The following is a 72,089-nucleotide window of genomic DNA, read 5'->3' on the forward strand; positions in this document are numbered from 1 at the left end:
TATTTCCTTATCTACTTGGGGAACTAATATTCAGTTTCTCTAGTTGGCTACCTAACATGTTGAATATTTATAAAGCCTTTTGTTTTCTCCCCCATTCAGCACCAATTCAGAGTTTGCCCAAAACCTTACTGATTTCACCATAAGGAAAGCAGTATCTAGAATTCCAGCCAAAGGAATCAGACAGAGCACAGAGCCCAGTCTTGATTCTGTGCCCACTGGGGACTACTTGAGGAGGCTAGCTTAATTTTGCTTGTGACAGTCCATGCTTAAAGTAAAGCATGAACTGGGAGAAGCCTGGGTGTAGGTGCTTTAATATATGTCAGATGCAGAATCTTTCTATTGCACGGCCATGGACAAATACTTCAATGATTAAGTGTATAAGAAAATGAAATGTAAATGTAGAAAGCAGAAAATGAGCCCACGTTAATTTGTAACATGTGAACAGTAATCATTTTAAAAATGAAAAAATAAAGCTTGAATATATTTTTTTAATCCATGGAAAAAGACCTAGAATCAGGCCTACTGTTTTCTTTATGCTTTTTTCTTAACCTTAGAAATATATATATACATATATAGTTTTTGTTTTTTGCAGCAACTTATTTCCTATGACTTTTACAAAGGAAGTACGTTACAATTCTTCAGATTGGTTGTCAGATTTCTAAGAATTTATGTCCAGTTGAAGTAGCAATTTAAGAGTACTTATTTTCAATTTTCTGAACTTTGATGGTAGCTATTTCCTTCCTTAGAAATAAACTTTTTAAATGCTTTATTTATTTTCATTTGAAGAACAAAGGAAAGGAGTCTTGTGATTTTTAGGGTTGATAAGATACAGCCACCAACACAGAGAGCTTTAAGAAGAGAGGACAAAATTCTGCTAGAATTTTGTCAGAATTAGAAGTCCTACAGATTCATATGAGGGACAAAGGTTATTGAGGCTCTCGGAACTCTGTCACAGCAAATATTCATTGATCTGGAACATCTGACAGCAGAAATTTAAAAGTCAAATATTCTTCTTCCCAACATTATCATGCTGCCTCTCTTGGTAACTGTAAATAACTATGATAGATGTGTTATTAGAAATCATATCCATTTCATTATGTAAGTGCGAGATATATATGACAAAGATAACGATTTTTTTTTCCATGGGACTTTATTTTGCTTGATGTAAGTAATAAAATCTTGTTTTAGGATAATTTGGATCACTCCAGGTATATTAACAAACTTAATGTGTGACACTAAAGTGGGAGAGCTAGGTTCTTGTCTCACGGATTCAAAGAATGAATTTTGCAGACAAAGGAGAGTGAATAAAGCAACAGAGTTTTATTAAGCAAGGATACAGCAAAAAAAAAAAAACTCTCAGGAGTGAGGGGGTCTGACAGGGTTGCCACTGAGGGCCTTTAGGGTTGGTCTTTTATAGAAAGTTAACCAGGGAACTTCAATCTTTTTGACTTCTCTACCGGCAGCACCATTGATTAAGGACTAGTGTTAACATCTTTAATGGCTTACTTCTTTTTAGGGTCTGCTTATTTTCTGTTGACCACAGGAGCCTGTTATAAATAAGATTTCCCCCTCAGACACCTATGGCAGGGTGGTCTGGTGTGTTCTCTTACCCCTTACACCTCCACATTTTTGGGATTTCTGTGAACCTGATCCCGGAGCCCCCTATCTATTTTTCCCTACCTAGCCCCACCTGTCCCTTACTCAATACTATCTATAACACCATTGCCATTGTTTTAAACAAGATAGATTTATTTCAAGAAATAATTGAATAGCTAACAAGATGATGTGCTAGACAGAAATGCAGATTCAAAGGCTATTTAGATGAATCTACATATGAGAAGTTCATGGTGAGCACATTATCCAACAATGAAAGTAAAATATTTTCCTGGTACAAAGTAAGACACTTAATGATAAATTATTTAATACATATAGATATGTATGTTCTGATAAAATATATTGAAAAAGCTATAGGGTTTAAGAATTGAAATTCAACAACTTTTATGGAAAAGGAGTAGCTAAGATGAACTTTGAAGAAAGAATTAAGCAAAAAATGAGATTCTAAACCATGATGCGGATCGTGGCCATGGGAAAAAAAACAAAAAGTGGAGTGAAGTGACAAGAGAAGTGATTAGACTTGAAGTGATCAAAGGAGCCGGAAACCAGGATTAGAGAAAAAATTTTTTTAAAATAATGTATTTATATGAGATAGAGAGTGTGCACATGAGCAGTGGGAGGGGCAGAGAGACGGGGAGAGGGAGAAGCACACTCCCTGCTCAGCGCAGAGCCCGATGACATGGGGCTAGATCTCAGGACCCTGAGATCATGACCCCAGCAGAAGGCAGACACTTAACTGACTGAGCCACCCAGGCGCTCAGAGAAAACAACTTAATGTGAATAAGAATCTTCCAAAAACAATGGCAAGGCATAGGGTGAAGGCTAAAATACTGAAAACAGAAACCGTGCCTCATTTAAAGCTTTCTTATTAGTATCTGGCATTGTGCCTAACACTCAGTGATAATTCAAAAACTCTGGAAGGACAAACAGAAGGGATGAAGGTAGAGAGGGTGGACTGAAGAGACTAAGAAGTTCTATGTGATGTTAACAGTTGGTATGCCATGAAAGATTCTCAAAGGAGACACTGCTAGCTTGGGAATAGTAAAACAACTTTTGAGATTGAGGAGAGAATGGCCTGAAAAACACTAGTATTTCCTTTTGGCAGGAATATTTGAGAAGAATGACAGAAATGGCCAACATTGGAAGATGTACAAAGAGACATATACTAATCAAGTTTCAGTTATTGAAATGGTGTGAAATAATGTACAATGATGAAGTTCTAAACATAGAGTGGTTATCTCTCTTTTCCAATTGATCACTCATTCAACAAAACTATTAGCTATAACCATCACAGCCTAGTAGTCTGATCTGAATCCATGCTCAACAAATTGTTAGGTGAGTCTTACATTTGACTGGCAAAATAGTTATACATCGCAATACTCTAATTAACCCTAAACTGACATTACTAGCTCAACTAAAAAATCAGCTGTTTGAAACATAGTATTTGGGGAGCTCCCACATAAGCTGGGGTGATGATTTAACCCCTTTATCATGTGGTTGTGAATTCTCAAATCCCAGGATGACTTTATCATCAATTCACAGGTGCTACACCATTTGTTATAAGAAGAGTATTTGTAAGGTAAAGAAAATGCTTTGACATTTGGGTACTTTGACATTTACCATTGATATTAATGATGCTATAAAATCATCATGCAGATTGCCATTTATCCATGTAGTGATGCTTATTAATTACAAATATTATATAATCTGTTTTAGATGTAAAAGGTTATGTGTTCTTTTTATTTCACATTCTGATTAAATCTAAATCAGCACAGAAGCAGAACCATTATAAACTCAATGTGAACTTTAAATAAGATTTTAACCTCAGGGATTTGCAATGTCAGAAAGAATTTAAAACCATTGAGAGAATCAGTAAGGAGATATATTTTCTGTAAGCAATAGCATTGCTTTTACAAATCTCCTACCTCCCCATATACACTAAAGAAAAAAAAAATAAAAGTAAAACTATTCAGACCACTGGCATAGGGAGTTTTACTTAAGTATGTGATTTAATTACATGCAGATAGGGGGAAAAAAACCCCTCTCCATTGGTGCAAGAATATGAATATTTAATGAGCCCCTCTTAAAGGTGAATCATTTGACATGATGTATTTCAATAGAGACTGACAAAAGGACTTGAGTTGCAAAAATGATTCTAGCTAGAAATGGACAGAGATCAGGAATACTTGGAAAATACCACTCTATAGCACTTTGCAAGTATGCAAATATTTTGCATCTCAGGTATATTTATATTCAGTGATTTCTTCACATCTATTAATATCAGTATTTATTTTGGGTTAGTAGACCTCACTATGTTGAAATGATAAGAGTTTCATCCATAGTGTTGAAAAACGCAGCAGCCTCACACATAAACTCCAAACTTAGAGCTTGATTTTTAGAAGCACATGGTGATTGTATTTACAATCTATGCTTATTTCCACACTTAGGGGTCAATTTTTTGGGTCTCCCTCCTGTGTTTTTTGTAAAATGGAGAGTAAAAATGCAATGTGAAAATTATTTTGTTATTCAATTGTTCTGCTCTGGTACCATCAGAAACATAAAATTGTGCTATTTTTATTTCTAGTAAATATAAGTCTTAACTGAAATATTCCACATACACAGTAATAGAACAGTGGACTACAAAGGAGATTCAGAAATCATCCAGAAATTACCTTAAAAAGGAAAAGGAAGCCCAGAAGCATTAGTTGTAATTTAAAAGACATAATTTTTTAACATTCAAAATAATCAGCAGTTTGAAGAATGACATGATATGACTTATATTTGGTATTGTTTTATACTGATGAATTGAGTATATGCTTTAGAGGTAACTACTAATTTTATTTGCTTTGTTACCTCTCATTTATATCATTTTTTTATGGTTTTATTAAAAGCAAAAGAAATGCAACTGCATAAATTGCCTCATTTCATCAATCAGAGGGAGAATCAGAATCAAAAGAATTTGTCCGAAAGTTGGGCCCATTCACTTCAGCAACTGGTAAAGAGTTTGACTTTTATTGGGGGTGGGGGGGGGAGAAAAAGAGAGAAGCCGTTGAAATATTTTATGTAGAAAAGTGATATGAGTTACATTTTAAAAGGATGGCTTGGGCGATTGTGCAGAGGACAGACCTTAGAAGCGCAAGGGTTGTAGCAAGGGATGTGATTAGGAGGCTACTCTAAGACAGTGCTGATGGTGATTTGAACAGAAGTGTTAATGGGGAAGGAGTGAAAGTGAAGATTCTGTGTATATTTTGAAGGCACCATCATAGGGTTTGCTGATGAGTTTGGAGTTGGCAAAAAAGAGAGGAGGTAAATAAAGTCAGCATAGATTAATGTGATAAAGGGACTCATTATCAACAGAGATATGTGTGATGTGTCCAATTACCAAGAAGTGAACTTTACTTAGCAATATGGGGGAAAAAGGCATTTTCTATACAGAAAGACACAAAGTTTAAAGGAATATGAGGTAAGCAAAATTATATGTCAAAATATTTGCACAAGAGAAATTGTTAATATAGAAGTTCTCTATAGTTTGTATACATCAAAGACTACCAGCTTTCTTAAAAAAATATATATATGTATATATGTATGTATATCAGCTGGTTAAGTATATGTGTGAAAGCTAAAAAGAGAATACTAGGACAGGAGCTATTCATGTGTCAAGTAAATATAATTTCTAATGATGAGGTTATATTTACTGTCAAATGTGATAAATTTGGTTTTCAAAATGAACTGATACTAGCTCCATGTAAGTCACCCATGTGCTGTGTTTCGGATTTTTGTGAACTAATTCTAGTTTTTCCAAGATTCCAAGCTAAAGAAGCCCATTAAGAAAAAATTCAACTGGAATGGCTTCAAAAGATCAAACAATATAACTGCAGATAGCACTTGTATGAATGATGTCCAAATAAGAACTATCTCTTAGGTTTTTCTCTTTGTTGTTTTTTGTTTAATTTTACCAGAGACCTAGTAACGTAAATATACACGGAAATTAGCTCACAGTAGACAGAATAAATAAAAAAGAGTTTTATTTTTACAACAATTCTTATTGCATAATTTTGTCATGGAATATGTGTGTATACAGAAATGGAAGAAGATGAATTTAACAATGAGTAACTAGTATGTAACAAAGGTTTTTAAGACATGATATCTTATTCTCAGAAAAACCCTGTTTTTGATGATATCTCCACATTAAGATAAGAAAACTATAGATGGAGTTCAGAAGAGAGTTAAGTAACTTGCTTTCAGTTTTCTCTGATAATAAATGGTAGACTCAATAGTCAAAACCAGTTCAGCTCCACTGTGAAGCCTCCTTTGGAGTCATCTTGGCTAATGAAAAAAATTAATATTCCAGCCATGGAAGTATTCTGCCAATATAGATAACCAGAAAAAAAAACAATATAATGTTCTTAATTTGTTTATTATTTCTTAAGAAAGAAGAACAGGTAACTAAATTGCTTAATTAAAAATGAAAAATATCAGTAAAAAATACCAGAAAAAAAAACGATATAATGTTCTTAATTTGTTTATTATTCTTAAGAAAGAAGAACAGGTAACTAAATTGCTTAATTAAAAATGAAAAATATCAGTAATTATTAAATAATAAAATTCCCTTATTTTTCTCCTTATCCTCTGTGTATGCAGCTGGAAAAAATTAATTTATCCTTCCCAATTTTATCATCTTCTGGGTGATGTGTCAGGCTGGATGATTTCACCAAGCTGTTGATAGCATGCGCTACCTTACACTTGGGAATGTGCTATTGTCTACAATTTAATTACTGAGTTATCACACATTTTCCATGCATATGTTCATAAATTGAATCCATTGTCAATCATTTATTTTTTCTTCTGTGACAGAAAAACATCTATTTCAACCCTTATGTGGCTGAAAATAGGCTTTTTTTCTTTTCTTCTTCTTTGTTGGTTTTAGGATAACAAAGTTGTCTTTATTGTTTGCCATTGTTTGCAAACACATTTGGAAACACTGCTATTTGTCATTTGCACAAGACATTGGAAGAGCCTTTCTGGTGTGATAGCTCTCATTCTAGGATAATTAAAATGATGGAGGAAAGCTAAAATTAACTTTAGTTTCCTTGTTCCTAAATGATTTTCATTCACAACTTTATGAAAGGCTTACATAACATTCAATTTAAAATACCTTCAATGCACCATGACAAGTTCTAGCCAAATGTTCTAAAAAAATATAACTTTTATCAGAAACAGCTTTCACTCTGTATTATAATAGTTGTGGGATATTTTGATATAATTCAAACTAAAACACCTCAAGTTTCAGCAATCTGACTCTAGGAGGTAATTCATAAAACCAGACTTTTTATCAATCTGACTTTGAGACCATGTACATAAATTAAACTAGACTTTTTAACATTTCTCATCAATAAATAACTACTTAATGACAATATCACATTGCTTCCGGGTGACAACATTGTAAAGAACTGTTCTTTCTTTCTCTGCCTGTTTCCTTCTAGATACATGACATCATTAGCCTCTGAGCTCTCCATACAGAGAATAATGAAGCTGCTGAGTCATTCAATTTATAGCTTTTCCAGTTAACGCATGATATCATCTAATCTTAACTATTAAATTCTCTACTCTAGTTAGGTTTTCTCAAGTTAGTCATTTAATAACACTGTATCTGGCTTTAAATGGAGCCTATGAATTTAGTTCCTGCTATATATTGTGGGGCTCTCCTAACAAAATTTGAGAATTCAGAAAAAAAATGAGACTATATCACTTTAGGTTAAATATTGTAATTATATGGGGTGCCTGGGTGGCGCAGTCGTTAAGTGTCTGCCTTCGGCTCAGGGCGTGATCCCAGCGTTCTGGGATCGAGCCCCACATCAGGCTCCTCCACTAGGAGCCTGCTTCTTCCTATCCCACTCCCCCTGCTTGTGTTCCCTCTCTCGCAGGCTGTCTCCGTCAAATAAATAAATGAAATCTTAAAAAAAAAAGTTTAAAAAAAATAAAAAAATAAATATTGTAATTATGACCTTGCAGTACAATAAAACTTTCTTATCTAAAAACCACAGGGTCATCTCAACATTAGGATAATGTTAAATGAAAGCACTAGTATATCAAACATACTTTTAGAATTGTAGTTTACCAGAAATAAGTTAAACATAGCAGGCTATATCCAAGGGTGAAAACCACCAGTGAAGGGTCCTTTCAATATCTTGAAACTGAAAAAGGAGCTGTGTGTTGAGTGAGTCCAAGATAATCTTTTATTTATCATATGACCCTCCTCAGGGTAATTCTGATCTATTTATTGCTAGCTCTTCATGTCACTTGTTATAATATATATAGGAAACAAAATCATTACCTTGAAAGCAAAAATACCTATTTAAATCTGATACTTGAGACTTCTCTTAGGAAAAAAAGAGACCAATTGCTTGGGATAATACAGCTAGAAGGATCACCATAAGTTTGTTTGCGTTAACTTGCCATTTTATGTTTGTTCAAATATGATAAATGAACTAGAATACCAATGATGGCTCTGCACCGGACCGTTCATTGAGGCTATACCATTTTGTTCCACAGAAACTTAATTTTTACTTTTATCCATAGCCTATATTGAGGGTTGCTGAGTACACATCACCATGAAATTATTATTTTCACTGTAGAACTGTTACCAAGGATGTTACTCATTAATTGACATATTGTCTTCCCTGTGGTGACCCATGAGAGCCATTTCTCTCATAGTCCAGTTCTGTACTTCTTGTGAATTCTGTTTTAATCTTCGGATCAGTACTAGTATGCATTTTGTATATTAACTTGATGTTTGTCTTATAAATACCCTATAATTACCCTGTTTTCCAAACTTTTAGTTTCTTTGCCCAGCTATATACACAAATCTTTTGTATACTTTCAAAAATTTATATCAATATAGTTATGAAGTAGATAGCAGTATAAGAAATACATAACAATTAAAACTATGAAAAGTTCTCAAAAGTTAGTAGTTTTGCCACTTATGATAAAAATTAGGACCTGTTCTTAAAAATATATATTTTTAAATTGAAATACAGTTGACACATAACGTGATATTAGTTTCAAGTGTACAATATAGGGATTCGACAACTCAATACATTATGCTGTGCTCAGCACAAGTGTAGCTACCACCTGTCTCTATATAATCACTGACTATATTTCCAATGCTGTAACACCTTTTATCCCCATGACTTATTCATACCATAACTAGAAGCTTGTACCTCCCACTCCCCTTCACCCATTTTGCCCATCCTCCCACCCTTTTCTCCTCTGGCAACCACCAGTTTGTTCTCTGCTCTTCATGGGTCTGTTTGGTTTTTGTTGGTTCATTTGCTTTGGTTTTTAGAGTCCACCTATAAATGAAGTCATACCATATTTGTTTTTTTCTGTCAGTCATACTTCACTTAACATCATTCTCTCTAGGTCCATCCATATTGTCACAAATGGCAAGATCTCATTTTTTTTTATGGCTGAATAATATTTCATTGTGTATATACACCACCTCGTTTTTTATCCATTCTATCAGTGAACACTTAAGTTGCTTCCATAGCTTGGCTAGTATAAATAATGCTGCCATAAACACAGGAGTACATTTCTTTTTTTTTTAAATTAGTGTTCATGTTTGCTTTGGGTAAATACCCAGTCATGAAATTACATTGTATGATATTTCTATTTTTAATTTTTTGAGGAATCTCCATACTGTTTAATATAATAATTTTTATGGATAACTTGACCATTGAGCACCATGGATTTCTTGATTGGCCCAATTTAATGTATCTTCACAAGAATAAAAATAAACAAATATTAAGTGAATAGGAATGGGAATTTTTTTTTAAAGATTTTATTTATTCATTTGAAAGAGATAGAGACAGCCAGTGAGAGAGGGAACACAGGCAGGGGGAGTGGGAGAGGAAGAAGCAGGCTCATAGCAGAGGAACCTGATGTGGGGCTCGATCCCACAACGTTGGATCACGCCCTGAGCCGAAGGCAGACGCCTAACCGCTGTGCCACCCAGGCGCCCCAGGAATGGGAATTTAAACATATTTTACTTTCTGAATTTATATTACTTTAGGATTAGAATACTTTTTAATATTCTGCTTTCTGCAACATATGAATAATAATAACCTGCCAGCTATGATTACTATAAGGATGAGATAAGATAATGATGCAAAAGAAATTTACTAACAGTAAAGTCAATCAGTCAAAACCAACATTTTTGAGTGACTATGGGCTACTCATTGTGCTAAATATGCTAGGTATGCATTGGTGGACAAACAGACACAGTTCTTGCCAACTGGGACTAATACTATAGTGGAGACATAAATGTATCACCAAATATGTAATTACAATTTGTGATAAATCATATCGAAGAAGAGATTCAACTACAGATTCAATGTTTACAGTGTATCGCTCTGAGAAGAATTACACAAAGACTGATACCTGGTAAAGAGAAAGAGACAAAGATACGAATATTCTAGGCGAAATGAACCATGTGCACACAATTTTCAGATGGAAAACGAGTTTGGTATATGTGAGAATTGATAAAATGACCAAAGTAAGAGAGACCAAAGTTGGAATAAGGTGAAATTAGAGACACAGGTGGAATTCTGTGCATCATAAGGCCTTGCATTTCATGTTGATTATTTAAGATTTGTCTCTAAGAGAATGTAAAGCCACTGAGATTATTTATTGTTGACCAGTTTTTAAGAGCAGCTTTAGATTTTTTAAGAGCAAGACTGAGAGAAAGGTATAGAGATTTCCCATAAATACCCTTTCCTCACACATGTAGCTTCCCTAGTAATTAGCAATCCTCACCTCAGTGCTGTATTTGTTACAACTGATGAACCTACACTGATACATCGTAATCACCCAGAGTCTGCAGCTCACATTACTGATCAGTCTTGGTGTTGTACATTCTATGGGTTTGGACAAATGTGTATTAATATGTATCGATCATTATGGGCATTATACAGAGTATTTTCACTGCCTTAAAATCCTCTGTGCTCTATTTTGTTCTCCAACCCCCATCTCTAACCATTAGAAACAACTGACCTTTTGCTATCTTCACAGTTTTGCCTTTTTCAGAATGTCATATAATTGAAATAATACAGTAGGTCGCCTTTTTAGTGTGACTTCTTTCACTTAGTAATACCCATTTAAGTTCCCTCCATATCTTTTCATGGCTTGATGGATCATTTCTTTTTAGTCTGGAATCATATTCCATTGTTGGGTATACCACAGTTTATTTATCCATTTACCTACCAAAGGACATGTTAATTGCTTCCAATTTTGGGTAGTTATGAATTAAGCTGTTATAAACATCTGTGTGCAGACTTTTTGTGTGGACATCAGTTTTCACTTTCTTTGGGTAAATACCATGGAGTGTGATTGCTGGATTATATGGTTTAGTCCTATAAGAAACCATCAAACTGTCTCCCAGAGTGGCTATACCATCTGCATTTCCACCAGCAATGAATGAGAGTTTCTGTTGTTCTATTTCCTCACCTGTAGTATTTGGTGTTGTCGGTTTCCCAGATTTTGATTATTCTAATAAGTGTGTGTGGTATATCATGGTTATTTTGATTTGCATTTTCCTGATGTGGCATAAGGTGGAACATCTTTTCATATGCTTATTTGGCATCTATGTATCTTCTTTTTTGAAGTATCTGCTAAGGACTTTGGCCTCCTTTTGTTGTTGTCGTTGTTTAGTTTTTATTTCATAATCATAAACTGAACTCTGCAATCTAGCTAGACTTGGAGGGGAGTAAGGAAAATATGGAACCCACGGAACTGCAACAAAAACACAAATATTATAGATATTTCAAGCAGATGGGGTAAGCGGGGTGCTCTCCTGCACTACAGGAGTGGTCTGGTAGCTAAGATAAAACATAAGTCAAATTTACTAGATTTGTCCACAGTCAGCAACGGTGGACTTCTTGCTTGTTCTTGCCATTCCTGGATCCAAAGCGCTCCATGGCTTCCACAATATCCTGCCTTCTCTCACCTTGCCAAAGACCACATTGCTTGCCATCCAACCACTCAGTCTTGGCAGTACAGATGAAAAACTGGGAACCATTTCTGTTGGGTCCAACATTTGCCACGGACAAGATGCCAGGACCTGTGTGCTTCAGGATGAAATTCTCATCATCAAATTTCTCCCCATAGATGGACTTGCCGTCAGTGCCATTATAGTGTCAGCACTCTGGCACGTGAATCCTGGAATAATCCTCTGAAAACAGGAACTTTTATAACCAAATCCTTCCTCCCCAGTTCTCAGAGCACAGAAGTTCTCTGCTGTCTTTGGAACTCATTGTGCAAAGAGTTGGAAGGAGACGTGGCCCAAGGGCTGGCAGTCCGCTGCGATACTGAAGAACACGGTGGGGCAGTGCTGGGAGGCTGCGTCTGCAAGGACAGATTTTGACCTATTTCAAATCAGGTAGTTTGTTTTCTTACTGTGCAATTTTAAGAATTCTTTGTATATTTTGAGTCAGAGTCCTTTGTCGGATATATATTTTGCTAATATTTTTTCCTAGTCTGTGCCTTTTCCTCTCATTCTCTCGACATTGTCTCTTACAGAAGTTTTAAATTTTAAAGAAGCCCAGCTTGTTAGTTATGTCTGTCATAAATCACGCCTTTTTTGTTGTGTCTAAAAAGTCATAGTCATACCCAAGGTCTTCTAGGTTTTCTCCTATATGACCTTCTATGAGTTTTACCATCGAGATGTTCTAATTTGGAGTAATATTTTCAGATTTATACTTACAAAGATTATACTGGCTATTGTCCAAGAATGTTTTAGAAGTACAAATGTGAATTCAGGGATATAAACTAAGGATCTACGGCAACTACTCAGGCCAGAAATGATGGTGACTCATACCAAGGTAATGATATTGGAGGCAAAGGCATGTGTATTTATTCCAAATTTAATAAGAGGAGAAAAGTAGAATTTTATAATGATAGAATGAGTCTTGATGACTAAGAAGAATGGATCATCACAACTGACTTCCATTGTACTGTCCTGGTTAATTCCATAGATTATGAAAGACTGTGGAGAAATAAGCATAACTAAAATTGAAATATAAAGTCATGATATACTGGATCACATTTTACCAAATCTTTTAGGCTTAAATGTGACTTAACATATCCAAAGCAAGTTTTACTTTTAGTGTCTGGTTTGGAAATACTATTTCCTATATATTGAGCACTGCTGAATTACATTATGGATTTTCTTGGTACCTAAATTTATCAAAGTGAAGTCTTGTTACACTTTCAATGTCACCTGGAAAAGAGAACTTCCAAAAAGTGAAGTAAGCAGTTGTTGCTTTGTAGAGGGCAAGTCAATGACTTGATTCATGACACCTTCAAATTTCTACATATGTAAAAGCAACAGCTTACACACTGGTGCTCAGAAAAAAATCCCCACATAATACAGAAAAATGTAACACATATATCTCCAGCATAAAATATATATTTTATGAGTAGAAAACAAAGCACTCAGAAATAATAAATAACCAACCATATGCAAATCACCAGCTAATCTAATTAAAAAAATAGAAAACCACAAAATATGAAATGGAAGAATAAAATAACCATCATAAGAGAAACATTTAAAACTCTTAGGATATTAGTTTTATACCTTTACTGAAATATTTTTGAAAATCTGAATGAAATTGATAACTCTCAAGGAAACTATAATTTACCAAATATCACCGCAGCAAGGAAACTCTAAGAGGTATTTCCATAGAAAACAAATACGTAATATTATCAAAGAGCATCTCCCCAAATAATTTTATAGCTAAATATTGTCAAGTTTAAAATCCAAATAATCAAAAGGATATGAAAAGGCATAGAGAAAGCAAGCACAACACTGCTGACACCTTATTAAAAACTGCACAAAGAAACATTCCTGGCAATCCTACCACCTTATGCAAAAATTCTTAAAAAATACTAGCAAGCAGAAGATAATACTGTATCAACAAAAATATATCATGATTAAGACTGATCCCAGTAATAAAAGGATGTTTCAACATTACTTAGAGTGACTATCATACATCTTCATTCAAAACCAAGACATTTTTAAAATGAAAAGAGTTACTCTTTCATACACACACACACACACACACACACACACACACACACACGAGGAATAGTCCAGGTCTATTTTGAGCAAACTGTTAGTCACTTTCGATTCATGGTATTTACAATATATTACATTTGTAATCTTATTTGTATTGGTGCAGCTTTTCTTTCACAACCACCTTCCAGGCTAGATATTAAACTTCAGATAGCAAGGACTCCAATATCTAATTTACTGTTATGAATGAATGAATGAATCTAGTAACTGGTATATTATAGAGCTAATTTAAAATTTGTTGAATGAATGAAGTAATTCAATATTAATTTATTGTTATCTCCTGCTATCAGTCTGATGATAACATATGAGATGTGCATGCATGGATATATATACACAGACTGAAAACACGCACAAACGTACTGTTTTATTCTTAAATATCTTATTTTTTTCCCCAAAGATTTTATTTATTTATTTGTCAGAGAGAGAGAGTGTGTGCGTGCACACACACAAGCAGGGGGAGGGGCAGGCAGAGGGAGAAGCAGGCTCCCCACTGAGCAGAGCCCCCACACAGTACTTGATCCCAGGATTCTGGGATCATGACCTGAGCTGAAGGCAGATGCTTAACTGACTGAGCCCCCCAGGTGTCTCTTAAATATCTTAAATTTAATAACATAGTTCATGATTGACTAAAAATACTGTATATGAGAATACAGAAAAATAGCATGCAGGAATATCTTACTAATGATTAATATGGAATATGAAAGTACTGGTGTTAGAACAAAGCAAGGGCTATATCAAGCAATTCTCCCCTGCAGAAAATAATAGTTTTTTTCTGATATTTCAAGATAAAGGAAAAAGAGAGGTTACATTTTCCAGGATTTTTAAATGCCTGAAAAATAATAAAACATGGTGAATAACTTATATAGTGTGCATTTTACCACTTTCATCTGGTATTCTTTCTTACAAACTATCAAAAAGTCCTCATTTAAGAAATCTACTTAAATAACTTCTAAATGATACTGTCCAAGTGGAGTAATCTTAAAACATGAGTGAAGAGTGTTATTATAATTTGAAAAATCATATATTTGGGTTTTCTATGAGTTTTAAAAATTATTTACTGAATTCATTTAAAAATTATGTGAGGAAATACTATATACACAGAGATAAATATATTATATTAAGATGATTTCATCCACTCTATTTTCATTGAAAGAATTACTCCTATAATAACTGATATTTACCTTACACTTATTTCCAGGAAAAAGACTGATAGAATGGTGTGGTGGAAATGGCATTGACTTTACAGGTAGGGGAAGTTGGCTCTGTCACAAACCAGTTCTATGAGGCAAGACACCCCTGTGATTTCACTATCTGGAATGCTATTATGAAGCTCCAAAGGTTTATTTGAAGTCAGTATATATTATTACCATGGGAGATAGGGTTACTGAGAGGATGATGTAACAGGAGTGAAAGTGCCTACCAAAACAGATAAAATATTCACTACACATTAATTTCCCACTCTCTCATCTTTCTTTCTGTCCTTCTTTTGAGTGACAAAATCATATTTACTGCTTATTAATAATAAAGTATCCCTTGTGGCACTTTAGTAAGGATGTATCTTCAAACTAATGTTGATCTTTTTTTTTTTTAAGATTTTATTTATTTATTTATTCGACAGAGATAGAGACAGCCAGCAAGAGAGGGAACACAAGCAGGGGGAGTGGGAGAGGAAGAAGCAGGCTCATAGTGGAGGAGCCTGATGTGGGGCTCGACCCGTAACTCCGAGATCATGCCCTGAGCCTAAGGCAGACGCTTAGGACTGAGCCACCCAGGCGCCCCAAACTAATGTTGATCTTGACCAATTAAACATGATGGCGGCATTAATGTTTTTTGGAAGAGGATGAAATAGGAATACCACAGAAATACAATGTTCAGCTGTACCAGCCAGTGACCAAAACCATAAAAACACATTTATATAAATTCTGCAGGATTAAAGACATCTGTCTCCTCCCAGAGTCTCCAGTTTTGTCTGAGTTTTCCATGGTTGGGTTCATCAACCACCCATGTGAAATTTTCAGTTTTCTGCTCCAAGTCCATCCTAAAACTACAATGTTACTGTCTTTCAGTTTTTTTTTTTGTTGTTGTTATTAATCCTAGTGATGTAACTTGTTCATTGAGGAATAATCCCAATGGTAACATCATTGGATAATAATGTGACTAATAATAATAATAGCGACCTACAATTTGTAGCAGAGTTCTATTGCACCTTACCTTGTGATTATTTCATTCGTTTTCCTGGCACAAGGAAAGGTTTTGTGAAATTCTCAAAACCTGTAACTCCCTGACTTTGTAGAATGATAAGTGACAGGGCCAAAATTAAACAGATTTTTTTTTCTTTCCTGATACTAAAGAGCTTGGTAAAACCAACAAACAAAAAGCCAAAGCAAAACAAAAACAAAACCATATGACAACCACAACTTCAGGGTAATATTGGAGTATAGGAAAGGCTGTTCTATGTTCCGGGGCTTGGAGCATTAATACCTTGTTTTCTGTATGTTCCAGACAGAAAAGCATCCTCAGAGAATCACTAACAATTTATTCTAGAAGGGGAAAAGAAGTTACAAAGTCAGTTACAGAAAAAGACATAAATACCCCCTGATGGAGAGGGTTGGTAACTAATTGAAATGCCCAATAAATATGTGGACTCAAGGTAAGAGAAAAATGAACTTAAATGGCAAGATGTGGGAATAAATTCATGAGGCAAACTCAAAAAGGTCAAAATCTGTGAAATATCAAGGTCTTTTGCATATTTCATGCATATTTATGCTAACCTTGAAAAAATAAACAGTGTTTGGATTTAAAATAGGTTTGGACTGAGAATGGGTCAGAATAACTTTGTTTATCATATTTTTCTTGGTTTAGATATATTCTTATATTTTAAATTAAAAAAAACTTTATTTTCAAATTCCTCTGGCAATGTTTTGTTTTTGAGCAAGGAATTTTTGGAAAACAATTAGAAAATGCTTTGCCATAGAATATTTCTCCCACCTTTGTTGACTTTGGAAAGATAAAAATATAAGTATCCAGAATTATAGTTGTCCCAGAATTTATTACCAGGAGCTGTCACTATACATTGAAGTCTTTTAGCACAAAAGATGTCCTAAAATAATGCTCAGATTTCATACATAGTCATATACAATATTACTTACAGTTTTAGGAATCTTAAGTGTTTATCTTTAAAAGCCTGCATCTAGTTTCTTTTTAAATTATTCCTTCAAATTTCAGCTTCATTGTGTATACTATCATCTTTGCAATAGTTATTTAACATTATTCTTCATTTCACTATTCTTGAGGAATATTAAAGAGAGAAAGAGCTGAAAGTGAATCCTAGAAAAACAGTAAAACTTTTCTACGTTTATTCATTCATTTCTGTTAGTAAGATTATTTGAGGGATCACAGGACTTTAGAATTGGAAGAGGTTTTTTATGAAGAAAAGGAACACCGGAATTAAAAGTACAATTTGTAAGATACAAGAGCACGTTTTCGGCAAGTCAAACACAAACTCTTTTGACATTTTATGGCCCGTTCAAACCTCACCCCTACATTCTTCTCCCTTGATTTGAACTTTTTTCAAATTTCCTTTTTTAAATGAGGTTCTATTTCAATTAGTGATATGGGAATAAGCAAGTAAGCATTCAGTATCAACTCTTTACGACTTGTTCACTTTCATTTCAGGAAATACTCCCAAAGTCACTTAACAGGAAACAAAAATTAGAATATACCTCTAACCCACTTGAGCTTGGTTCCTAGTGAAGTCATCAGGATATATTTTTAAACAGAGAAAAAAAAAATAAAATTCTGTTAAATTATACTGTCACACATTAAATGTACACAACTAAGATAATTAAATTAATAAACTCAAAATGAAGCAAGATATAGTAAAACAGATTATTCTCTCCTGGTTACTACTTTTCCTATAATTATTCTTCTTATGCTTACAACCATTCTTCCTATTACATGCATGTGTTTTGATAAGAATACTTTGTGTTAAATCTAGTAATATTTATAGAAAAATAATTAATCCCAAAGGAACAGATGGTTATTAATGTTAGCTTCTTGAAAGATCTCAATCTCCTTGTCTTGAAAGATCTCAATCTCCTTGTCAACAGTTACTCTTTCTATACTTTTCCATCAATACAATGGCCAGAGGGGGGGAAAATCATCATGACTATGATTTATGATGGCATGTTTAGGATACTTGGCATTCTCAACATAGGTTTAAATATTCAAAATTAATTAATGCACCCACCTATTTTAAGGATTTAAATAATTCAAGTAAAAATAAATTTAACTATAATCTATAAATAATTTTGTGTTAAAAACATTATTTCAAATAGTTAAAATAATTTAACCTGATTTGATATTGCTTATTTGCAAGTCTTTCCTTGAATTGGGGACCTTGGGCTCTGTTGTTACTGTTGGAAAGTTCCCAGTAAAGCGTAGATGCAAAATAATTGTCCCAGATAAATTTTTTATAATTCATTTTACTACACAGCATAAACAGTATACAGATCTTCCTTGACTTAAGGTGGGATTACATCGTAAGTAGAAAATATCTTAAGTCAAACATACATTTAATAACCCTAACTTACCATACATCATAACTTACTTTAGCCTACCTTAAACATGCTCAGAATGCTCACATTAGCCTACAGTTGGGCAAAATCATCTAACAGAAAGCCTATTTACGATAAAGTGTTGATTATCTTACATAATTTATTGAATACTGTACTGACAGTGAAACACAGAATGGTTGTAAACGTATCAGTTGTTCGCCCTGGTGATCACATGGCTGACTGGGAGCTGTGGCTGCTGCCCAGCCGAGCATCAGGAGAGAGGAAGTTACCACCGATCAATATCCTGGGAAAAGATTAATATTCAAAATTCAAAGTTTGATTTCTACTGAATGTGTATCAGATTTGCACCATCATAAAGTCAAAAAAATCATAAGCTGAATGATCATCAGTTGGGGACAGTCTGTACTATTTAACATAACACTAGCTGTTGTAATAGATAAACTCCAAAATCTTAGAGGTTTAAATTTATAGTGTCCAAGGAGTGTTGGCAGAGGCAGGAAGTGGGCTGCACTCAATGCCATCTTTTAGAGAACCAGGTTAACCGAAGCTCTGTTACCAACACATCCCCACACCAGTGCTATCAGCATCCAGCCAGTAAACACAGGAAGAGAATGCTTCACAGATGGGGCTTCCAAGATTGGGCTAGACTTGGATGTGGGATATATCAGTTTGCCCCACACTCCACTGGCTACCAGTCTGTCATATGAAAGCAGGATCCAGGGGTACGGGAAACAGCTGCCCCTTCTGTGTTACAAGTGTTGCTGGGCGGAATGAGGAGACCTCCGGCCCTGAGGCCTCTGCCTAGCCGTCCTCCGCTCAGTGCCAGAGGCTCCTAGTCTCAAAGCAAGAAAAGAATTCAAGGAAAGACAAGACGGTGGTTGAACAGTGCAAGTGAAGGGTTTATTAAGAAGAGAGTACACTCTGGAGCTGTGAGAGTGGGAGTGCTCAAGGGAGAGTTGCACCTGGAGTTTGAACCTCTATCTTATATCGACGGTTGATAATGAAGGGCTGGGATTTTTATTATTTGAGGAGGAGATTTCTTTGGGTGCTGGATTTCACATCTTTTTTGTTCCTTACTCGGTCAGGGCCTCTGACCTTATTTGTCTTGGATCTGTCTAGTTTGATCTGGCTTCTTGTGCCCTTGTTTGTTCCATGCAGCCAGGGCAGTTGCTGACTTTCCTGATAACAGGCCTTGATTCCCTCTTTGCACGTCTCCAGGCATCCTGTGAAAGCCTAACTAAGTGCCTACTCTAACACCAGGAGCTGTTTGATCAGTTCACCTAGAGGCAGAAATGACTGCTCACAAGGGAATGTATTCAGCTGAGACAGATGTCACAACACAAAGTCCAACGACTATGCATAAAGTATGTTTAGCACTCAACAACCAGCAAGAAGTCCCAGCAAAGGGAGAGCTCAAGAGGAGATGTGGAAGAAGGGAGCAAAGTTTGGGGTAGTTTGGTGCTTTTATTGTGAAGAGGGGTGAAGCGGGGGAGGGGGGCTTGTACCTGGGGCTTGAGACTATTCTTGATATTCCCACCCTTTAGCAGGAGCTAAAGGTGTGAGGGACTTCTTGATTGCTCAGATGTAGGGCAGTGTAGGAAGAGGGAGGGATGGGAATTGAAAAGCTGTCAACATTTAAACATCAAAAATGGAATCAGGCTAATTATCATAGTAGTCTAGGATTGTATGAGCAATCAGATCATTCTGATGGGCAATTAAAAAAATAAAGTTCCCTATTTGGGTTCTGTATCCAGTTGTAATGTGTGTGTGTGTGTGTGTGTGTGTGTGTGTGTGTGTGTGTGTGTGTGGAGGGGTGTTCCTTCATACCACCAACCAATTCTCCAGTCACCAGCTGAATGCCCTTAAAGTCAAATTAATTCTGACATTATCTACCTAGTGATAATGTCAGATACCACAGATTAAAGGCTCAATCCCACAAGAAAGCCCCTCACTCCACTTCAGATGCCAGCTGCAAGTCCAGATCATTACCTGTACTTCTCACTGACTAGCTAGGTTCCAACAACTTCCACCTCAGGTTTGATTAACTTGCTAGAATGGCTCACAGAACTTAGAGAAACTTTCACTTATTAAATCATCAGTTTATAATAAAAAGGTTTAATTCAGAAACAGCCACGTAGAAGAGAGGGATGATATAACAAGGTATGGGGAGAGGGCCTGGAGCCTTGGTGCCCTCTCCAAGCATGCAATTCTCCCAGCTCTCCCACACGTATTCACCAACCCAGAAACTCTCAGAACCCCATTCCTTGGGGTTTTTATAGAGGCTGCATTATATGGCATGACTGATTAAATCACTGCCCACTGGTGATTGATTCAACTGTAGCCCCTCCACCCTTCCTCCAGAAGCAGGAAGGTGGTGCCAGTGAAAATTTCAACCTTCCATTCACATGGTTGGTTCACCCCCAGCAACCAACCCCCATCCTTAGGTGTGTTCCAAATGTCACCTCATTCACATAATTTAAAAGACATTTTCAAGCTCTCATCATTTAGGAAATTGTAAGGGTTTTAGGAGCTTTTTTTGCCAGGAAAGGGGCAAAGACCAAATATTACCTATTATAAATTACAATATCACATTCCTATCAGGGAAAAAGAAGTGTTCCCTTCAACTGACCACTCTAGCAACCACGGTAATCGATTTAAAGATCCTAGACCATACCATAATGTTTTTGTTCCTATGTATTTGCACATGGTTCTATTTGTTTCTTTAGTTAAGAATGTTCTATTTACAAACCTACCCTCCATCCTGACCTGATGTAAAGATACCCAGTAACAAAATTTATAAGTAAGGTATTCTTTTAAGAAAGATTTTATTATAAGATCTCTATTTCACAAAGACAAGACTCTGTTGAATGATACTAAATGGATACTCATGGAGGAATTTGAAAAATTCCACAAATGTATTGGAGAAGATTCATTATTTTAAATATGATATTCTTCCATAAATTCAAATTCAGTGTTAAACCAAAAACCTTAAAAGGAAATATTTTTGTGTGTCGTTATATATACATGCATGTATATATAGTTTTTTGTGTGCATGTGTGTATATACACATGTGTGTGTGCGTGTGTATGTGTGCATAGCACCTGAAAAATACAATATCAGAATCAATTTTAAAAATGGCACTGCAGCAAAGATTAGACAGGAAAAGCAAGCACTTAATTTACCCTCAATCAGTACTAGCTCTTACTATTATTATTACTTGACTGTATGAACACTTAACTTTTTTTTTACACTTGGCATAGATCATTTTCTAATAATCAAAAGCTATTTTATAAATATAAAATTCAGTTGATTTAAAAAATCTGAAAAAAATCAAAGAGATTCAGCTTAAATAATATAGTTTATTTTATGGAGCCATTTCTGATCTCTGTGGTCATTCATAAATCCCTGAACAATGAATGCATCTCTTTCATCTGTCATGATATGACAGGTGGAACCTAGTTATTGTGAGGCATCTCTTATAAACCAGGTACTCTGCTAAGCATTAAGTGCATTATCTTAATCTTCAAAGTAACTCTATAAGGTGGGATATTTTATTGTCATCTTATAGATGAGGAATCACTTACATGCATTTACATAGCTTCTAAGATTTTGACCCAGATTATTCTGACTTCTAGGACCAAGTTTCCAAGTTTTAGCACCTGAAAACATATTGAGGTAGGTTATAAATATATATTTCATGAATAACTAAACTGATTAAATATATATATTCCACCATAATGTTGAAGGGAGCACAGCCATCTAGCTATTTCCATTTTATTCCCCTAAATTTCGCAATGCCTGTCTTTTGACTTCTTTTGGATGACATTGAGTTACCATTATATGCTTAAAAATGTCTGGAATGACATTTATATGGCATTGTCTCAGTGGATTCAAAGGAAGAAGAATCCACAAACAACAATCAGAATGAAAGGGGTGAACTTTCCAAGTTCCACTTTCCACATGGCAAAACACATCGAATAATACATTTACTGGTTAGAGTTCAGGCCACCTGGAGAATACACTTGAGGAGTTAAAGACAAGGATTTATGGGTTAGATTCACAGTTAGTTTGGAGCTTAGAAGAAAGTATGGCTGATGTTCTGCAGGTTTAACAAATTCCTCAGCCACATAAGGTCCATGTTCTATTTAACATTCTTTCAACTCTTCTCCTCAATGTTTCTACCTGCCCATATACTTCTATTTTTTTCCTCCCTTCGTTTTTCACATCTTCTATCCCCAAACACAACTCTCTTAGATCTATGGACATAAGTCGTTCCCTAAGACTAAAGAACAAAAGTGAAATTCTTATTTTAATTTAATAAACTTCATTATTTTATGAACCATTCCAAATTTTCTCAATCAGGCTCCAATTCTGGGTTATGGAATACCCCAGCAGATAAGGTAGGCTAATAATTGGATGAAACCAACCAGAGTTCATTTTTCTCAAAGTTTCCTATTTTTCTCATCCCCTGTTGCATTAGCACATAGGCTGTATATTATTTATCTTAGGAAGAAGTGTGTTCATTCAAAAAATTAAAAGAGGAAACGGGAGAGAGAGAGGAAGATGAAGAGCAGGGAAGAAAGAAGATGAGGGGCAGAAATAAAGGGAGGAAGGAAGAAATGAGAAATGAGCCTAGAAGACCTTTAAGGACATAATGATAGATACTTAGAGTCAGGAGAGACAGAAAGGAGATGAGAACAGCAAGATCAGTGGGATCCATTAGATGTTCTTGTTCTGTTTTTTGGGTAAAATTATATTAAAAGCAGCATACCAACCTCTACTTCCTCCCCCACACCAAAAAAAAAAAAAAAGGAAATTTATATTTTTTATCCAGACATAGGATACAATAGATTTCAACATTTTACGATGACATCAAAGCAGCAGAGAGATCACTATATCCCAAAGATATGTTAGAGAAGCAACAAGGAGAGACACGGGCTACAAAAAGCCCGGAGATGCAAATGAAGGATCTGGAGTTACTTCTATGAACTAAGGGCTTGGACTAGATGTAAGACCCCTCTCCCCACTCCTCTAGCACCTACCTTAACAAAAAGGAGCTCAAAGTAGATATAGATTTGACTTTTCTAAAAATGAAAGGATATTGGGGCGCCTGGGTAGTGCAGTCGTTAAGCGTCTGCCTTTGGCTCAGGGCGTGATCCTGGAGTTTCGGGATCGAGTCCCACATCAGGCTCCTCCGCTGGGAGCCTGCTTCTTCCTCTCCCACTCCCCGGCTGTGTTCCCTCTCTCGCTGGCTGTCTCTCTGTCACATAAATAAATAAATAAATAAAATGAAAGGATATTATACACATCACATAGTTGAGAATCATGCCCACTTAAGTTGAAAAAATAAAAATATATCGTAGGCTTGATGGAGCTGGAAACAAAGGCTTTGCTATGCAGAGAAGTACAAGCTAGTGACATGATTTACAGGGCTCTAAGTGTTAGCTGCCTTGGCTGCCTTATAATGAACTACTCTTTGATTTACAGGGTTATCACATCTGGAGACGGAATAGTTTTAATAATGAAAGAGTTGCAAAGTGGCCCAAGAAAATATAACATATTTTTATCCTGAAATTATAGTAGCATTTTAGGACTATATATCAGTTTTTATTGTGAATGCATTGACCTCTGAAGCCTTGAATGCCATCTACAGATACTTCAAATAACTATAGCTAGCTTACTTTAGGGATTTCATTATACTTTGAGGATTCTGATTTTTGACTAATTCTTAGAAATGTCCTTCTGGAGAAGTTATCCAAATGTACATCTTAGGTTTCAACAATTCTGTTTATAGGGAAGTAGATCCTTAGAACTTATTTTTTCGATTAAGGGGACAGCTTGTCTTTGTGAAATGGAATCTGTATGTCCTTTTAAAGAAATAAATAATTCTTAACTTTCAAATTTTCAACTTTCAGTTGCAATAACTGAACTAAATGACAATCTAGAACAAGAATACTGTCATGGGTAACTCATATAAGAAAGAATAAAGTTTGGGGCGCCTGGGTGGCACAGCGGTTAAGCGTCTGCCTTCGGCTCAGTACATGATCCCGACGTTGTGGGATCAAGCCCCACATCAGGCTCCTCCACTATGAGCCTGCTTCTTCCTCTCCCACTCCCCCTGCTTGTGTTCCCTATCTCGCTGGCTGTCTCTATCTCCGTTGAATAAATAAATAAATCTTTAAAAAAAAAGAATAAAGTTTTGTTGTAAAGGTGAGATTTGTGTATACGCTTCATAACGTTCAGTTATTTAAGAATTAAAAAAAAAAAAAACCTTTCTAAAAGATACGTAATCCAATGTAAAACATAAAATCCAGAGGATTTTTTAGCTTCAGTGAGGTATAACTGCCAAATGAAATTATAAGATATTTAAAATGTACAACATGATGATATATGTTATACACTGTGAAAGTAAAATCTTGCAGATTGATGTCAATAAATATTATGCTATATTCCTCTGATTTTATGCCACATATTTTTTCATATATTAAGATCACAAGCTGAGATACATCTCATAGTCAACGGCATCTTGGAGTGGGGACTTTTGTCTAAGGCAGCAGTCATGAAGTAGCTATCATTGATCACACAAGTTCTTAAAATTACCAGCATCAAGACTTGCAGAATGAGTATGAGTACCTGTGAGCAAAATCTTAAGGACAATAGCACAGCACCAATCCGAGGGAGACAAATAATATGAAAAGGAGGGAATAGAAGTCGTGATCTAGAAATATGTTTAGAAATATTCCCAAAGCAGGACTCAAAAGTTCTCTTGGTGTATGTAAGTGCAAATGTGCTTAAGAACTTGGAATCGATGGCTACCAGTTCTTTATGGATTCCTTTAAAGTGCTGCAACACCAATGTCTTTGGTGGTACAGTCTTATGTAGAAGAAAAACTGACATAAAGAACTCTGAGTAGCAAAGTATTTCAGAAGCATTTGATTCTAGATGTGAAAAGATTTTAGAAATACCTTATCTAATTTATTATGCTTGTATTTTCCTGGTCTTGTGTTTACATTCAAGTGATCCAAGTCTGTATTTAAGGAAGCATAGCATAGCTTATTTGATAAGTATGAAAAAACACTGTATCTATTTTTTTTAACATTCTTAGTTATATATCAATAATGCAGCTTCCTAGAATATACTGGGTCTTAGATTTGGTGAAATATAAAATGTGTCTCTATGTAAGACAGGGCTAAGTCAATATAAGCACGCTTCTGTATATATTCATACCAACTATTTAACTATATATGTAGTCAATATATTTTTGTAAAGTACGCTTGATAGTCTTTAAATTATTTGGTAACTTTAGGCATGTGTTTTTAAAATCTCCCTTAGTTTAATATATTATAAAAACTACAGTCTATAGAAAAATTAAAGTAATACTACACAAGAACTTTTTAACCTTTATATTTTTTTAGGTAGACCTGTGGTTACTGAAAACTATGCATTCTTTACAGTTTTATCCAGAGCTCATTTTACCCAAATACATATTGATTCATTACGAAAGACTGACAAGAAAAGGAGTCCCGTTCACAATGCATTGAGTATCCACTATCCCTGGCACTGGGCTAAGTGTTAAAAATACACAGATGGATATATAGCACATTGTCCTTAATTTACTTCCAAATTGAAAGTGGATATTATGTATATCTCCATATTTCAATGTGATAGAATTATATACCAACTAGTTCTGAATGAGGTGGTGCTTAATATCAGATACAGAACTATGAAATCTGCGGCAGGAAGAGATTTATTGAATTAGCAAGAACTCAGAAGGGAATGTTACAATGAATTTGGTCATGAATGATAAGTTGGATTTCACCAGTTAGTGAAATGCAAAAGGTTGTTCCTGAAAGAACATGAATAAAGGCAAGTATGCATGCTGAAGGAACAAATCATATAAATGGCATGCAGGATACAAATAAAAATTTTGTACCTGAGGCTGGAAAAGTATGTTTTTAAGGGACCTGAATTAGTGCCATTTAACATTCTCCTCAATGTCCTCAGAAGAATTTCTTTTAAACAAGCATTTTTTAGATGATTTACATTAAAAAAATTATTTTGTTTCCAAATTTGAATTCTTTTCACTTCCAGTTATCAGTCTCTTTATATTAAAATCATAAAAGGATATCATTGTATATTCATCATATTGCCAAATATTAGACAGTCTTCAGTACCTAGTATTGGTGAACATGTGGAGCACTGAAATACCTAAGTACTACTATTGGTTAGGTAAATCCTTACTTAGGAAATTTTTTGAAGTCATAAAGTGAAATTAAAAGTACATGCACTTTAAAAAAAAATTATGGTAACACTTTTTAACTGATCATGCTTAATACAAACTCTAAGGGTAAATAAGAAGAAAGCCAGGCCAGAGCCTGAAAGTCAAGTTAGAAATGTATTTTAGCTGTTGATATAAGAGAACCATGGGCCAAAAATCAAAACTGCCATGAATTTGGAGAAAGGGGTATGGGAGGTATTGGACTCAACAAAAATTTGAAGACTGGAAGCCTATAGTGGCTGATTGGTTATACAAGATGAAGACAGATCTCCCACTATAACTTTTGAAAGCCGTATTTCTACATCTAAATATTTCTATATTAATATGTAAAAACAGGTATGGGCAATAGGAGGTGATTAATAGATAATTCCTAGTTTAAAAAAAACACATTTATTTCATAGTTCTTTAAGGAATTCAGAAGAGTGTTTTTGTTGTTGTTGTTGTTGTTGTTTTTTTTAATATGAATCACCAGGATGATCATCACTAGTCACGGCTTTATTTTCTCTATAATACACTCTGGAGTGTTTTCAATTTGCTTTATAAAATAAATTTACAGCAATAAATACAATTTTATGGTGCTATCATCTGTGTTATGGATGAAAGAATAGGCAAAAAAAAATAATTGAACTAAATTTTAATTAAAAATATATTTGGAAAAAAACAAAATACTTTTGGTCAACAGAGTCAGCAGCTGAATTTTTATAGAATTTTCTTTTTTTCCCCAGGTATTCTCATTAGTACATTTTCAGGTAAGGTGTCTATTCCTAGGCCATCTTTTAATGGGTAAGGAAAATAATTCCCCTAGACCTTAAATCAATGAGCAATGGCCTTAGACAGACAGGAAGTGGTAGATCTCAGAACTAGAATTCAGTTTTAAAAACCGCTATACAGAATTTGTTCCACTTAGTCACACATATAGCAATATCAACATTACATATCTTTCCTGTTTGCCGGAACTGACCTTCCAAAGAGCCTGAAAATACATATGAAATATCTTTATTTATATGGGCTATTTGCTTTGTGCCACTCAGGGATGCATATATTTTATTTTCTATAAGGGCAAAAAGGTCATAAATTATTTCTTGGTCAGTAAAATGTGTTATTTTGAGATATAATCACATGTAGCATTTATTATTATATTTTACGTTTAGAACATAATTTTATTTTAATGTGTTTTAATAAAGCTGTTACTACAAGATACCTTTCTGTGAACAAAGGCTAATTAAAGGTCTATGTAATGAAATATTCAACTTTTACTGTATTTATTTCTGAGTCCCTTGGGGCTTCTAATTTCATTTCCTAAGATATAATTTTTTCATTATATATGGACATTTTATTTGATGCAGTAAAGTGCATCTTTACTACAGCTAGTGTTTTCCCATTGGTGATCTTGGTCAGTATCATGGAGTATTTGATTGTTTTTGTCCCTCTGAGTAAATAAGGGAAGCACTCCATCTCACCAGAAAACTCATAAACCTGACTCCTTTTAAAAGTGAGTTCATCCTATAAATCTCTTTTAGTCCACTGCAATCTCCTACATTGTTCTTTTAGACCAATAACTGTACACTCTCAACATAAGTGAAAAAAATGCAATGTGTATTTACTAAGAAACAATGGTTTTGAGAGATTTAGTTCCAAAATTTATATTCATCTCATATTGTTCAAGAAAATAAATGCGATGAGAAGTGCCATTTCTAATATTGCAAGCACGCTTGGAGAGTTCTTAATAAAATCATAGTGACAAAAGGAAGTGCTTTGTCCTCTGCTGGTTTTGCTAGAAGGAAAATGCAATAAACTGTTTTCTACCATCCTTGTACCCAGGTAATATAAGTTACAGGGATTTTAAAGGGTATGAGTTATAAGAATCCTTATCAAGTAAAACTTGCCATAAACTAAATCTACACTGTGACTCATGTGGATTACTGATCCCAGGAAAATGACCTAGTTCAACTTCTGCAGACATTTTCAACATTATTGTGAGGAGACTACCTATTTTTGCCTTTGGGCTTATGAATCTGAACTTCTGATTATAATGACAATATGGAAGAAGTTGTTGAGTCAGGAGAACCCAGGCGCCTACAGTCATTGTTTAACAAAGGCTCCGCTGCTTATAAAAAAGCCCAGATAGCTACTTCTGGGGATTCCAAGGCATTGCAGTCAAATGTAAAATATACTCCCCCTTTATCACTACTGTTTTAAAAGACATTTGCAAATCACCCAAGAGGTAGAAGAGATTCTTAAAGATGTCTAGTGGAAGTGTGTGCCAACATCTATCTGAAACAGTAAAGAGAGGATTCCCAGAACAAATCCCCCGCTCTCAGGTAAGGCAATGCAGCTTCCTTTCCTGCCCTTAAAACTGAAATAAGAATCTTCAATCAGGGGCGCCTGGGTAGCGCAGTCCTTAGGCGTCTGCCTTTGGCTCAGGGTGTGATCCCGGCATTCTGGGATCGAGTCCCACATTGGGCTCCTCTGCTGGGAGCCTGCTTCTTCCTCTCCCACTCCCCTGCTGTGTTCCCTCTCGCTGGCTGTCTCTCTGTCACATAAATAAATAAAATCTTTGAAAAAAAAAGAATCTTCAATCAGACTTGTGTTGGATTTCTTTCCCTACAACTCAAGTGGTAAAACATTTTAATGCTACTTATAAGGTTAACCAGAGAATACAAAACATTGTTCAAACCTTTCATCAACATATGATTACATTATTGAATGAATGGATGAATGAATGGGTGTAGAATGTATATGCGTGTTTTTGTGTAATAAAATTAGCCTGGATCATTGGATCATCACTCTGTGGAGTCCTCTGTATTACTTCCTAGGTATTCTACTAAAATTATGTTTATAAATCTATCCCAAGTAAACTATGTATCTTAAATACAGAGCTATGTATCTATGTATCCATCTACATATATGTGTACATTTTCATTTTTGTAGCACTAGCACTTAGCACTGTTTATTGTGAATGTCACACTTCAAAAATATCAATCAGAACTAATAAATCATATTCAATTATATATATGTATATGTATACATATATATATGTATATAAAAGCACATGAGCAGGAGGTGGGGGAAGGGCAGAGAGAGAGAGAGAATCTTAAGCAGGCTCCACACTCAGGAGGGAACCTGACTTGGGGCTCAATCTCAAGACCCTGAGATCATGACCTGAGCTGAAATCAAGAGTCAGATGCTTAACTGACTGAGCCACCCAGGCACCACTATATTCTATATGCTTTGAAAAATTAGACATTCAGTAAAATGTCCATGTATTGTTTCTTTTGCATATGAAGTTTCAGGAAAATAAGCAGTTTGTGTGATTATCAAATATTAAACACTTCGTGACAAGAACATAAGTTTTTGAGGGATGCTGGAAAGTTAGTTTGGTATCTTTAAGGCAGAAACCACTTCAGGGAAATTTTAAGTCCTTACAAAAAGAACTGAGGTGAATTCCAAACAGATCTGAGGTCAGGGCTTCTGGTGGCCTCTGACTCTTTGTAAGACACCTCCTGAAGCATTAAATTTCATCACATCTATATATTTTAGGTATAAAATCTCTGCACTAAAATTTTTGCTAGATAATCTGACAGATAATCTTTTAACTGATTTGCAGAATTCTGTAAGTAGACAGATAAACTGTTTCTCCTTTTATTAAGAAACATAAAGATTTAAGGGCATCTGGGTGGCTCAGTCGTTAAAGCATCTGCCTCTGGCTCAGGGCGTGATCCCAGCGTTCTGGGATCGAGCCCCACGTCAGGCTCCTCTGCTGGGAGCCTGCTTCTTTCCTCTCCCCCTCCCCCTGCTTGTGTTCCCTCTCTCGCTGGCTGTCTCTGTCAAATAAATAAATAAAATCTTAAAAAAAAAAAGAAACATAAAGATTTAAATGATATCAATTAGGAATACCAAAAAGAGGATTACTGTGTAACAGGACATTTATCCAGCAATAAATGATTGTCAAATGCCTTCTGAATTCTTATACTTTCAATACTCAGAGGATCTTCAGTTGTCCTTTTTGGCAAGTATCACACATAATTGCAGTTGGCATATAATTTCACCAACAGAATCGATTGGGAAAAAACATATTTTCTTCCTTGGAAAAAAACAATTCTATATATTTTTATTATTCTCCTTCAGAAATTATTACCTAAATAAGTAGTATTATTCTTGATAAAGTATAATGTATTTAATAATTCTTCTTATTTTGTGCATCAAAAATAAAAGGTCCTCATCTATAATTTGCAAAGGTAATGACATATTTTCCTCTGGACAAGCTGCTGCATAGCAGGTACATCAACATGCTGACATATACATTGTTGACATAACATGGAAGAGTAGGTGTGATATGGCAATATAAAACCTCATAATCAGGAAGCACTAGTAGCAATACATGCCCTCCTTAATATCCATCACTGGGCTAACCCATCCCCCCACCCTCCTCCCCTCTGAAACCTTCAGTTTGTTTCCCAGAGTCCATAGTCTCTCAGGGCTCATCTCCCCCTCTGACATCCCCCTCTTCATTTTTCCCGTCTTTGCCCTAATGTCCTCCATGCTATTCCTTATGCTCCACACATAAGTGAAACTATATGATAATTGTCTTTCTTTGCCTGACTTATTTCACTTAGCGTAATTCCCTCCAGTTCCATCTATTGTGATGCAAATGGGGGTATTCATCCTTTCTGGTGGCTGAGTAATATTCCATTGTATATATGGACCACATACCTCTTTATCCATTCGTCTGTTGAAGTGCATCTCTACTCCTTCCACAGTTTGGCTATTGTGGACATTGCTGTTATGAACATTGGGGTGCAGGTGCCCCTTCTTTCACTACATTTATATCTTTGGGGTAAATACACAGTAGTGCAATTGCTGGGTCATAGGGTAGCTCTATTTTTAACTTTTTCAGGAATCGCCATACTGTTTTCCAAAGTGGCTGTACCAACTTGCATTCCCACCAACAGTGTAAGAGGGTTCCCCTTTCTCCACATCCTCTCCAATATTTGTTGTTTCCTGCCTTATTAATTTTTGCCATTCTAACTGGTGTAAGGTGGTGTCTCAATGTGGTTTTGATTTGAATATCCCTGATGGCTAATGATGTTGAAAATTTTTTCATGTGTCTGTTAGCCATTCATACGTCTTCTTTGGAGAAGTGTCTGTTCATGTCTTCTGCCCATTTTTTGATTTGATTGTTTTTTTGGTGTTAATTTTGAGAAGTTCTTTATAGATCTTGGATATCAGCCCTTTATCTGTAATGTCATTTGCAAATATCTTCTACCATTCCATGGGTTGCCTCTTTGTTTTGTTGACTGTATCCTTTGCTGTGCAGAAGCTTTTTATTGGGTGTTATATGCAAACAATGAAGCATGGAACATTACATCAAAAACTAATGAAGCACTGTATAGTAACTAACATAACAATTAAAAAAAGTCAAAGTTTTGCTTCTGGTGGATATTATCTTAAGTCTTTCTCCCTCTTTTTTGAAGTTAAATAGGTGATGGGGATTAAGGAATTTACATGTTGTGATGATCACCAAGTATTGTATAGAAGCGACAAAGCACTACATATTGTACACCTGAAACTAATACCACACTGAATGTCAATTAAAAAAACAAACAAACAGACAAACAAAAACACTTGGAGCTCAGTGTTATATTTATTAATTTAAAATTAAAATGTAATAAATAAATCTTATCTCAGTGATTATTGGGTATGACTTCCTTGGGAAGTTTTAAAGTTATATTCTTAAAGTATTTTTCAGGAAGGAAAGGACAGGAAGATCATGGTTCCTTGCCCTCAAAAGTATGTACTTTGTGATTTATTTTCATTTCCTCGTCCCTACTAGTCACCTGTTAAAAAAACTAAAGTATGGATACAAAATTCTAACAAAATATCACTTTGTAAATATTTTTCAGCATTACCACCAGAACTAAACCAGTCTATTTTGCTTCCCAGGTAGGCACATTGAATGTCATAAGGCAAATGGCCAAAACCCCCTTCCTTTGTTTCTCTTGTGAATTAAAGTAGCGTATGTTCTCTTCCTGTTTGAGTATGAGGTCTTGGTACCTAACCCAGCATCACCTCACTTGCATATTAATAAAATGAACTGAGGACTACAGAGTGAGTCAGCAAAGATCCACATGCAAATCTCTCCAGATACTGCTAGTCAGATTTTCTATATCCTAGGGGGCAGCATGGGAACTTGCATTGTTCCCTCTGGTTGATTCACTGACCACATGAATAAGCTTGTAGATGAATAAATTTCTTTCTCCTCCTGGTTAAGTGAAAGTGCTCATAAATAATTCTGTAACTCAAGAGAGAAGATACAGTTGCAAATTTCTTAATTGTATATAAATCAATAGGGCATTTGCTGGTGACAAACAAAGCAGAGAGTGCTGGTGGCATAGAGATGATGACCAGCTATAAGCTGTATTTGCACATCAATAGCACTGCTGTAACTGCTGTAACTATCAGAGCAAGCTTAACTGCAAAGGATAATTCATTTGATTTCCATTGTCCTTAATGAGTTTGTTGGGGAAAGCAATTTTTCTTCTGTTAATACTAAACTTAATCTTATGTTTCCTTAGCTTCAAAGTGTGTGTGGGTTGGACATAGACAGAACCTGAGATTGTTGATACACAGTGAACTGAGAAATCAAGGCTGGAGACGGAATCATGTGTGCTGAAGCAAGAAAAGATAAGAATGAGAGATGAGATGGAAAGAGAACACTTGAGTTGGAGAACCTCTGGGATACTCAAGAAGAAAAGAAACACCATATTTGCTTAAGCAGGTCATACACCCACTTTCAAGACTGTATCTCAAAGATACATTTGACATCTGAGCAGGTTTTTCTGAGGCTAGTAAATCCCAAGAATAAGCATCCAATACCAGACAAATAAATCTCTCATACACAAACCCAGAGGCCTTCCAGTACGTGTGCATGTACACACATGCACACACACACTTTTATATAATTTAGAAGAAACTTCTGCTGACAATTACCAAAATAACACAGCCAGCTATACAAGAGAGGAAAGAAGATATGAAAGAGAGGAGGTCTTTGAAAGAAGGTATAAAAGGAAATCACCAATGGGAAGGGCAACAAAAGATGAGGGTGGTACCAAGAGAAAGCCTCTTAATTTAATTCGATATTTACTGAATACCTACTATGCATGCAGTCCACTACAAATTTCTCAGTTCACAGAAACATCACGCTACTTATGTTTAGGGTTGGCTACTTGCCTTGAGCTAAATGAAAGCTAATTGTGCCAAAATGGATATGTATCTTAAAGCAAGGGTGCCTTTAAACTAAAGCTGGAAAAGTCTAAGACCTAAACTAGTAATAGTACAAATCAACATCATTATCATAATCATCAATAACTTCTTTCTGTTTTTAAAAGTATGCCAACTGACAAACTACATACTGTGGAAATCAACACTTGGTCATCACTGAAAGATAAAGACTAAAAAATATTAGGAAAAATTCAGTTTAAGTATATCTTCTTTCCACCAAATCTCCTCTCAAACACTGTCTAAATGACCTCCTCAACCAACTCAGGCACAAATTTCAAAAGGAGATATTAGTAATAATTATTTAAATGTTTAAATGCATTAGTAGTTGATATCATCTTTTATTTATTCTTAGAAATAAAATTATATAAATGATTTAAAAAGTAGTTGAAAACATTCTTTATCCTCTTCATATTTATTTATGGGGGAGTCTCAAATATATCTTCCTTTCTTATAATTAACACTTTATTTTTAAGATTTTATTTCTTTATTTGACAGAGAGAGACAGCCAGTGAGAGAGGGAACACAAGCAGGAGGAGTGGGAGAGGAAGAAGCAGGGTCCCAGTGGAGGAGCCTGATGCGGGGCGTGATCCCAGCGCTCTGGGATCAGGCCCGGAGCCATCCCGAGCCGAAGGCAGATGCTTAATGACTGAGCCACCCAGGTGCCCCTAATTAATGCTCTTTTTACACGGCTTTCATACCCACTGTAATTCTTTTAAAGTCATCCAGCCTGTGTGTAGTATTGTTTCTATGTTGGTTGTATTGACAATTATTATGGCATTTAACTATTATGGTATTTTAGTGTCCTTCACTATTCAAGAATGAGAATGTTTAGGGGTGCCTGGGTGGCTCAGTCATTAAGCGTCTGCCTTTCGCTCAGGGCGTGATCCCGGAGTTCTGGGGTCAAGCCCCACATCGGGCTCCTCCGCTGGGAGCCTGCTTCTTCCTCTCCCACTCCCCCTGCTTGAGTTCCCTCTCTCACTGGCTGTCTCTCTCTGTCAAATAAATAAATTAAAAAAAAAAAGAATGAGAATGTTTATTACTACCTGTCTATAATTAATACACAACGGATCATACACATAATCCAACAAATCAAATGTTCTTAAACACTGCCATAGTACTTCAAACTTTTGATCAAATTATCTTCAGTATTTCAAATTAAGAACATGAGCTAAAATGCCATTCCCCTAAATGTTCAAAAAACTTAAGTAACACAACAAGCACACAAATGAGGAGGATACTAATTAAAACAGTATCTCTAAAAGTAGCATGAATAAATAGGAATGTAATTAAATTCTTCCTTTCAAGTTCATCTCTTTAGCCAACAAAGGTGATAAAAATTTCCATCTCAACTCTTTTGAGATTTCAATAATATCAGAGCTTTATAGCCAGTATATGATTCTAAGTAACTTGCAGGATGATTTGACCACAATCAGTACCTATTGGAGTAAATCAACTAGGTCACACTTTGCCAGCTACACTAATGGGACATATATGCCCCATGTTTTACATATAGGGTCCCATTCACTCACAGTTAAATTTCTTGAAATCTAGTGTACTTGTGCTCATTGGGCATCCTTAAGTTCTGTTCTTGGTCAATTACTTTGAATGGTCAAAACTTTTTAACGCAAGTCTATTTAACAGCCTCTTTTTCTAATTTGTGTAGTAACCTCTTACTACTTCTATTGTTAATTGAATTAAAAAATCATCTAATTTTGATTGCAACTCACAATTTTTAATAGAAGTCTTCCTATCAATGCAGTTTCTTATTTAACTAATTCAAAGATCAATTTATAGACATTCTATTGATAGTTTCTAAAGGCTACTTTAAATTTATTAATGTTTTAAGGTTTTATTTATTTACTTTAGAGAAGGAAGAGAGCACATGTGGGGGAGAGGGGCAAAGAGAGATGGAGAAGCAGACTCCCTGCTGAGCAGGCAGCCTGATTGGGGGCTCAATCCCAGGACCCCAGATCATGACCTGAGCCGAAGGCAGATGCCCAACCAACTGAGCACCCAGGTGCCCCAAGGCTACTTTAACTTTAAAAAATGGATAATTGTGCTTTTCTATAAGTTTGCACTTTTTGTTTCTCCAATTTTATTATTTCAGCTAGCTCCTATTCCCAGAGATAGATACATTCATGCCACAATTTTTTTTCTTAGATTCAAACTCTATAATTCAAAATCACAGAATTTTTAGCATTAGATATATATTGTTGCACAAATCTCATGGATATCTCTTTTATGGGTAAGAGAATGGGCTTAGAAATTTAGTGATATGGTTGAAATCACGCTGTAATAGTTGAACCAGGACCAGAGGTCAACTCCCTTAAGTCCCATTAGAAGAGTTTTTGAGGTTGCAGTCCAACATGATGACATAGGAGGCTCCTGAACTCACCTCTCCCACAGACACATCGAATGAACAACCACACATGGAGCAACTCCCTCTGAAAGAAACCCAGAATCCAGCTCAGTGGCTCCTACATATCAGGCAAATGAAAAAGTATGAGCATCAAAATGGGTAGGAAACACTAAGACACACGTTCCTCATGAACCCCACCCCAGGACAGCTCCATACAACCAGTAGGGAACTCAAAATCTCTGCTTCCTCCTGTGAAGTAAAGGGGCTGGATCCCACAACTGGATCCCTAACTTTTAAGACTTCATTCTGAGAGACAGGCACCCAAAACATGTAGCTCCAAAAGCCAATTACCTGCCTTGCACCCATGAGGTCCACAAAGCTATAGTAAACTAGGAAACAGTGCTTGATGAGCTTGCTTGGGTTCACCATGGCTATCCCCTCAGAACACGGCATAAAGGCAACAAACCAAAAACCCAGGTTTTCCTTGAAGGAGGCCTATTGGCTTAAGAAAGTTTAATGAGGTTGAAATATTTATGATCATTATACAGAAGTAAACTGTATTCATACACTTAGGATAGTCAGTTTTTTTTTTATTCATAGTAAGTAGATATGTGGTAGCATCTCATTGTGGTTTTAATTTGCATTTCCCTAGTTACTACTGATGTTGAGACTACTTAAATATGCTTGTAGCCTCTAGTATAAGTTCTCTTGTAAATTGTGAAGATTCTTGGGATATTTTTAGTTAAACTGCTTCTTTTCTCATTATGAAGTTTACAGATTAAAAAAAATTTGTTCATGACTAACCTCAAACTAGAAACAAGCCAGATGTTTGTCAAAATGAGGGGATAAATGAACCCTGGTATACTCACACAATGGAATATTACTAAGCAGGAAAAAAAGGGACAAACTGCTGATTCAGGCAACAACATGGATGAATCTTAAATGCGTTGACCTGAGTGAAAACAGCCAAATCCAAATGCTATCTGATGTATGACTCCATTCATATGACAATCTAAAAAAGGCAACAGAAAGGAACAGAAAACAGGTCAGTTGTTGCTAGATATTGCAAATTGAAAGAGGGAATAATAATAGAAGGACAGTATTAAGGGGTGCAGGGGGCAACAGAACAATTCTGTATGTGTATTGTAGTGGTAGAGAGAGTACTGTATGTATTATTCATCATAATCCTTATAGCTTAATACTTTTTTTTCTATAACTTAATAATTTAAAGAGCAAGTTTTCCTGCATGCAAATTAAAAAAAAAAATTAGTAAGTCTGGAGAAGCAAGATGAAATGAAGAATGGGCTGTTCAGCTGATACAGAGTGGAAAAAACTAAAGAGAATAACACTAAATGCAAGTCATGGCCCTAAACTGGATGGTCAGGAGAACAACTGAGGAAATCCAAGAAAGTCTGTAATTTAGTTAATAGTACTATACTGATTTAATTCCTTAGTTTTGATATTTGTATCATGGTTATGAAATATGTTAATACTAGGAGAAGCTTGGTGAAAAACATACTGGAACTCTGTACTGTCTCTATCTCTCTTCTAAAAGTAAAATCATTTCAAAATAAACCATTAAAAATACATAATCAACTTTTCTGATAGAGTTTGATTCTAGAAAATCTTCCCCCCTTATATAAATTATTTTTCAACAAACATTTGTTTTGTTACAGCCATGAAGCAGTGTCCAGAATCTACACTTCCATACACATATTTAATTATTTGGAAATATCCACAAACTATCAGAAAAGGATTCTTCTACTTTTGTCAAGTGTGAATTATGGTTTTTCAGAAAAAGGTAATTTAAGAGGTTTTCATAACGTTTAAAATATTTTCTATGATTTTTCATACAAATTTATAAGCATATATTTCAGATAACATAATGTATGCAACTCACTCTTATTGAAGCATTAACTACCTACTTTGAGTTTGCACTCATCACATTTATTTCTCCTCATGTATATATTCTTGACATGAATTTGCTTTTGAGAAGAAACTTAGTTGGTTCAGATGACTTCTGCTAATTTGCAAAACCAGCCCTAATTATGTGCACTATATCAGAGGCGGATTATTTCATCTTGAAAGATGAAGTTTTTCCTCCAACCTAATAGACAAGTGAGAATGTTTCTATATGAAAACCAACAAGTTTCTTGAGGAAATAGAAGTTGTGTGTAGGAACTATTTATCTCTTTAGCAAGCTGAAAAGTAGTCACAAATTTACTGCCCTGGTCTTAACATGATTGACAATTTTGGCAGTATCCTTAAGTACTTCTCTTAAATTCATGTGTGATGCTGTGGCAAATGCTTTCTCTCTATACTAAAATGAATTATTTTCCATCACTTCTTTTAACATTTGAATTTTAACCTTCTATTTTTTTCAGTACTGGTTAAAGATGGTTCAACAAAGAGAAAGGACAAAATAAAAAAAGCCAGGTCATAATGTAAATTTGAATTCAAAATTTTAGGTAATTATTAACAATGTTAATAACTGACATTACTTTCTACCAAACATTAAGCAGCTAGTTGGTCTTCTACACAAATTATCTCAATCATGCTTCATAACAACCATCTCAGGTAGGTTCCATAATTACTTTCACCCTACAAATTGGAAATTCAAAGCATGAGATATTACATAATTTGGCACAGGGTACATAGATGAAGAAAGCAGAACTTCAGTTCCGAGCCAGGGATTTATGTTCTCACATACTATAATTTCCACTTTATACTAAAGAACTGCCAACTATTAGAATAAGTTGGTGAATTACTAAAAAAAAAATTTAATGATGTGCACAGAAAGTAACATTTTATTTTGTTATTATAATTGTTATAATACACAAGTGATAATTAACATGATATATTATAATAATACATCTGAAAATATGTGCTCATCACCTATGCTGTTATTTCAGATATCACTAGATGTTTACATACCATCTTTGAGAAATAGATTTGTCGGCACTGTGGATAAAAAGAAATATTTGAACATGCTGTAACTGGATTAAAGTTTTACTTTGTGGAAAATGAATTGGTGGTATTTTACAGAAGGATTAAAAGGGAGAAAGAATAGGAAATGACTGACCAATTAGTAAGCCAACGAAGGATTCCAACAGGGACTGACAAAAGGCAGAAGACAGAATGATAAGGCTGAATGGATGCAGAGGACATGGATAATGAAGAATGTATGTAACTCTGGACTGAAGTATGAGGGGAGACGGCAGTGAAATTATGATGCCCAGAATGATAGTGAAATACCAAGCCTAGAATAAGGAAAGGATGTTACCTCTAGCAAATATAGAGTCCATTTGAGATATCCAGGCTTATATGATGAAACATTTGGTGACTAGCTGAGTTGCTATGCATCAGAAAGAAAGCAGGTAATAATGTAGTCCTGAGACAGTGATTTGGTAGCTCTTCACACAGAGGTCAAACTGTATTTAAAAAAAAATATATATATATATATATATATATATATATATATATTCTGACAGTTGTTAAAAACAAGTCTTTATTTAAGACTATTGCAAAAAAGGAGACAGGTTGAATTTGCTTCTTAATATAGCAAAGATAGCTGGGGATTTATAGCCAGAGGGCAAACTGAGGAGGTCTGTGGATAGACAATTAGGAGGAGGAACTTGATTAGATATCAAGGAGAAAAGGATTCTTGCTAAACTGGCTTAACATGATTCTTGCCAAAGGCAGGCCAAGGACTTAGACAGCAAGGGCAGGGGATGAAGAACTTGATCAGATACCAAGAGTAGGGGATTCTTCCTAAACTTACTAGGCAGGATTCTTTCCTAAGGCTGACCCCTGCAGGCCAAGGACAGGGCAGCAGGCCAAGGTTCAGGCCCTGGTAAGAAGAGCGCTCAAAGGAGCCTAACGAGGTTTGGTCAAGAAAAGAATCTATCAATATTTGAAGCCTTCGGAATGGATGAGACTGCTAAGGAAGATCATGTGCAGACAAAAATAAAGAAATTAAGGAGTTGAAAAAAAGGAATATAGATGAGAAATGTAATGATTACATACATTAGTAAAAAAAATGTAGGCATAAAGTATTAGGTTTGGGGGGTAAAACAAGAGACTGACAGTCGTGAATACTAAAGGAAAAATAAGGGAATGGTCAGTAGTACAAATTAATGAAAAAGGGTTAGAACATCCCAATAAAATCATGAAGAAAAACAACAAAGCCCAATTCAATCTGAGTTCTTGAAACTTCTAGAGAAATAAATGGTTGTTTTACAAATGCTATATTGAGAAACTGATTTGTGTATATCTCAGTGACAGATACCAGACAATAAAATTTCTAATCCTGATACTGTTATAATCAAGACCCTCGGAAATTTCTTACATTTTCTCTTTCCTTCTGTCCCTCTTACATCCTCAATTGTAGATATATTTTCTATTTTTATGCTGTTTTCTCTGCCAGGATGATTGTAGTTTCCCACCCTCACTCATATTCTCCCAGTGAGCTCCTACTCATCCTTTGAAATTCAAATCAAATATTAGGTGTTTTTTTGGTGACAGTTGTCTTATTCCTTTATATAATATTAGTCATTTCCAGTTTACCACCTAAACAATTGCATATGACATTGCTCACATTTCAACTTTTATATTTTTATTTATTGAATTTCCTGAATGTCCTACTGCTATGAATTCTTCAAGGACTCAGGCACATACTTCATTTGTCATTCTACCACAAATAGAGAAGACAATTTGGATCAAAGCAGATACTCACTGAGTAATTCCTGAATAAATAATATTGAAGACCAAAGTATGAAATAAAGGATGATGGGTATCCCCCTTGCCTTAGTAATGGTCATTCTGGAAAAAAGAGATGCTGATTGCCTGTGTTTTGCATAGAGGCATAAGACTTTCTTAAACCATTAAGTTGCTGGACAAATAGTAAAGGCTGGGTAACTAAGGGAATGAGAACTTAGGACACATAACCATTAAACAATGAATTCCAATTATCCACAGAGCACTAAATTTCATTTGCAGGTGTTAACTTATTCACATCATACACGAAGCCATATCTCTTCTCACACAGGTAGGTCAAATTTAGCATAATTTATTCAGAATTGACGACTCAAGTAATAAGATATTTGGAGAAAGTGTGCATCTTCGGGATATATGTATGTATAAGCATTGTGAAATTTAAATTTTAGATTTATAGTGACTTTATTTTTATGGTTCAATATTTATTAACAAGTTTCAATTTATTATGAAAAAGAATATTCATCCAAAAGTGACCAAGGTTGATTTAGACATTGTTATAAGAGGTGATGAAGATTCCACCATCTCCTGGCTCCAGAATATAAACATTAAATATAGGTGAGCATGCCTGGTTTGCTGTATCATCATATTACCTAGAAACTTTACTCTCTGAAGACACTAAAAATTTTATTAGAGATGATTTGAAAATTAATTACCCAGGATGGATTAAATATATTTATTTTCATTAAATTGTGTATAGGTACACAAATTATAAATTATACACTTATAGCAATAATGTTATTATCTGGCAATCTCTTCTCAGTACAGTCAAACCCTGAACTGAGAATGACTCCTTTTTCCCTTTGCCACATTCTTGCTTCTCACTAAGCCCCGCTACACTATTAAATCTCATGAAATCATTGCCCAATACCTTCCCACTATGGATTGCATATTTCCTAAATAAAGAGGTTTTGCATGTTTTGTACAGTTCTATATCCCCAGTTTGTAGATTATTGCTTTGCCAACACTAGCTTCTCAATAGATATCCTACCAATAAATATTTATTAGTTTCTATCTTATATTTGTTTATGGTTCATCAGTTTAGATTGACTTTCTGTGTATCAGTATTGATAAAATAATTATAATGAATTCCCATTCCTCTCAAATTATTCAATGGGAGGTATTTAAAATAATATGTCATGAACCTATTGCTATATTTCTCCCCCTTTTTACCAGCGTAGATACTGATAAAAATTCAGGAACTGTCTTGGGTGATGTTCAAGTGAGAACAAGTTCTATCAAATCTCTGCAGAATACCTTCCCCGAGGTCTTTTTCGAGAGACACTCCATGTATCACCCAGCTCTAGCTGGAAGACAAAAAATCCTAAAGGCCTTCCCCTACTCCTCAAAAGTCTTTTTATTAGAGTGTTTCCCCTGCCTCACTATTGAAATCCACTTCCACCTATTTTTTGCTGCTATAGAACAGCTTAAGAGCTGTGAATCCCTGGCTTGCTAGGGTTTTCATACTGAACTGGGCCGCGCTTTTCACTTTTCTGAGCATGATCTCTTACTCTTCAGAATCCTGTTATCTTAATACAGTGTTCTCAACATGTCCATCTGCAAATGCTTCTTGGTCTTGGTCTATTGTTTTTCTCTCTCTCTCTCTCTCTTTTTATTTTTTCCCCTACAAGTGCTGGATAATCTCCTGCAAGTCAGAAGTATTTTTCCTGTCCTCCCAAAACATGAATTGATCACTTTGGAATCCAAAATTTAAGTTCTCTTGCCTTAGGATGGCATTAGCAGGTTTTGTTTGCAATACTGGAAACAAACATTGCTTCATTACCAATGACACGACCATCTCATCTTTCCCTGGTTTTGATGGGAAAGGATAGCTGGTCCAAAGGAGATAAGGGCTCATGTATCTGGAGAAGGCATAAATGGAACACTCCAGGAAAAAGTGAGCTTCCCTGAGAAGAGGGCATAATGTTAGCTTGTAAGGTGCAGTGTTGGCAAGAGTGATGGGGATTACTTGAGTGTAGCTCTGCTACTACTATTTGTGCATGAGGCGAGGGTACACGCAGGAGGCGGGATTCCTATCCACGTGCTGGAGTAAAATAAGACCCTGAATATAGTGCCTAGAAACCCTGAATAAATTTCCCCATACCCTAGCTTGGCAGGAAGTAAATCATCCACTTCCCTCAAATCACCTTCAAACATCTAAATATTGACCTATATGAATTGAAATTGGAGAGCAGTTCCTAAACATGTGAAACTGCTTAATCTTTCTGGAGCTGGTGCAACCCCAATAAAAAGTAAAACTGTCCTTGGTATCCCTTCTGTTTCCCAAATGTCCTCAACCTCATTATCTGCTACTCTGCCTGACAATTATAAGCTTAGTGTTGGATCTACTTAATTTAGGAAAATGTGGCATTCTTGCTGAATGCTTTGGGGCACTTTCATAACTTTCACACTCATTTTTGGGGGGAGGTCTCTATTAACTTGCAAATTGTCGTGCTTCGCTTTTACTTATGTTATCTATTTTTTATGTGTTAACATCATCTTTGTTTTATATGTTCACAAGCTTTCATAAACTTGTAGAAATACTCTTTGCTAACCCATATTGCCGCCTGGCTCCTGGTCAGACATTAGCGTAACTCAATTACTAACAGGTAGGCATGCTAATCTTTAAGACTGAGGTCCATTCTAATATTGTAATAATATTTTACTGTAATCTATTATGTTAATTTGATTCTGAATTATAACTTACGACTGCTATTAAAATTTGGATTATAGCAGATTCCAATTTGGTAGTGTTACCTACTTCTTCACACCTCTCTGTCTCACTGAGTTGTATCTCTTTGCCCTCGAGGGTCCAGCTTACAACTCACTGAGGTAACCCTGAGAAAGTCCTATTATCTGTTTGAAGAAGAAAGTAAGGAATCAAAAGAGAGAAAGGAGACATCCTGGAACGGGTAGGGTAGGTGTCCATATACAGAATTTGTATCAAAAATCAGGGAAAGAAACTATATCTAATAAGCTTTGAAGCACAATAGCTATTCAAACAGGTACACTCATATTTTATTACAGTTTAATGGAGCTGAGAAGGCTGAATTATGACAAGATAGCAATAGTCTTTCACAATGATTGTTGTATAAAGAGCAATGACATGTCAAGTGGATCAAAAATAACTGTGTGGATCCACTGAAATCAAAATTCTGTGTGTGTGTGTGTGTGTGCACACATGCGCTGAAATAGATTTGACACATAAAAACCTTCACAAAGGAGAATAAGAAAGTTTGACAAAAATAAGAAAGTACTGGTAAAAATATTTAAAGGAATTAGAATAGAAAAAGGAAATTAATAGAAAAATGCTGAAATCCCAAACCAGTAATGTACCAATGTTAGATTCTTAGTACCGCTGAGAAATGTGCTGTAGTAATATACGATGATAGTATTAGAGGGAAATTTAACAGTGTTAAAGGTATACAGGAACTCTCTACTATCTTTGCAACTTTTCTATAAACCTAAATTTTTCCAAAATAAAAAAAATTTTTTTAAATAAAATGTAAACATGTGAAGAACAGAAAGTGAAAATATTTTTACAAAAATAGGATAGGAAAAAATCTGAAAATCTCCCCAAAAATTATAAGAATATTTGATGAGAAAAGCAATAGGAAGCAGATGCCACCTCCAGGTCTTTTGGTGATGTTTCTTTGGTTTCCATAAGACGCAGACCAGCCAGAGGCATGGGTTACAGTTATAGTGGTTTCTTGTGGAAGTAACAGGAAGTGAGAAGGGAGTGAGTAGGCTCCACTTAGCTTTCTTACAGAGCTGTTCTACATAAGTGCTGTCCATGAGAGATGGAAACAATGGGAATGGGACGCCTGGGTGGCTCAACTGGTTAAGTGTCTGCCTTCGGCTCAGGGCTCAGGTCATGACCCCGGGTCCTGGATCAAGTCCTGCATCAGGCTCCCCGCTGAGCAGGGAGCCTGCTTCTCCCTCTGCCTGCTGCTCCCCCTGCTTCTGCTCTCTCTCTCTGACAAATAAATTAAATCTTTTTTTAAAAAAAGAAAGAAACAAAAAGAAGAGAAACAGTGGGAGCGACTGTTCAAATGCAAAGTGAGATAGTTATAAGCTCTGCTGGCAATACCTATTTTCTAAAGCTCTGTGAAGCTCTAGAATAGGGCCTGTGCTACTGCTGTGTGTGTGTCCAACACTCCCAACACTCTGGAGGATGTGTGTCCTTTCCTCTAGCCATCTGCTGCCTTTGTTCAACTGTGTGGGTACATTAGGATATAAGTTAGCCCAACCAAATTTTCCTCAGGAGATGGCTGGTTACATCAAGTATGATACATCCATACAGGGAATTCTATATAATAACTTGCTAAAAACAGAGATGCAAGTTGATATCTATCGACACGGAGAAATCACAGCACTTAATCCCAACACTTTACTTAGGGAAAAATACAGATTACAAAAGACTTGTATAGTATATGTGTATGTATGAGTCTGTCTATCTCTATCGATCTATCTAAAAAAAACCCTGGATTTACTCTACAATGTTAATAGCATTTATTTCCAAATTAATGGTGAGTTTGAACTTTCATTGCTATAGTATTGCACAAGTTTTTACAAAGGACATACCACTTCAGTATCAAGAAAGAATCAACTATTTAAGAAAAAAAAATGACATATATTTACAAGGCAAAGAAATGAGCTACTAGAATTTCAGTTCTGTCTTTTTCAGAGAGAAGTTTCGTGTTCCAAAACTGCAGGGCACTCGTGAGTTGTGCTAACTATGTCTAGACACAGGAAAGCGTATACATAAGAGCATCTGCTTGTGAATTACTTACATGAAGAGATAACAGACACAGTGCTCATTACGCAAAATAATATAAAACTACTTTGTGTCAATAGCGCTTCGCACTGCCATAGAGAGGGCACATGCTGGTCATTAGCACTGGCCCCTCTTGAGATGACATTGAAAGCCACAATCTATTATACTTAGGCAGGGACTTTCTTGGATTATGCTGTGGTTCAAGAAAATGGAGGAAGTCTCTGTGCTTACCCCACATTGACAAATGTGCACTGATGACACCAACCATACTGAGAAGAGTGGAACACTGGACTTAGTACTAAGGAAGATTTACCATGGTAAATACTACTCAATTCATGTTCCTGTAGGTCCCCTTTACTCTCCAGATGTTGGGATCCCAAAATCCTCACTTCTATGGCAAATAGTGGGATCCAAGCTGTAGAGAGAAGTTGAACAGCTGAGAGAAACCCTATTATAACTTCTTTAATTTTTTTTTTTACTGGAAGCTTCTCAAACTCAAAAGATCTAAAGTAGACTTATTTCCTTCACTGTACATAAGCAGCCACCACACAAAATGCTACACATAAAGCCTTACTGTTCAGCCAATAGTTATTTTTCCTAAAGCAATACCAGTGAGATTGCCAACAAGTACAAACTCGATCAAGGTTTTTATCTCACTCTTGGTTGATTTATAAGAAAATAAATAAAACTGGTAAACACAAATACATTTAAATGCTCAAAATAAACACAAGCAAAGTAAGGCAGAGCCAAGGATGTATTATGTCTTTTGTAGATAAAGTGTTACACTTTTTAATTGTGTTACATACAGATGGTATGATTACACAAATAACTATTGTCTTGCATCCCGCTAGCTATCAGCACAGTGAGTAAAAGCTGTTTGATAGCAGTTAACAAAATATATCAAACACATCATATCAAAGTACTCATCCTTTTGACCAGATAATTGCACTTCTGGAAATTGTGCCTTAAGTAATTGATCAAAAATAAGAATGTTTTTAACATGCAAAATGTTTTGTTTCTTTTGGTAAAAAAAAATTAAATCATCTTCACACCTATCAATAGGGGGATGACTTTGTAATTATTATTGTTAGTAATGCTAGTATTATTATTAATCTTGTATAAAAATTGGCAGGTAATTTCTTATATTTATATAAAATGTAAAGAACCAAAAATAGCCAAGACAATACCAAGGAAGAAAAAAAAATATGGAACTTAACCAACAGTTATCAAAGCTTATTTTAAAATATAGTAATAAAGACAGTATGCCTTAGCACAAGCATTAATAAACAAACCAATAGAATAAAAGTCCCAAAACAGACCCATGTATATCCACCAAAGGGCATTGACAAATGCGCTCTGCACTGAAGTAAGAGAACAGTCTGTTGAATAAATGTGTTGAGTCAGCTGGCTAACCATATGTAACCGAATGAATCCTAAATCCTGCCTTCTACCATTCAAAAACATATATTCCAAATGAAGTAGAATTCTAAATGAGACAGACAAAAAAATAAAGCTTCTAGGAGTGAAATAAAATATCTTTATGACCCCCATGTAGACAAAGATTTTTCAAAAAGCACTAAGCATAAAGGGAAAAAAATTATGAATTGAACTAAATCCAACTTCATGGATTATTTTATTCAGGTGCCTCAATAAAAGAATAAAAAGACAAGCCACACTATGAGATCAGATACTTCTAATACATATAATAACTGACCAGTATCAATAAGAAATGTCTAAATATCACTAATTAGCTTTCCACGCAGAAAGCTCTCTTGCAAACATAGTGAATGTTCCTAAAACCTGCTGGACTATCCACAGGAAGTGTGGCAAGCACCAACCACACAAAGTGACAGAATACAAGAAAGGCAAAGATTCTATTTATGCCCAGGGAAAGTGGCATTATGACAGGAAGCAGAGTAGCTATGGTGGGCAGACTAAGCCGATCTTTCAGAAAAAGGCTAAAATACAGAGAAGATTGTGCTGAGGCTTGAATGTGTTGAGCCCAATTATAGATGTAGGAGAATGCTGGCTATTAAGAGATGCAAGCATTTTGAGCTAGGAAGAGATAAGAAGAGAATGGGTGAAATGAACCAGTTCTAAGCTTCATATACTGTTATACTATGAAGGCAATAAAATCTTGAGGTTATGTTCACTTCAAAATAAACAAATAAATATCAATGAAGGGAAAATGGTTAAAAGAATTAAATGCACATTTTGTAAAACAGGAAAATCAAATGTCTAACTTATAAAAATTGCCTCATCATCATTACTCAATAGGGAAATGCACATTAAAATCACAATAAAACATTACCACGCAACTACCAGAAGAGTTACAATTTTTAGTCAGTGTTTTTGATAATCATATGAAGTAACTATAATTATCATATAATTCTTCTGGTTTCCAGTTTTACTGAAGTATGATTAACAAATTATATATATATATATATATATTTAAAGAGTACAACATGATGTTTTTGTATATGCATACATTGTGAAATGATTATCACCATCAAGCTAATTAACATAGCCACTGGAAGCAACGTTCTGCTATTATGGTTTTAGATTTTTTTTAAAGATTTTATTAATTTATTTGAGAGAGAGTGAGTGAGAACACACGGAGCAGGGAGCCCAACACGGGACTCAATCCCAGGACCCCGGGATCATGACCTGAGCCAAAGGCAGACGCTTAACTGACTGAGCCACCCAGGTGCCCCTCCTGTTTTAGATTTTAACATTCTTAGAGTTTGACCTTTTTTAGACTCCACATATAAGTGATATCATGTAGTATTTTTCTTTCTGTGTCTGGGTTATTTCACTTACCATGTCTTCTAGGTTCATCCATGTTGTTACAAATCTGAATCTAACATGACTTGAAAAAAATCATTCACCACAATCAAGTAGGATGCAAATGTGGTTCAATATTTGCAAATTGATCAATGTGATACATCACATTAACAAGAGAAAGGATAAAAACCTATGATCATTTCAATAGATACAGGAAAAGCTTTTGACAAAGTACAACATTCATTCATGCTAAAAACCCTCAACAAAGATTTAGAGGGAACACACCTAAACATAATAAAGGCCATATATTAAAAACCCACAGCTAACTTCATACTCAGCAGTGAAAAACTGAAGAAATCAAGAATAAGACAAGGATGTCTGCTCTCACCAACTTTATTCAACATAGTACTGGAAGTCCTGGCCACAGCAGTCAGAGAAGAAGGAGGAATAAAAGCCATCCAAATTAGTAAGGAAGAAGTAAAAGTTTCACTATTTGAAGATGACATGATGCTCCATATAGAAAACCCTAAAGACTCCACCAAAAAACTATTAGAACTGATAAATGAATTCAGTAAGGTGGCAGGATATAAAACCCATATACAGAAATCTGTTGCATTTCTATACAGTAATAATAAAGTGGCAGAAATAGAAATTAAAATTACACCAAAAATAGGGGTGCCTGGGTGGCACAGCGGTTAAGCGTCTGCCTTCGGCTCAGGGCGTGATCCCGGCATTATGGGATCGAGCCCCACATCAGGCTTTTCCGCTATGAGCCTGCTTCTTCCTCTCCCACTCCCCCTGCTTGTGTTCCCTCTCTCACTGGCTGTCTCTCTGTCAAATAAATAAATAAAATCTTTAAAAATAAATAAATAAATAAAATTACACCAAAAATAATACAATACTTAGGAATAAACTCAACCAGTGAGGTGAAAGACCTGTACTCTGAAAACTATAAAACATTGATAAAAGAAATTGAAGACCACACAAACGAGTGGAAAAATATTCCACGCTCATGGATTAGAAAAACAAATATCATAGGGGCACTTGAGTGGCTCAGTAGTTAAGTGGCCAACACTTGATTTCCACTCATGACATGATTGCAGGGTCCTGGGATTAAGCACTGCATCAGACTCCACACTCAGTAGGGAGTCTGCTTAAGGATTCTCTCTCTCCCTCTCTCCCTGCACCCCCCCATTCTCTCTCTAAAATAAATAAACCTTTAAGAATAACGAACAGATATCATTAAAATTTCCATACTACCCAAAGCAATCTACAGATTTAATGCAACCTTAATGAAAATTCCAACAACATTCTTCATAGAAGTAGAACAAATAATCCTAAAATTTGTATGGAACCACAAAACACCCTGGGTATCCAAAGCAAATTTGAAAAAGAGCAAAACAGGAGGAATCACGATCCCAGATTTCAAGGTATTGGACAAAGCTGTAGTAATCAAACAGTATGGTACTGGCACAAAAACAGACACACAGATCAATGGACAGGGACAGAGCCAAAAAATAAACCCATGATACATGGTCAATTAATCTTCAAAAAAGGAGACAGGAATATGCAATGGGAAAGAGGCAGCCTCTTCCACAAATGGTGTTGGGAAAACTGGACAGCTGCATGCAAAAGAATGAAACTGGGCCACTCTCTTTCTTACACCATTTACAAAAATAATCTCAAAATGGATTAAAGACCCAAATGTGAGATATAAAACCATGAAAATCCTACAGTAATTTCTTTGACATTGGCCTTAGCAACATTTTTCTATATAGGTCTCCCAAGACAAGGGAAACAAAAGCAAAAATGAACTCTTGGGACTAATCAAAATAAAAAGCTTCTGCACAGCAAAGGAAAAAAATCAACTGAACTAAAAGCCTGCTGAATGGGAGAAGATATTTGGAATGACATGTCTGATAAAGGGTTAGTATCTAAACTATATTAAGAACTTACACAACTCAACATTAAAACAACAAGTAATCCAAATTAAATAGGCAGAACACATGAGCAGAGACTTTTCCAAAGAAGATATGCAGATGGTGAACAGACACATGAAAAGATGCTCAACATCACTCATCATCAGGGAAATGCAAATCAAAACCACAATGAGGTATCATCTCACACCTGTCATAATGCCTAAAATCAAAAACACAAGAAACAACAAGTTTTGGCGAGGATGTGGAGAACAAGGAATCTCCATGCTGTGTTGGTGGGAGTGTAAATTGGTGCAATCAGTGTGGACAACAGCATGGAGGTTCTTCAAAAAATTAAAAGTAGAATTACCATAATAGCCAGTAATTCCACTTCTGGGTATTTACACAAATAATACAAAACACTAATTCAGAGAGATATGTACACCCCTATGTTTATTGCAGCATTATTTCAAACAGCCAAATTATGGAAGCAGCCCAAGTGTCCACTGGCAGATGAATGGATGAGGAAGAGATGGTATATATACACAATAAAATATTACTCGGCCATAAGAAAAGAATGAAATCTTGCCATCTGCAACAACAAAGGTGGATCTAGAGGGTATTATGCTAAATGAAGTAAGTCAATCAGAGAAAGACAAATACCGTATGATTTCACTCATATGTGGAATTTAAGAAACAAAACAAATGAACAAAGGAAAAAAGAGACAAACCAAGAAACAGACTTTTAACTACAGAGAGCAAACTGATAGTCCTCAGAGGGAAGGTGGGCAATAGGTGAAGGAGATTAAAGAGTACACATATCATGATGAGCACTGAATAATGTACAGAATTGTTGAATCACTGTATTGTACACCTGCAACTAATAACACTGTAGGTTAACTATAGTGAAATTAAAGGTATAAAAAAAGGTAAGAGAAGTCATTCCATGTGTGTTATATAATCTTTCTTTTTCCTTAAAAATACAAGCAAACCTCATTTTATTGCTCCCAGTTTTATTGTGCTTCACAGATACTGTGTTTCTTAGAAGGTTTGTGGAAACTCTATTTTGAGTAAATCTATTGGTGACAGCTTTCCAATGGCCTTTGCTCACTTCCTGTCTCTGTGTCACATTTTGGTAATTCTTGCAATATTTCAATCACTATTATTATTATTATTATTATTATTATTATTATTATTATTTTATTATTATTCTTATATTTGTCCCAGTGATCAGTGACTATAGTTTACTGAAAGCTCAGATAATGGTTAGCATTTTTTGTAATAAAGGATTCTTAATTAAGATGTGTCTTTATTCTTAGACATAATTCTACTGCACATTTAACAGACTACAATATAGCACTAAAATAACTTTTACGTGCACTGGAAAAACAAAAAAATTCATCGGGTTCACTTTATTACAATAGTCATTTCATTGCTGTGTTCTGGAACCAAACCTGCACTATCTATAAGGTTTGCCTACAGTACAAGACATGGGATACCCTAAGGAAAGGCCTTCTAAATTTTTCCTAAGATTAATAGTGATTCAAATTTTCTTTTGCATATATGGGAAATCTGCAAAAACCTAAGTTCCCAGAAAGACTGCTGGGCATTCTCATTTTCTAACTTTTTCTACCTCCCCACAGATCCTATGAATATAGCTTTTTTTTTCTTTCTCTTAAATCTATTGCTATTTATATTTCCCCCTCAGAAAAGTTTACAGAGTGAGGCACAGTTTCTCTTAGTACGCCTCTACTTTTATAGCCTTAAAATACATTTCTACTTGAAATTTCTGTTTGAAATTTATTTTGTTAGTCACTATAGAAAAACAGGGGTAAAAAATAACAAACTTAGGTAAATTATAAAGGTTCCTATGTTCTTATATTATCTGAAACTTTCCTTAGGGTGTTATCCTCGACCTCCTTGATTGGTGGTATGTGCAGCCTTCATTGGCTTCTTACTCTTCACTTTTATTAATGAGATCACCACGCTCCAACAAGTGCAAGCTGCACAGAAAGGTCTGGAGGAAGAGTTGCCATAGAGAGAGAGACAAGGCAGCAGCAAGGCAACAGACATGTAAGCGAAGAAGCCACCTTGGGTTGGCTTGCCCATCCTGTACCCATGAGAGAACTGCCCTCCCAAAACTGTTCTAATCTCCTGATCCACAAATTCATGAGGAAAATAAAAGATTGTTTTAAGCCACTAGGTTGAGGGAGAGATTTTGCACAGATATAGAAAATGAGAACAAGGTGATTACTAATCTCTTGGTACATCAACTTCCTCTACTGTAATATGACTATGGATAATAATACCTATCTCATAAGGTTATTGTGTTCATTACACAGGATTTATAATGCCATACATATTGAGGTGGGAACAAAAAAAATCTGGGAGATTGAAAAAATGTGTTATATATACTGACTGTAAGTGTGTGATAATTTTGTTGCCATATAATTAGCATCCCACTGAAAAGAGTGATATCCTCAGTGGTGTGATAACGGATGAAATCATAATATAAACGTATCCACACTGACAGTCTACTGTAATTAACTTTGGAATTTCAGGCATTTCCAGTCTGGTGAACATCATTATGTGTGGTAAGCAATGGCTCTTCTGATTTTGTTTTAAAATATTTGCAGGATGAAAAGGTGAATCCAACTTGGCTTAGTAATGAAATAAATTTTCAGAATCATCTTAATATTTTTAATTTATAAATTGCCTTAATATTTTTAATTATTTTGTTTTTGCCAGAGTTAAATACCTCTGAGAAATCTTCCTAATTTGTTTGCTACTTCAAGTCATTCATCCCTAATAACATGAGGGCATTAGAGACATAAACAAAAATTTCATATAAATCAACCACCTGACTAAGGAATTAAATAGCTGTGGGAAACATAAAACTAAATATAACCCAAGTAGGAAAACAACTCATTCTGGTTGGTAAAGACAAAGAAAAGTCATTTTAAAAAATATTAGTAACAGAAATATATTTTTATTAGTGCTTTTTCAACTTTATAGTAGTTTAAGTAGTAGCAGTAAAATATGGAAAATGTTTCTATCCCTTATAAGGCTTTTAAGTATCTTACTTCAATTTTGTTTTTCCTACTTGACATATAGATAAAAGAAGAAAAGCACTTTAAATGGGAGGATTGGTAGGATCAGAACAAAAAACTAAGGTCCTTTTGTCCTTTTATTTTGTTTTACTTTTTTTTTTTTTGCAAAAGAATCTAGGCAGAGTTAAGTGACTATTTCAAAATGGGAGAAAATTACATAAGATATTTAAAAACAAGTAATGTGTAATATCATAGTACCAAAACCAAACTGGAGTTAAGAATGTCTTCAGATGGCTATATTGATTACGACTTCATGTTCAATGTGGTTCAGTGTGGTTGAATACAGAACGGTTAACAATGATTTCAAAATCTGTAAAGTATTCTATCTGTATTTTTATTTATCTGAAAAATTTTTCCATAGTGGTATAATATCTCAATATATTTAGGCCATGTCCTTTCTCCCACACTTAGAACACTCACTTTGTTCCCAGTAGAGATAAGCCAATTAGTCCAGCCAGGCACTGAATCCAGACTGAAGGCCAGGATCTAACTCTGGCTGTGGTAATCTATGCATGCAGTCCACTGGAGAAGGAAGGATGGAAGGCAGGGACCGAGGCAAGGAGGGAGCAAGAAAATCTTTACTCTCCATCCAAAAAAAAAATGCTTAATAGAGAAATGGGGACAGTTAATTTAAAAAAAAATTGAGAAGAAGAATGTGAGATACCCAGCAATTACTCTAACAATTTCAACAACTTTACGCTGGGATGTGAAACGATTTTTTTTTAAAGATTTTATTTATTTGTTTGAAAGAGAGATAGTGAGAGCATGAGCAGGGGTGGGGGAGAAGCAGGCTCCCGCTGAGCAGGGAGTAGGATGCAGGACTCGATCTCAGAACTCTGTGCTCATAACCTGAGCCCAAAACAGATGGTTAACCAACTGAATCACCCAGGCACCCCGTGGAATGAGAAATGATTCTTGATTAGGCACTGATTTTGCTCCCTGGAAGAACTACCCTGTCCACTGTTAACTTGGCCTCTTAGAGGTTCCTTCTTCTCCATGTAACCTCTTTGGCCATATCTGAAGTATGCTGGGGAAGGATGCTTTCTCTGGGAGCTACACAGTCTTTTCAGTTCTTTCCCTGCTTTAGAAAAAGTGGGGTTCTAAGGGGGCAAATGAGTCATTCTTTCTTCTTTTGCTAATAATCTCTTATAATTTGTTGCCAATAGCAGTCAATAGCAACTCTTTTAATTTCTATGGTTGCCGTAACAAAAATAACCACAGATTGGTGGTTTAAACAACAGAAATTTATTTTCTCACAGTTCTGGAGGCTAGGTATCAACCAGTCTGACTTCTCCTGAGGCGTCTCTGCACATCTTGGAGATGGCTGCCTTCTCACTGTGTCCTGATATGACCTTTTTCCTGTGCTCCTGCATCTCTGGTGTCTCTTTCTCTTCTTATAAGGGTACCAGTCATTTTGGATTAGGACCCCACCCAATATAACCCCATTCAACCTTAATGACTGCTTTAAAGTCCCTATTTCAAAATATAGTCTCATTAGTGATTAGGGCTTCAACATGAGAATTTCAGGAGAACACAATTCAGCCCACAAAAAGCAACAAACATATACGACTAACTTTCCATTTTCCAACCTCTTTCTTTAGAAATATAATTTTATAGAGTACTGGATCTGCCTTCCAAGGTGCTTCAAGAGAGTTTTACTAAATATTTGGCAGTGTGAAACATGGATTCTCATCTTTCCAGCCTCGTGTATTAGGCTCTTAAATAACTACTGTTAACCTCCAAGATGCCACCATACCTTTGGTAAAAATTTCTACATTAGTCAGGATAGACCAGTTATGCTTGTGATAACAAACTGACTCTCAAATCACAATAAAGTAATATCACAAAGATAGATATTAGTCATTTATTTTAAATGTTGTTATCTGGGATCCCTCAGGGGAAGGGTAGTGTCCATAATACCCAGAGTCATTCAAGAATGAAGTCTCATGGAGGACCTACCAATTTACAGCCACATGATATAGAATATGTATCTTCCTCAGATGGCATATCAGGGAAAAACAGATTAAAGAATCAATCATAAGCAAGCTTTATACTACACCACATAAAAGAATATTGTTATAATTCTCATTCATATCTTATTAGCTAAAAATAGTCATAGGTCTTCACCTAAGGAAAGCATAAGGTAGCAAATACACTGTTTGGAGAATGTTAATAATAAAATTATTATAGACTTGGAAATCAAAAGAGAGCACTGCATGTCCTTCCAATGTTATATTTGGGTACTGTTTAACAAGAACACCTAAGAATTACTTGATTTTCTAGGATAATTTTTCTCTTTGACTTTGTTATTTCCTATTTCATTAGAGCTGAGACTCAGTTATGTAACATATTAATTTGTAGAGGTCTCCTCAGAAGAAAAATAACCCTAATAGTTGTATTTTACTGCCCCGTTGGTCATTAACCAATGTTACTATCAAGTCCTGGAACGTTATTCTAACATTCCTTGTTTTCAAAATGCCTATAAAAGGCCATTCGCAAAACATTTTTTTGGAACCAACTTTACCATCTTCCTATTTTCACCTCTAGTTATGAGTTCAGTAAAATAATTCACACATGTTACATGTTTTATGAGAGTCATGAAACTTGCTACCTGACATATCAGAATTTCATGTATAATCACTTGGCCATCCTTTAATATAATAGATGCACTGTAAGAATAGTGACTGTTTTCTATAATTGCACATCCTCAGTTCAGAGAAGTATTTTCCATATAGTATACAGTCAGTAATCTTTGTGGAATGATTTAAGGAAATCATTTTATAACTCAAAAAACAAGCCTATAACTTAAGCTTTGCCATATTCATTTTTGGTATAATATAGCATCTAGTAATGCAGACCTAAATTTCAATGACATCTTTAACATCTCAAAAGTAGAATTTTTGAAAGTAAAGGAAATGAAAATAAAAGTTATCCATATTCCATTGATCAGGCAAATTCTCTGCAATAATGTCACGTAATATCACATATGGACTGCCCTGCAATGCTCTCAAGTTCATTGCTGTGACATCTGAGCATTAGCTTAACTAGCTGGCGGCTATTTTCAAGTTTATTCAATACGTGTTTTTCATATTCCAAGATCATTTTAAAAAAATTGGTATTAAATGCTCTTAAGATTTATGTATTTCATTAAAGTTTATCCGGCTTTTCTGAGTATTTCAAATTTATTGTAAAGATGAAGAGTTCCTTATATAGTTGGTCTTGACATGAGGTACTAATTTCTAACCTTACATCAACCCTACACAATGAATTCTGTAGCATAGTGTTTTACTTGTGCAAACAGGCAACAGCAACTCATTTCTCTAGCTGCCTTAACTTCTCCTCCTGCTACAATAAATCTTTGTGCTCTACAGACGCTCGTTTTTCTCTTGCTCTTCTTCATTTATGTCAATATGCTTTCAAACTCATGCCGACCTGGTTAGAGGCTTGTTTTGAGGATGACACATTTCTTCTTTTTGCTGAGAAAAGTGTAAGAAGGATTAATATAGTCCCACTTTCAAGATTAATGTAGTCACACACCAAAAACTGGCTAGAGGTGCAACTCAGCTTTTTAGTAACCACTTATCATGAAACTTGGACACCATAATATTCACATAAATATTTCCAAGCAACATAATATCCATGGGAGTTCATGAATTTAAAATTTGCTCAGCTATTTCCGTTAAGGAACTGATATTTTGTATTTATCTCCCTGACTTTCATAATAATCATATTTCATGGTTGACAGAAAATCACCATGTCGCTCTATTAGCACACTGATTTTCACTTTCACCTATGGTAACTAAGGTAAATGTTTAAGATACTGCCAACCTTACATTATATAATGGATTTTCCACAGGTAAGATGCAATTGATTGGAAAGTGCTCAACTATTCAAACATGGTGAACCAGACTATTTTTCTTTTCAAGAAAAAGTTAAGAGATACCCGATGGAAAATACCTTACAAGGAGTGAATATTAATTGAATTCAGTCTACAGATATATATATGAATTTATATATATATGAATTTAATTCATCAAATAATTTATTAGAATTCATAGTTTTATAACATTTATTATATGCAAACATTTTACATATTATATGGGGTAAAAATCTGAGGAGTTTTTCATGATAAACAACATTGGTCATGATCCAAAGTTTACCTACCTCTCCAGCTTGCTTTCCTGCCATGACCTTATCTTCATCCATTTATCTTGCTGTCTTCCTTTTAAGGTCTGTAAATACTCTATTCTTTGATGTTTAAGACTTTCACATAGTACTGTCTTCAAATTACATGCCCTTCGTCTATCTTACATCTGATTAATATCTATTTGATTTTCAAGACTGAACACTATCCCATCTGGGAAACTTTTATTCACTGCCCAGGCTAAGTCAGATGTTCTCCCTCTGTGATCAGTCATCACTGACTGCATATCTTCATAATGTGGCTTTGCGTGCCATGTTGTAATCTGTTTGCCCGACTCTCCTACCCCGAGTAGACTCTACCATCCTTGAAATCAGTGACTGTATTTAACTCATTTCTTTAATATTTTGGGTACTCATATTTTCTATTTGAAATTCTTAAGTAGGAAGTAGATATTTGCAAGGCTCTGTGGAGCACAAGCATCAAAAGAATCACTAAAGTTAATGACAGAGAATAGGAGAAACACATGAAACATTATCCATCTCATTAATTTAAAAAAGTTGCCTGTATTTGGTAAAGATACAATGACCATGGAAATGTAGAGTCACTGCTTATAATGAAGTCTAAAGGAAGTTTAGATGGAGGCAGATGACGGAAAATCTAGGTGTGAAAGGATGTATAATGTATGAAAGGACATGCTCTTCGTTTTGTCCTCGAGCCAGCTTATTTCACTATTTAGTTTAGTACTACCTGGCTGGTGGTAAGAAGCTCTTTCAGTAGCAAAATAATTAGGTGGCAATACAATTAACCATTGCAATCTGAATTTTCTTTTGCTTTCCTATTTGTCAGATAAAGTTAGTTTAGTAAACTAAGTTTACTAGGTTTTCTTGAGATCAGTAATTGTTGAGAATCAAGGGAATGGTAGGAAACTCCTGCCAAAGTTTAGACATTTAAAAATGCTTATAGAAGTATGATTCGATAAACTGATAAATGATTTAGATGATAAATTTTGTTCCTAACCTTCAAAGAAGGAACAAGAAACCTGCAATGATTTCCCTACTATGAGATGATTTCTTTCTGGATGTTCATACTGTACAAGTTGTAGATACTACAGAATCACAGACATAGTGATATCCCTTTCAGTCCATTTTAATTTGAATATAGTCTTCTATTAATTTGATAGAAAACCTCAGTCACTTTTCATGTATATCATGCTTAGAGATCCCAATAACCTAATCTAAGCACATATTCTCATTTATGCTTCAATTATATAAAATTGACATCAGAATGTTTAAAGGGAATATTAAATATGATCTTGTATAAGTTAAGATACGTTAGTATATGCTATAGTAACAAACAATCCCTAAATCACATCAGCATATCACATCAAATGTTTATTTTTCCTCACATAATGTCCACTAGAGGTCTGGTTACTCTCCCAGGCAGCTGTCCTCCATGGAGCCAGTCCAGCTCCTGCCAGAAGGAGTGAGTGGAGAACCATGCTTCCAGGAAGAAGGGGCAGGTATGCAACCCCACCTTCACGGGTCAAGTAAATCATGGGGTCACACCTAACTTTGATGATATGAGGTAAATTCAATCACTGCGTGTTGTTGAAAGTACTGAGCTGCAAAATGTCTACTTTCCATTTCATATTAAAACTTACTTGCTTGAACTTAACTGTTTTATTTTTTAAAGTAGAAATGCAATAAAAAAGCATATAACATGGATACCATAATTTTAAATTCTAACACAAATTCAATCAGACTTTCTAAATTCATAGCTAAGGTCTGGGGATAACCTTCCTACTTTGATTATAATACTTTGAAATTCATATTTTTGTAGTTTCTTTGATTTGAAAACACACATTAACTTAGTATAATGGTTCTTGAAATAAGAAAGTAAATTTCATAAGCTTGGCTATTATCTTTCCATATATTTAGCCATTTTAACATTTTATAGGTGATGACCTGTTTCTACAATGAAACTACTATTTTTGATCATCTGAAGCTAACTAGTTATGTTTCTTATTCTAATTCTTTTCCATTTGCAATATTTTCATTCAGTGTTGTTTGGAAAAGGAACCCAAGTATTATAACTTACAGATTTCATATCACCTTTCCCCCATTCCTCCTACACACATTAACCATTTTGTTCAGATACAAGTTTGTACATCACAGTGGTATATGAATCACAAGAAAATTCTATTTTTATTCAGCATATTTTTATTTTAACTCATTATGCAAAAAATATCCTGGAATGATTTCAATATTCATCCAAAGGAAACTAAGATTTCTGAGTATCAGGACGCTGAGAAGCCTTACAAGTATTGAGTCTCAAATATTTGCCAATATTTACATTGTTTTCCTGAAAGAACATGGCCAGATTATTGCAACTGACGACATACACTCACATAGTCAATTCCAAGAGAAAATAGAGGTCACAAAGACTGAAATTCTCTATGCTACTATTCTAGTCATTTTAAATCTTTTGAGTTGTCATCATTACATTGACCCTTCCAAAGGTGACTGCTCTTCCCTCTTCCATCCCACCTCTGCTAGGGCTTTACTCACATCACTCTTGACTGATTTTTAATTTGCATCCTTTCCCTGGCACTGGAGATTCTCCCATCTGATGACCAAATTCAAAAGTTTCTAAATGGATGATTCTTTAACTCTTTAAAGAGTTTTAACCGTTGGGGCACCTGGGTGGTTCTGTAGGTTGAGTGTCTGACTCTTGATTTACCCTTGGGTCATGATCACAGGGTCATGGGACTGAGCCCTGGGTATGGGCTCTGTGCTCATCGAGGAATCTGCTTGAGATTTTTTCCCCCTCCTCCCCCTCCCTCTCAGCTCCTCCCCACTCTTGAGTATACTCTCTCTCTCTCAAATAAATAAATAGATAAAATCTTAAAAAAATAAAAGAGTTTTAAGCCCTTGAGGGCATAGCCCTCAAGCAGATGCCCTTGTTCTCCTTCCCTTCCTGACCAGGCTCACCAAGAAATCTGAGCACTCTGCCTCGCCTCCCTGCCTCCTCCCATGGGTTTGTGCCTGAGAGTTCTTCCTTTTCACCACACTCTAATTAATACTTCTTCCTTTTTAGAACCTGCACTGCAATTGCTGTCTCTAGGGACACTAACAACCTCTGAAATGTCAAACACAATGTCTCTTTCACTGCCTACATCCTAACTGGGGAAGCTGACAATTTGGGTCAAGCAATTTAATTTCTAATTTTCACATTTCCATTTCAAGGAAATAACCTCCTAATATTTTCCACAGAGGGCATTCACTCATTGCCGACATATTCTGTTTCCCATTGTTAGTCACTATTCACTTTATTCTGCTTTTTGCACATTTTAACTTCCTAAATTTAATTGTCATATCGGGCTTCTTCCTTTGCCAGTAATTTCTAGTGCAGATTTATCTTGTTCCACAGACATGCATTCTTCTTGATATACAGAGGCTTCGTATGTTTTTTTTCTTCCTTCACTGGAATAATATGCTGCTGCTTAATTATAATCCCTGTCAGGAACTTCAACCTTCTTCTTTTATGTTGGTAGATTTTATTGTACTTTTGCCAGATTATGAAATAAAAAGTTGGTTATTTCTGTAAATTTAGCTTCTTTAATTTGATATTTGGCATTAGATATAGCTAGTGAGAAGCATTCATTTTTATTCCAAAATGACATGTTTATCTAGAAACTCCTGCCAAAAATCAAAGCATTATTATATAAAATAAATATGTTTGAGCCATCCACACACATATGAGAAATTCCAGTGTTTCTCTACATTCCTCAAATGTGCTGTCCAGTTACCTTCAAGTATTCTTTAACTATCTGTATGCCAGCAAGCAATCTCAAGGCTCCTAGTTCCATGGCTGCTTTAAGGTTTCACATGTGTAAATAAGTAAAATGCACATCTAAGATATTAACTTATGTTTATCTTTTTCAATTCCCTAGAAGCGTCTTTTCTAATTCCTTGTCAGCTCTCAAGCTGATAATAGTTTCAAGGTGTTAACTGAAAGACTTATGATACATTGAAGAATTAGACTGCATTTTTTTCTAGCTGTTGTCTTTGAAAGCACCAAGTTTTTATCATTCACTAGGAAGATTTTGTTTGTTTCTTTTAAGATTTTTATTTATTTACTTGAGAGAGAGAGAGAGAGAAAGAGAGAAAGAGAGAAAGAGAGAAAGAGAGAAAGAGAGAGAGATCATGAGCAGGGGGAGGGACAGAGGGAGAAGCTGACTTCCCACTGAGCAGAGGCTCAATCCCAGGACACTGAGATCATGACCTGAGCCAAAGCCAGAGGCTTAACTGGCTGAGCCCACCCAGGCACCTGAATTAGGAAGGTTTTAAAAGAAATAAAGGATGGGCAAAAACAATTCTAGACATAGAATATTTCTGAAGAAGCAAGAAAAGTATTCCAATATTTTTATTCTATTGGTGATAAGCTAGAAAGAGATTTCTCAGGTAGACAACGGTAGAGATGTTTTGGGGTACATTAGTGTCATGGCTAGGCAACTAAGCAATAAGACTGGCCAGCTGCACTGGAGAAAAAGCAGATCCTGAAGACAAAGCTAGGTTGGGTTGCAAAAGAATTCCTGCAAAATCATTGTACAGGAGCAGATTTCAGATCTGAATGTACCAAAAGACTGGGTCAACACATAACAGTAACATATAATTTGACAAACAATCACAGCAATCCTATTTTACTCCATTCCCCCAAACTTGACATGGTCCAAAACAATGAGTCTTTCAAACAATAAATAATTTTCTATTATATTTGAAGTAGATAGGATAAAGGTGGGGATTATGTTTAATCATAACAAATGAAGAAATCATCCACATTTGCATTTGTGGATGGAGATTACATATGTCATACTCAGTTCCTTGAAGATATGACTTAAAAATCACTTTATCTCCATTATTCATAAAATGAGTAACTATTTTAGTTGTCATTTAGGCAAATTGTACAAATTCAACAACAAACACTTGACTCCACTTTACTTAAATTTAAATTGTAAATGTGTGCATATGAGTGTATGTGTATGTATGCACATATGTACAGTCTCACTTTACGTTCAAGAGAGCAATATGAGGTATATATGAATGGTCTCCTAATGCGTATGCTGTAACCAAATCTCAGGGATTCTAAATGGTTTATAAAATAGTAACTCAAAGAGGCCAGATTCAACCTCAGCTCTACAACAACATGTTCCATATGTTTCGTTAAGTCTATGGCAGCACAGATACTTGAAATAATTTATTAATTTAGTGAAGTGAAAAGAAGTCAAGGTCGCTGAGGAAGAATCAGCAGACTTGTCCACTGCCTGACAGCATCAGCTCTGAGAGGCAGCTGCACCTTCTTCAACTGGATGGCAACACAGCCTGCATTTCCCATGGGCTGTGTGAGTGAGCACCATTGGGCAGTTGGCATTCCCAGGACTGGTGTGCAGCTCACCCAAGCAGTTAATGCCCAAGCCTAGACTGCCCACCTCCCCCACTTGAAAGGTCACTCTCACTCCTGCCCTAAAAAAAGAAAGGGGCAAGGGTACAACATCCCTCTCCTACCATACAACCTATGTCCCTGCACAGATCGAATGAAAAGTAAACGAGAGTACACTATGACACGTTCGTTATATGTGGGGGTTCCCAACAGCGCCAAGAAATGGAGACTAAAGGCATTTCCTTAAGGCCTAAGTCTAAATTTCCTAGCTCTACACTAGTTACATAGCATTATTTAGATTTCCTTTTGAAAATATTTTATTTCGTAAAGGATTACTTTTGACAGTTTTTTTTAATGTTTCAACTAATTATATTGGTAAGGGAAAATACATCATTAATAAGAATTCATGTCATAAATTCTTTCAGCCATAGTATTTAAATTATCAATATATTGTAGCTGAAAAATTGCTAAGATATGACACTAGTGGCCAGGAAATTATAGTGACAATTAAAATGCTTGGATAACTGCAATACATACATATGTAAACAACACACACACACACACACACAAACACAAACATTTCAAACTGAAAAAAGCAAAATTGTCCCTAAGCCAGTTACTTATTAAAAGCAAAGGGCAGGGGTGCCTCGGTGGCTCAGTCGTTAAGCGTCTGCATGTGGCTCAGGGCATGATCCCAGAGTTCTGGGATCGAGCCCTGCATCGGGCTCCCTCCTCAGCGGGAAGCCTGTTCTCTCTCTCCCACTCCCCCTGCTGGTATTCCCTCTCTCGTTGTGTATCTCTCTGTCCAATAAATAAATAAGATCTTAAAAAATAAAAAAATAATTAATAAAAGCAAGGGGCATGTTGAGGCCAGCTGTAGGAACCAGTAGTTCATCTGCCTTTTTGGTGGAGTAAGAAGATGTTTTGCATGTGTGAAAATTGATGGCCTTCAAATACACTTATGCTGGTAAAGTGACAATAGATAAAAGGACAGACACAAAACAATAGAAAAAAAGAGGGCATGTTTCCTCATAAGTTATGCAATACAATTATTTTTCAGTATTATATTCCTAAAAATTAAAGTATTAGAAATGAATATGATAACTTACAAATCTCCTCTCTTTAATAAACTTTTAATTTTAAAACAGATGTAGATTTACATAAAGATTTACTATATACTCACCTAGTTTACCCTATTTTATCAGCTTACATTACCAAGGAGCAGTTGTCACAACTAAAGAACACTGGCACATTATTAACTAAATTCTAGGTTTTTTATTTCACTTACTAGTTTGTCCGTTAATGTCCTTTTTTTATGCCAGGATCCTTTAGAAGGAGCCACATTGCATTTAATCATCATGGTTTAGCCTCTTCTGGTCTATAAAAGTTTCACAGTCTTGGTTGGAACTAAAGGGTATTATGCTGAGCAAAATAATTCAGAGAAAGACAATTATCGTATGGTTTCATTCATATGTGGAATATAGGAAACAGCACGATGGATCATAGGGGAAAGGTGGGAAAACTGGGAAGTCATCAGTGAGGGAGAAAAACCACGAGAGACTCTTAACTATAGGAAACAAACAGGGTTGCTGGGGGGGATGGGATAACAAGATGATGGGCATTAAGGAAGGAATGTGATGTGATGAGCACTGGGTGTTATATGCACCTGATGAATTTTTGAACTCTGTATCTGAAATGAATGATGTACTATATGTTGGCTAATTGAATTTAAATTTTAAAAAAAAGTTTCATAGTCTTTCCTTCAGTTTCATGACCTTGAAAGTTTTGAGGAATACTACTCAGATAGTTTGTAGAACGTTCTTTGATTTGGGTCTGTATGATGTTGTCCTTACAGTTACACTGGGCTTTTGTGTTTGGGGAGGCATCATACAGATGTAGTGCCTTTCTGATCCCATCATATCAGGGATACATAATATCAATATGACTTACCACTGTTGATGTAAACCTTGGTCACCTAGCCCAGGTAGTGTTTGGCAGCTTCCTCTACTATGAAATTATTGGCAGCTCCCACTATATCCTCACACTCCCTGGACCTTTGTATATTCTAGTCTTCACAGCAAAGTCACTGCATACATTCCATGCCAGTGGAGGGTTGGTATATGGGTGTTTGGGAGGCGGGATTTGCTCCACTGCTTAATCCACTGTAGGAGGACTGCCAACATAAATTATCTGGAGTACTTCTATATGGAGTACTTCTATCTGGAGTACTTCTATATCTCTTCTCTATTCATTTTTTCATTTATGTTTTATATCAGTATGGAGTTACAGATGTTTATTTTATTCTTTGTGTTGTAATCCAGTTCATTACAGATGTTATTACAATTAAATGTTACTTACTGTATTGCTCAAATTGTTTCAGCGTTGTCCACTGGTAGTTCTTTCAGTTTTACTCTTGTGATCCTTTCACATGTCCCTGCATTTTTGTTTTTCAACCATGTCCTTATTTTCTGTCCATACAAGGTACTCCAACCTCATCTTATATTTTCCCTTTTAGTTCCTAAATCCAACTAATCATCCAAGAAGTTTTTTTTTTTTTCATTTTATTAGAGGACGGTATTTTAGACCAAGTTCTAGTCATTGGTTGTTTTCATTGTTGATGGGATGTCTAATCCTTTTTCTTAGCCTCATCAATTTATTTAATCAATTTAGTGATTTTTTTATATAGGATAGTAAATTATTCTTTTAATCTGAAACTGTAAGTGGCAGAAGGATAATTAATTTGTATTAGAGACACTGAATGTGGGACCATTTTGTGCAGTGGTCTAAATCCTATTTAATTAAGTTATCACTTCACCTATAACTAGTGTAAGGTCCTCCCCCTCAAAAATATTGGCCTGAAAATCAGAGTATATGAGTTCCAGTCCCAGGTCCTATGTTATTGAAGGCTACCTCATTTTAGCAACCAAAGAGTTGCAGAGGGAATTTGAGTTTACATGGCTGAATCGCTCTAGTTTATAAAGAGTTAAGTGTGTTTTTTGTGTGGATATGAGAGGTTACATGACATACCCACGGTCATGGGCTAGGTTTATACAGAAATAAGACTGGATTCACGTCATATGGGTTCTCATTTAGTTTACTTTTCACGAAGCAACACAGCACCTATATCCCCTTTTCTCATATTATAGATGATGCTAACTCTACTGCCTACGTCTTAAGGTTAAGGAAAAAACTAGATGAATTTGTGAAAATGCAATATTCAAATACAAGATAATGACTCTTTTTACCCTAAAACATTTGTTCCATACATCCAAGAAGAATGTAATAATTAAAATATATGGAATAACAACCATGCCCCCTAGGGTTTCATATGTATGATTCAAACTACCAACAACTCCTTGAATAAGGTGTGATTATCTTCATCTTACATATATGTAAACTTCAAAACAGAGTTTTATTAACTTGTGTAGGGTCATTCCTCTGGTAAGCAAAAACCAAACCCGGATTTTTCCCCCACTTCAAAACTTTCATTATTTCCATTACTTCAAGATGCCCATTTCTCTTCTCTGGGATATGTGGTTTAGAAAGGGTTTAATGGAAGTAATCTTTCCACTTTCAATAAACCCACATCTTACTTTTCATTGCTTATTCATCCTATATTGCTCTATATTATAGTTACTTATGAGCAATTTTCATCTTTCCCTGTCAATTATCTGCTCCTAAAGGGCATTTATTTGTTACATTGAAGACATGAGAAGTGACTGTTGAATTAATTAATGTTCTTCCCTATGGAAAGAAAGGAAGCACGTAAAAGTGAAGTGAAATAAAGAAAAATAAAATAAAATCTCAAGCTGACTTCTTTTTTGCTTAGTTGTCATTGAAAAAGTAGGAAATTTCTGATTTAGTGGATCTTTTGGCAAAGAAGGGTTAGACCACTTAAATGCTAATACAATTTTTAAAATGAACTCTCAGTGATTACTATGCATATCACTTGAATCAGGCTCTTCTGGCTAAATATAACTGAAAATCAGATTCAGAGTTTGGTAAAATGATACTGACAGAAACTGCAGAGTTAGGCAGTGTCTGGCTCTTCCCTATATCAGTGATACCTTCAAGAACCTAGGCTCCAGCCTGTGTTGTCTGTTCTAGCTCTGCCTTGAATTCCATCCCGGGTTCATCACCTAATGTTTGAAAGATTGGTGCCTCAGATCCAGGTTTTAGAACCTCTTCCAGGATAATATTCAAAACTGAAAGGGTGGTAGAGAGGACAAAGTGTTGTCTCCTTATATCGATTTTTTTTCTTCTTTTTTAAATCAGGAAGAATCATCTCTCCAAAAGTCTCTCCATGGTCTTCCTCTTACATCTAAGTGGTAAAAACTGGGTTACATGTCTGCATCTAAAACAATCACTAGTCAGAGGAACTATGATTAACAATTCACACTCAAAGTTGGGCATACTGCGATCTAAACAAAAACAGGATCGTGATAGTGAGGAAGAAGGGGTCCTTGCTGTGGGATAGAGAGCAAACAACGCCTATCACAAGTACTTTCACTCTAAATCACATCTTCCATTGTCAAAGGACAGCAGCTAAGAATGAGAAGCAAAGAGGTAAGCTAGAAAACTCATCTGACCGTAGAAATGAGCAGCGATCGAAGTTCCAGTATTTTCAGGTATGGTCCAGCTTGCCCAGGATGCCAAGATGGTAGGTATATCCTAATTCTACAGCAAGATTAAGCTTATTGGGTATTATGATAAAGCCAAGGGAAATCCAGATTTTAGCCAGCAGCTGGGGCAAAGGTTAAAAAACGGTCTTCTAGAAAAAGAGGGATATTTAAGTCTGGCCATCTGTCAGGGCCCTACTCAAGAGGACTGGAATCCATAATAAGTGACAACTAACTCTGAGAAAACTTTCTACTGAGGTTTGAGAAATCCTCTACTGAGGATTGGGTCAAGGTAGCATAACAACACAGCTGGTAGATAGGTGTGAAGTCAGAGACACTGTGGGTTTTAAGGCAGATAACTTGCAAACCACTGGCCTACCCCACTAATAAAGACGGGTTTCCTTAAAAAAAAAAGTCATGTTTGGTTTTGATTTTCTCAGGCATTGTACGGGGTTGAGCTGCTAAGCTAAATGCCTTTATCACTTGTGGCAACACAAAGCCAGCCTCAGGAGTGGCAACACATTTTATAAAATGGTTATTTTTGATTGGTGCTAATGAGTATCAGACACCGTACACACATATGAGCTTATTTAATCTGTCAAACAATTTGTGAGGTAGCTTTTATTATCTTTATTCTTCAATTGGAGAAAATGAGACCCAGAACATAAATATCCCAAGGTCAAACTGTAAGCAATGAGACCAAGATATGATCCCCATTCTGCTGAACTCCAAAGCCTGTGCTATAAAGCAGACACCATATGTCTCATATTTACGGCTTGTCAAGCCCTGATTTACACACAGGGGTTGCAGTTTCTTATTCTACTAGGACTTCATAGGATCCGTTAATCAATCTGGTGGTTTCTAAAGCAGACAGACCATGTGTTAGAGGACTGTAGAAAGCTGTCTATTCAGCGGCTGCACTGTAAGGGCTAGCAAGCAGTCAACTTCACCCCATTTAGATTTTTTCTCTCTGAAGAGCATCTCAAAAACATGAACGTTTTACAAATGGGTGTGAGGAAAAAAGAACAGACCTGAACTGTCACTTTGAATGGCATTCAGAATTGTTCACTGGAGCCCAAAATGAAACTCGCGTGTCTCATTTAATGAAGGACCTGCAATATCATATTTAATCAACACTTTTTAAGCAGACGGTTACAATGCTAAGCAGAAAAAGGAAGCATGTCTTAATTTATGGATATCTGTCAGTGCAGCAAAATATGCCTAAAATGTTACATTGTTTTCTAAATAAATTTTAGGAATTTGAAATAGTCCCTGGGTACTAGTCTTATACTCCAAATTTGAGACACACACCAGAGATGGGGGAAAAACAAAAACAAAAACAAAAAACAAGTAGAGAAAAGGTGATCTCAGCTAAAGGTAGAACGGTAAGTTTTGCCAAGCAGCGTTTTAAACATGAATTTGTGAATTTGTCTGCCAGAAATTCAAATCAGCTGTCCCCACTTCATAACCATGTCTCAACTTTTGTTTTCAAAGAAACATATGTCAAATTTTGAAGAACGGAATGAACTAAAGTAACTAACTACACAAGGAATACTAAATTATTAATACATATGTGAAATATTTTTATTATAGTTCTAATTATCTGTAAATTATCAAGTATAAGAAAATTAATTGAAATAATAAAGAATACCCTAATGGAAAACATTCATTATTTTCAAGAAGTTTGATATTTGCTATCCAAACATTTCATAAAAGAAGGGGACGTTTTAGAAATCGTTTATAATCCCTGCAAATAAAAATATGCAAGAAATAATAGTATCAGCGTTTCTTAAACTTATTTTACCCAGGATTTTTAGAGGTAAGCAGCTTCTTCTCTTGACTTTGAAATGAAAAGCCAATAATAATCAGAATAAGAACTACACATTATGTACTTTCTATGTGCCAGGCATTTCTTAAAAGGAGATAATGAATTTCCTAAATTAATGACACTGGTTCAGTAATAACAGAGATGATGTTAGTTATATATGATAACAAAAGCTGGCTACTACTTATTCTTCTAACATCATAAATAGATTTTCTCTAGTAACTCTAATAATATCCTTACTAGTATTACTATCAACTACTATCAACTGCAATGAGTAGAGTGTGTGATTCAAAGCCTTCTGGTTCCAAAGCCTATGGATTACTCTAATAAGCCATAAGGCATATCACCTAATTTGGAGTCAAACTACAAATTCTAGAGTTCGAGAACTAGGTGAGAGATGAACTTAAAGTAGTCTAAACCTGATACATATTCACAAAGAATCACTTTTGCTGGACTGTCTGGGAGAGTTTTCATATTGAGACAAATGAAGATTTGTCGTGAAATAAAATGCCAAAGTTTTACGGATTTATGGGCCAAAATGGAAACTTTAAGACAATAAAATGTGTGCTCTAACCCCTACACACACTGGGGTAACAAATTAACATTTTGCAATAATCAGACTAGTTTTAGTAGCCTGCAAAATGTTCAGGGTATGGTGATTAAAGGCTTTTTGCCCAAAAACATCTAACCCCACTAGCATCCTCATAGGATGCTCACATCCTTACATCCTAACTCACTTTTTTCAGGGCAGTGATAATCACTATGAAAATTCAACTTAGCAAAAAACAGTACTTTAGCTCAAATTGTGTTTAGAACTGCAGACCCAAAATATGGTGAGTATAACAGCACCCCAAGATTAGGTCTGGGGACTTTTTTTCCTACATCCACTCACTCACTTGATGATCTGTTCCAGTCTCCTGGTGAAATACAAGCAATGTCCTGATGATCCCCAGATTGGTATTGTTAACTCAGATTTCTACCCTTAGCTATAGACTCATTGCCAATGCCTAATTCTTCTTAGATGCCTATAGATAGCTCTAAATAAACGTGTACACACTGATTTCCTGACTTTTCCCCTCTATCCACTGATTTTCTTCTCTCCTACTGTCTCTTCATCTCACCTTTTGAAGACTTAAACATAGTAGCTCAGACCAAAAGTCCCTGGGAATAGAGGGTTGTATTTAACTTTCTCTCCCTCCCTCTTTGTTTCACACACATATACACACATCATCCTTACATGTACATTCTATTTCTACTTCTAATTAATCGGGTTATTATAGTATTCATCTTCGATATATATCCAGAGCCTGACCACTTCTCATGATTTCTACCATCTTCCATCATCTAGGTTAATACATGAGTCTCCTACCTGGTACCCTTGCTCCTGCTCTTAACTATGGGAGTCTATTTCCAACATAAGAGCCAGAGTGATTTTTTTTTCAAGCATACGTCAGATTTTGTTGATTTGTTTAAATCCCTTCAATTGCTCTCCATTTCCCTAGAAGCATGAGACAAACTTTCCAGGGGATGGATCCTCTTGTGTATTTCCTATCCCAACCTTTGAATCAGCCATTTCTGCAAGGAGTGCTGGTTTTTTATTAGAAAGCAAAATTGGAATGCAGATTGTGTTCATTGCCACAGCGCTGTCATTGTTGCTAGGCTCTCTTAACAGACAGGGCTAGAAAGTATATGTATCTATAACCCATGTTTACACATGGGTACACTTGAATCCTACAGAATGACAGAGAAATTAGTGAGTTTATAGCAGCAAAAGATAGAGGCACAGGCAAGGCTGATGTTTATTTATAATAGTCCTGGGGAACCCTGGGGTAGTAAATAGATTTTTCATATCTGAACGCAAAGAGTGGTGTCTAAGTGGGAAGAAGACCATAATAATCTGGGATATACCCTTTTAACAAATACTAACCTTAAGAAAACTGACTGATTATGCCAACTCGGGAATATTGTTCAAAACGTAGGAAGCATACCATTGCTAACCCTTAATGCAGTGAACTCTTATTTTTCATATTCACCAGGTGAAATCAATTTACCATCTGCATATTTTCACAAAAGTATTAATGGGAACAATGCCTGGCAAAAGCACACACTCACTGCATATTTCTTTGATGAATGAATGAATAAGTGGATGGCCAGTTTTTATTGTATTCCAGGAGTTCATTAAAATATAAAATACTGACAATAAGGTCCACGAAAGGAGTATTCCTGAAGTCTAAGAGTCTTTTTTTTTCTATTTACCTTTTTTCTATTTTTTTAAAGACAGTCTTTTATAATTGCCTTCCCATAAACATAAACAATAAAAATTTCATGAGAAAAAGAAAATACGAAAAAATACAGCAAGACTCAAAAGAATGGGCCACAATGTTTGATCAATAAGACTCAGAAAACAACCATGCTAAGGATGCTTAATTCTATATACCTTTAGATCTTGATGTACATTATTTT

General features: G+C 35.5%; 2 pseudogenes; one reads left to right on the plus strand and one right to left on the minus strand.

The window, feature by feature from the left end:
* Positions 1-11,515: 11,515 nt before the first annotated feature.
* LOC109489723 lies at positions 11,516-45,833 on the minus strand (annotated as a pseudogene).
* A 200-nt stretch (positions 45,834-46,033) lies between these two features.
* LOC109489721 lies at positions 46,034-47,889 on the plus strand (annotated as a pseudogene).
* The last annotated feature ends 24,200 nt before the right edge of the window (positions 47,890-72,089 follow it).

Source organism: Ailuropoda melanoleuca, chromosome 7, assembly GCF_002007445.2.
Source record: "Ailuropoda melanoleuca isolate Jingjing chromosome 7, ASM200744v2, whole genome shotgun sequence".
NCBI classification, from domain to species: Eukaryota; Metazoa; Chordata; class Mammalia; order Carnivora; family Ursidae; genus Ailuropoda; species Ailuropoda melanoleuca.